Source organism: Nicotiana tabacum, chromosome 7, assembly GCF_000715075.1.
Source record: "Nicotiana tabacum cultivar K326 chromosome 7, ASM71507v2, whole genome shotgun sequence".
Lineage (NCBI taxonomy): Eukaryota > Viridiplantae > Streptophyta > Magnoliopsida > Solanales > Solanaceae > Nicotiana > Nicotiana tabacum.
The window spans coordinates 138356113-138428201 of record NC_134086.1 but is presented as its reverse complement, the minus strand read 5'-3'; the positions used below and the strand labels follow the sequence as shown (position 1 = coordinate 138428201).

At 35.5% G+C, this 72089-nt stretch overlaps 3 protein-coding genes across 10 annotated transcripts; 2 read left to right on the top strand and 1 right to left on the bottom strand.

The window, feature by feature from the left end:
- The first annotated feature begins 13269 nt into the window (after positions 1–13269).
- On the top strand, positions 13270–18228 carry LOC107775170 (uncharacterized). Of its 2 annotated transcripts, XM_075217715.1 has the most exons (3): positions 13270–13391; positions 16813–16911; positions 17002–18228. In XM_075217715.1, exon 3 carries the CDS (start codon positions 17084–17086, stop codon positions 17975–17977), a length of 894 nt encoding a protein of 297 aa, XP_075073816.1. In that variant the 5' UTR covers positions 13270–13391; positions 16813–16911; positions 17002–17083; the 3' UTR covers positions 17978–18228. The 2 variants fall into 2 exon arrangements, with proteins under 2 accessions (XP_075073816.1, XP_016450356.1); XM_016594870.2 differs by lacking the exon at positions 13270–13391 and having other exon boundaries at positions 16550–16911.
- Positions 18229–22490: 4262 nt separating this feature from the next.
- Positions 22491–23317, bottom strand: LOC107775171 (bifunctional phosphatase IMPL2, chloroplastic-like). The gene is made up of 2 exons (XM_075218661.1): positions 23251–23317; positions 22491–23095 (listed from the first exon to the last, which is right to left on the bottom strand). Exons 1-2 carry the CDS (start codon positions 23315–23317, stop codon positions 22491–22493), a joined length of 672 nt encoding a protein of 223 aa, XP_075074762.1.
- Positions 23318–32453: 9136 nt separating this feature from the next.
- LOC107793292 (phototropin-2) lies at positions 32454–47538 on the top strand. Of its 7 annotated transcripts, none has more exons than XM_075217709.1 (24): positions 32454–32747; positions 33283–33910; positions 34544–34726; positions 34814–34905; positions 34996–35266; positions 36250–36466; positions 37094–37164; positions 37419–37525; positions 37646–37695; positions 37785–37889; positions 39415–39474; positions 39721–39810; positions 40219–40295; positions 40551–40635; positions 40840–40920; positions 41412–41515; positions 42257–42306; positions 42879–42985; positions 43321–43437; positions 43986–44037; positions 44933–45045; positions 46468–46608; positions 46753–46865; positions 47171–47538. In XM_075217709.1, exons 2-23 carry the CDS (start codon positions 33306–33308, stop codon positions 46861–46863), a joined length of 2889 nt encoding a protein of 962 aa, XP_075073810.1. In that variant the 5' UTR covers positions 32454–32747; positions 33283–33305; the 3' UTR covers positions 46864–46865; positions 47171–47538. The 7 variants fall into 7 exon arrangements, with proteins under 7 accessions (XP_075073810.1, XP_075073812.1, XP_075073813.1 ...); XM_075217711.1 differs by having other exon boundaries at positions 32500–32747; positions 33280–33910; XM_075217712.1 differs by having other exon boundaries at positions 32504–32712.
- Positions 47539–72089: the final 24551 nt, after the last annotated feature.

Here is a 72089-nt window from a genome sequence, read left to right as displayed (position 1 = left end):
CCAGAAGAAGCCGGCTACATTTTTAATGCAATATTTGTGATGAGTTGAGATTAGTAGATTGAGATGAAGCAGGGTGAAGAGAAATAGGAAAAAAAGGAATAGAGGATACATTAATTTTTTTTCTTTATTCAAGTTCATATGTATTGATTTAAATAGTTGTTTCATTTAATTTGAGATGTCTCATATACTTCTTTTCAAAAAATATTATGTTGGATATTATGACATTAATATTTTTTTCATATTAAATTTTTTAATCACCGCGCGAAGCGCAAGCAAGTAAACTAGTTCGCAGTAAAATAGAGCTCTATCTAATGATAAAAGACGTCTAATATCAATGAAATTGATAGTTTTGTTAGCTATCATATCCTTGTTTGAATTAATAATTGATAAGCTAATTACCTTTTTTTTTGTCTTAATTTAATAACAAAACTTGATCATCAAAATACGAACTTGAAAGTGTATCACTTGAATGTTCATACTTAATTTTGAATCATAAAAATTGGATGTGAAATATATACTATGAAATATCTTGATTTTGAAGTTTTAAAAAATTTAGGACTTCTAGTTCAAATAAGAAAAAAATTATTAACCAAAATTCTAGTTGAAATTAAAGTCCTGAATATTAAGAAAATATTAAATAACTATTTCTAAATATTAGAGAATCAGGTCTATATGTAAGTTGCGTATGTACCCTATATTAATGAGGATAATTTTTTTTAGAAATATAGGTAATATTCAAAAGATTTATTTGCGTTAAAAAATATAAATTAGTAAAAATTGCCAATTCCAAATATATGTATTCTATTTTTTTTTAAAAGAATAAAAAATAGATCTTTCACTTATGAATTTTGTGTTTATCAAAATACGAATTTGAAAGTGCATCACTTGAATGTTCATACTTAATTTTGAACCATAAAAATTGGATGTGAAATATATAATATGAAATATCTTGATTTTGAATTTTTTTAAAAATTTAGGACTTCTAGTTCAAATAAGAAAAATATTATTAACCAAAATTCTAATTGAAATTAAAGTCCTAATTATTAAGAAAATATTAAATAACTATAATATTAGAGAATTAGGATTTACATGTAAGAGCGTTGCATGTGTACCCTATATTAGTGAGGATAAATTTTTTTTATAGAAATATAGGTAATATGCAAAAGATTTGTTTGCGTTAAAAAATATAAATTAGTGAAAATTGCCAGTTCCAAATATAAGCATTTTATTTTATTTTTGTAAAGAAAAAAAGATCGATATTTCACTTATGATTTTTGTGTTTGCTGAATGTTAGTGTAATTGACTTTTACCAATCGCTTCTTTTTCCATAACTAATGTTGCTCAATTTCTTTCACGGTCAATGCTCTTCTTATCAAAGCAAATTTTGCGTACCTTAAGAGTTGTATCAATTTGAAAAGTAATTGATGCACTATATATGTTATTCATGTATTATTATTATGAAATTGTGGTGAGATGGTAAGTGTCCCTTCATCTTAACAAGAGGTCTTGAGTTTGAGCCCTACGAATAAAATCATGTTTGGCATGTGTTACTTCCAAAAAGGGATTTTCTGATGCAAATTCAGATTAACCGGACCCAAAATTACAATGGACATTGAATAGGAAAATATTATCCATGTATTTATGTTTCTTTTTTGTATCAAAGGTTTGCTCAAATAATAAACATCATCTCAAAAGTTGGAAATGGCACATTATTCCAAAGTATCATATGATTGATGTGACGAATCACAAGACATTACATATATTATTAGTAAAACAATCTTAACAATTATTTATTGCCGTCATCAAATTAAATGAAGGCATATAATTTAATTTGTTTATTATTTTAATCTTTGTGAAACCTCAGAGCTCAATTGTTGATGATATTTGATGATAGGCTATAATTACGTATTTTAGTCGCTTATTACACTCAAATTTCCTCCACTTTAATTGAGTTTGAGCTTTAATCGCTAGTGTCTTGCACTAATTGTGTGTTTTATGCCTTGTAAGAGTGATTCCAAGCTATGTAGAAGGTATGGAATGAATTCAAGTGATTTGGAGCTTTAAAATCTAAGTAAAAGCCTAAGTAATTAAGTCGGGATCGTATTCGGGGATCAACGGATGATAAAGCAACAAAACGAAGAATCGAGTAGGCATATTGCGCACTGTCTAGTAAAATATACATAACTTTTTTATCAGAACTCCATTTGGACTCCACAATATATAGTTGGAAAGATAACTCAAAGTGATACAACTTTCATGTTTTACGTTTTTTCAAATTCCAAATGGAACAGGGTGAAAAATATGGTCAAAACCGCGATCACGAACCTGACGCGGACTGAGGCAGTACACCAGGAACATACCGCGCCCGGACCGCGGCCGCGGAGGTCCAGGCCTTGAAACTTGTCCTTTTTCGCGTAGGAGAAGGTATAATTGTTTGGGGCCGACCCTACTTGATATATATATACATGAAAAAACGGTATTTTGAGGGGAGGCGACCAATTTTTGACACAGATTCGACCTAAGGAGGCAAAGACACAATAGGAGCAAGGCGGGGAATTCTTCTACAAGTTTTTCCTTCCTCTTCCTATTTTTCATTGTTGGTTATGACTTTTAGTATTGTAGTTTTACGTACTATTATGAATAGCTAATTTGTTATCTAGGATTTTGATGGAACCTTTTATAGGATAAATTCTTGTTATGTTTTTATATAATTGAGTCGTAGTATTTTCTCTATTTATTCAATTATATTATTCTTGTGGTTGATTGAAGGTCCCTCAATTAGCTGTGCCTATTTAGTATGTATTACTCGGGAGAGAGTGCATATTTAGGTAGTTGTTGAACAATATCACTCCCGACGTATGTGAGGAATCAATAACAAAGGGTTTAAAGGTGGGATTAGGGATAACGCAACCTTGGGTGCGATCTAAGTGAGCTGTAATTAAATTCAGATAGCGTAACTCGGGAGAGTATGTCTAGTAAATTGTCATAATTACTCGGGAGAGAATTATAACATGCAGAGCGCTCATGGTCGGTAGAGAATACCTAGGCGAATTTATAGAAGACATAGCGGGAAGGATTCCGATAATTGGAAAATCATAACTCTAGACCTCCTTAATCTTTTCTCCAACCTGTAGTATCTTTAGTGTTAATTTATTATTTTAATTTGTTAGTTAGTTAGTTAGTCAAACACAAGAGTCTTAATATCTATAAGTTAGGAATTGTTCAAGCTTGTATTCTTAGTAATAGTAAACAACTACAGCTAAGCCTTAGTTCTATGTGGGATTCGACTCCGGACTTGTAAACCAGATTATATTTGCAACGACCGCTTAGTCCTTTTTATAAGGTGTAGTTGGGCGTGATCAATATTTTGTGTCATCTCACTTAAATATTTTGTTTTAGATTAACTTAATCTAACAAGGTCATTAAATAAGCATACTGCAAGATTGCTTAAAATGTTATATGGTTTATGTTTAAGTTTTAATTGACAGACTTAGAGGTGGAGCCAAGATTTGAATCTTATGGGTTCGGGGTTCTAGTCCTTTTAAGTTACTAGGTTCTAAATTAATAATTTGTATATATTCAATGAATTTTTAAAGACAAATACATAGATTGAACCAAAGTGTCTGGGTTTGGCCGAACCCGTACTCGATGGGCTAGCTTCGCCCCGAACAGAGTGAGGCAGTATTTGTACTAGTAAAAGTAGCAAATATCCCATTAAATTACTCAAGATACACGCAAGCTGGTACGGATATATAATTATTTTTTTTTAAAAAAAAAAAAGTATAGCACAACTTCATACGGATAAGAATCATTCTGGTATTGTTGCATCAACCACGTCGAAAGGTAAATTGCTAAGTATGATGTTAACAAGATATTTGCTAAAAAAAAAAAAAAAAGAATGATTGGTAGAGCCCACGAAAGATACAAATCAATTTAATACGCATTGAATATTAGTTTTCTTGCCAACTCATAAGAGAAAAAAGGAAAACAAAAATCAAAGATAAATTGTTTTCTTGAGCTTTCATATGTCAAAATAAATCTGTGAAGTCCTTTTCCATTCAACTCTATGAAAATGATTTACCATTAATTTAGAGGATTATTTTCTCATTTTCATTTACATATTTATAGTAGTAGTTATTTTAGCGATTTATTATGTTTAATGATTAGAACAGATAAAAATAATGGGTTGTTTGGTGTGCAGAAAAAAGAATACTGGGACGAGGCAAGGAGACATAAATTTGTCCTAATTATTATAATCCGATGGCGTTTATGTGAAGGCACAATGGATTATTATAGGATGAGGCAAGCAATCAAGACAATTTCTCAATTAAAAAAGAAGAAGACGATATTAGAATTTATCTTAATTGTCTAAATTAAGTGAAGACATGTTTGTATCCATGAACTTACTGATTCAAGGTTTTGAGATGGAATGTACATAAACATATCAATGGTCGAGTAATTACTTTAGGATTCCATAGGTTTCGTTAAATAAATTTCACTAACGAAAACTACTACTATTTGATTATTCTGTAGGAAATTTATTTTCTTAACCAATATACATATATTTTTCCAAAAGGATTAATATGGAAACAATCAGAATTAATTTCATATCCCCAACAAAAATAGGCCTTACACCACCACAATTCATTAAGAACAAATATACTAGTGCACAATTGTAAACTTGTAGAAATATGATTTTTTTTTTGTGATCTTTAATTTTTGACACTCGCTTGTTTTTTGGGTAGAACTTTAAGGTTAAAAGATAAAAATATCGTTTATAGGGCAAGCGAGCGGCAACACTTCTTAAACTTAAAGTTATGCCGATAAAAAATCAAAATCATTCACTTTAAAGGCTATTTGTGTACTTTATCGAGTTATGTCTCTTTCCATTGTAGGAAATCAGCAAACATGTTAAAAAAGAGGATAAGTTTACAACAATGGAAATAATGAAGTATAAAGGGCATTCAGAAAAGGGGGAGGGGGCAAGTTACACATTTAGTGTGCCGGTCAAAAGTAATTACTCAATATAAAAAAATATATACCGATATGTATAAAATATGTATATATTATTTGTATAATTTATATTAATATAGAAAAATATTTATTTTACCTATTATTATTTTTAAAAGCAATTATACTATGTAGTTTTTCTGAAAAGAAAAGGAAGAAGGCAAGCGGGGCCCATATTCCAAATAGTAATAAACCTAGTATTCTTGGGCTTTCCAAGAAGGCCCAAAAAAGAGTACAAAACAAAAATTTGCGGGTGTGGTGTACATATAAAATTGCTGAACCTGCCAACCAAACACCAACAAATACACGTGAAGACCACTTTCTAAGCTTACGCCAAACTTTTGCAATTTATAACCAACTCCCTAACAAATTTTTTTTTTTTTTCCTGCTTTCTTTCATTTATACAATATTTTTTTCTCATTAGCCAAATATGATCTCACGCGCCCTTTTCAACTTAAGACACACCGCGCAGTCTTTTTCTAGTCAAGAGTCAAGACTTATGCGAGAAATTTACACTTTTTAGAATGCTAAAAGGGTAACTAGTTTACAAAATATTTTGCATTCACGTAAGATTTGTGAAAGAGCCAAATTTAAGAAACATGATATAGATAGCCTAATTTATGCAAATATTGATGATTATTTTCACGGCTCGAATCTGTAATTTATAGGTCACAAAAAAATAACTTCATCATCGCTCGAATGCTCCTCTTCACTTTTATAATGCTAGTATGGAGAAAAAAAGAATGATGCTAGTGTAAGTACTTTATCGACAGGTTGCCAACACAATTACTTCTGATTAAAATTTTGTTCTTTTCTACACTTTGTTTAAATAAAAAATTGAATAAATGATTAATATTAAATTTCTAAAACCAACAATTGTTAGAATACAAATAGTTTATCATCTATATTCACTTCGTTAGACCTTTTAAAAATCAACTCGAAAACTCTATGACATCGTTCTACTCGGGACCAAATTCTGTCGACTAATAACTTTTTGCTTCTCGTTGAGTTCCAGTATTAAAGTGACTGCATTTTATTTCTCGTAATTTAAAAATAAATAAAAACTTTAACCTCGATATGCTAACGCACCGCCTTTTAAATTTCTTGATAGCTTAAGGAAATTGCAATGAGACAATAACCAATTTTTGGTTACCCTGATGAAATTTAAGGAGGTTGAGTAGCAATGAAGCATAATATAAAATTTCTCGTTGTTGCGCAAAAATTGGGACCATTAAACTTAAGTACTAATTATAATTTTCTTTTTGTCTTTCAACTCTTATCTTTTTCCAAGACAAAAGCGTGATGTTCACGAAAGAACACGTGTGATCATAATATAGCAACAGATAAAAGCATACCATTCCACCTGCTAAAGAGAAAATGTAAATTAATGTGATCAAAGTATTGGGTTAACAACTCTTTAGAATCAAATCTAACTATATTATTTATTGGGTCACCCGTATCCTATTACTACCTACTTAACCAACCTATCTTACTATAACATACTTACAATTATTCGGAGAAGGGGGAGGGGGGTGAGAATGATATATATATATTTCTCTCCGGTTCAAAATAAGTGATTTTTTGGTTGTTTTCACACATATTAAGAAATTCACATTTTAATATTAATTAGCAATGAAATTGGCTATATTAATCTTTATTATCTCTTCACCTAAACACTCCTAACACATATTGCAACATTATTTACTTCAAGGGCAATGTAGGAAAAAAATAATTAATTCATTCTTGAAATCTGAAAAAATCACTTATTTTGGACCACAAAAAAAAAGCCAAAAAATCACTTATTTTGGGGAGGGAGTATATATCATTCTCACTACATTGTGATAATTTTTGTCAACTTTCGCAAGGTTAAACTACATTGGCTTTAAACTTAAGATTAGAGCAGTACTATTCATTCTTTTTCTGTAGAGGAAAACAATGAACCTTAACCTTAAGCCATTTCATATAATAATTTATAAAATTGTTCAATTTTGTCATCTGTACACTTTTGTTCAATTTATACATTTATCGTTAGCAAGTCGTCTTAAGTTTGATCTTGCGCGCTGTTGACAAAACTCTTTAGTAAACCAAAAAAATTATTACTTTCGCCGTTCACTTTTACTTGGCATGTTTTGACTTTTCACGCCCTTAAGAAATAATAAATAAAGGGCATAATTTACCTTGATACCCATATTAATTGATGTATATTTTATTGGATTTGAGAAAATGATAAATACTGTGACCTGTGGGTATAACATGAAAAAAAAATTGTTATACTTAAACCAGATGACGAAGTAAAAGTGAACGGAGGGAGCAGTACGTAGTATCTTTTTCTCTCTTTCAGGTGGCGAAGTAGTATTATTAATGCTTTAGCAAAGCATGCATTAGGTTTATTATACTTTCGAAATCATAAAAGCTACAATCATTATATTCTTATGTTTTCATGAGAGACAAGTGGATTCACTTTTGGCGAATAACAAGCGGCCACTTGCACTAATGAAGAGGATTTTTTTAGTTTAATAAACGGAACAGGTTGAACTAAATTAAATTCTGAAGTCTAAATTTAATCTTGAGGCACTTACAAATTACAATTACAGTTTTTTTTTTTTTCCTTTTTCATTTTTAGAAGGGGACCATATGGTATAAGGAATGGGAAGCGAGAGGCTGAGAATTGAACTTTTTTTTTTATTTAAAAGATAAGTTATATTATATTAAACATTGTGTACATAGGCGGGATGCATACCTTACATCCTATTATAAGCATATGCACCTTCATTGGGTGCTACAATATTTTGTCCAACTATTTTACCATTACGCATATGTCTACTACTATTAACATTCATATTTACAATATTGTAACACTAGAGTTCGGCCAATCATTATCCAAAACAGGTTCCTGCACTACACTCTTTTCCCTCTCAAAAAGTGACCTTGCTAAAACTGGGCTGTCATCAAAAATATGCACCATTGATTGTAATTCAAAATTGCAGCCCTCCTTTGCTAGTTTGTCCGCAACTCCATTCTGCTCTCTGTACGCATGCATGACTATAGGTTTACCCAACCTGTCCAAGAGGTACCTGCAATCTGAAATTAAATTATTAGGTATGTCTTTAGTGGAAGTGAGTAATCTTAGTGAATCCCTTGAGTCCACTTCTACTTCCAATGGTAGTAGATTATGATCAAGAGCTAATTGGAGTCCTTGCATTAAAGCATATGTTTCTGCTGTAGTTGGTGACTCCGCTGTAATTGATGCTGCAAATCCTATTACCCATTCCGCATTTGCATTTCGTATTAAATCACCAATACCAGACTTACTATTATTATGGGCACTGTCAGTGTTTAGTTTATAGAAAGGAAATTTAGGAGGTTTCCGTTTAAGATTTTGTTTTCTCTTTCCCTAATAGTATGCTTGTTAGCAATAAGATATGTAAATTCAGCAGCTTGTTGAGTAGTTAACTTCGTAGAAGCTATTGATGTACTATGTTTATAACAATTATTATTTCGGGCTAACCAAATATTCCATAAACTCAAAGACACGTATGTGGTTGGATTTATCTTGTACGGAACATAAAAGTTTTTGAAAGTTGTAAGCTTATGAATCCAATTAGAATCATTCGAATCTTGTGACGAGTAAATGATATAATCAAGTATACCCAAAGTCTGCCAATATGTTTTAGCTCTAATGCATTCTAGAAACAGATGCTTAGTGTTTTCATCTTTCTCATGGCAATATTGACATGTAGCATCTTGAATTATGTTGCAATGTTTGAGATATTCCATAGTGGATAGTCTTTCTTTAAAAAACAACCATATGAACCCTTTGATTTTGGGTAGAACAGGTAGCATCCAAATCCAGTCGTAATTTATATAATTTGTCATAGTAATATTATGTTGTGCATCTAATATATTATACATGGACTTAGTACTGAAAATATCTGTAGGAGTTAAACCCCAGAAAATTCTGTCAACTTTGTTACCATATTTTGAAATATAAACCAATTGAATTTGATGTCTAATGGTATTGGGTAGGTCAAAAAGAATTTTATTCCAATCTCATCTCTCATTATCAGTAAAGGATGAGATAGTCATGTTTTGATACTCCAAAGGTAAAGGTCCATAGATAGTTGATCTAATAGTTATACCGAGTGCAATCCATGGATCCTCCCATAATCTAATGTGTGTGCCTTTTCCTATATTCCATTTTATGCCTAACTGGCATAGGTTCCAACCAGTGATGATGTTAGACCAAATATTGGAATTTCTTTTAGCATGAGAAGTATGTAGATATTTGGACAGTAACACCTTAGCCCACATAGTGTTTGGTGAATTAAATAATCTCCATGCTAAACTTGCTAATAAAGCATTGTTCTTATATCTTAACTTTTGTATTCCTAATCCACCAGTATATTTTGGTTTTGTAATATCATCTCATTTAACAAGATGCAATTTGTTTTTCTCCAAAGTAGAACCTCATAGGAAATTTCATTGATACTGATCTAGCTTATGGAGAATATTAGAAGGAATATGTATAAATTGCATTATATGATTAGGAAGTTGATTTAATGTAGATTTTATTAAAGTGGCTCTTCCTGTCAGTGTTAAGAATTTAGACTTCCAGCCTGCTAATTTATTCTTGAAATTATCAAGCAAGAATTGGAAATCAGCATTTCTAGGCTTTGCTTGGAACATGGGGAATCCTAAATATTTTCCGAAAGAGGTTCCTTCTTTCATACTAAATGAGTTTATTGCAAAAACCTTATCATTAGAACTACAATTCTTAGAGAAAAATAACTTAGATTTATCAAAGTTAATCTTTTGCCCTGAGCATTCTGAAAAGTTATTGAACACATCAATAATTGCATGGAAACTTTTAGTAGTTATTTTAGAAAATAATATTATATCATCTGCGAAGAAAAGATGCGATAGTAATGGACCCTTATTAGAAATCCGGATATGTTGCCAATTTAAGTAGTCCACTGATTGTGATATATTTCTAGATAATAATTCCATACACATAATGAATAAATAGGGTGACAAGGGATCTCCTTGACGAATTCCTCTTGAAGGTGTAAAATATTGGGTACTCGAACCGTTGATTAAAATAGAGACTGATGTAGTTGTCACACAGGACATAATTAAAGAGATCATTGATTGAGGAATATTAAAGTAAACTAAAGCATGTTTTATAAAGGCCCATTCTAATCTATCAAATGCTTTTTCTAAATCAAGCTTTAATAACATGGCAGGAGATTTCCCTTTCATTATAGCAAGATAATTTAAGGCTTCTTGTACTATTATGGCATTATCACAAACTCTTTTACCTTGTTGGAAGCTTGTTTGTGTTGGTCCTATAATATTTTCTATAATTGGTTTAAGCCTATTAACTATTATTTTAGTAATTACTTTATAGACTGTATTACAAAGGCTGATAGGCCTAAATTGTTGGATTCGTGTAGGATGTTTTACCTTAGGTATAAGGCAAAGAAGAGTCTTATTAAGATCTACTGGGATAGTTTTGGAACTAAACACATTTTGACAGAAAAAGGTGACTTTAGCACCTACCTCCCTCCAGTATTTTTGGTAAAAGATTGGATGTAATCCATCTGGTCCTGGAGATTTGTATGGTTTAAAAGTATTCAAAGTTGTTAAAATTTCTTCTTGCTGAAGTGGTAATTCCATCGTAAGTAAATCATTTGAAGAAATATGACAATTATAAGAAGTCCTTGTTATATCTTTTGAGATTAGATGATCAGTATGAAATAAATTAGTGTAGTAATTTAGTATTAGATTACTAATTTCAGTACTAGAGTCTACCCAATTCCCAACATTATCTTGTAAAGCAGTTATTTTATTTCTGTGATGTCTATGAAGGGTAGATAGGTGATAAAATCTAGTATTAGCATCCCCTTCCTTCAACCAATTTATTCTAGATTTTAACTGCCAGAATTCGTCTTCTGAACGAAGAATGTGACTGTATTCCAAAGTTAATTGTGTTTCTAGATTATGCAAGAAACACTAGTAGGATAATGTACTGAAGACGGTAAGCCTGCTAATCTAGCTAGTAATTTTCTTTTTTCGTTCAAAAATGTTACCAAAGATATTGAAATTCCAACGTGTAGCTATTCTCTTAAAATTTTCAGTAGTAGCTAATAAAGGTGCATCATTCATCCATGTTGCATGAACCAGTTTTTGAAATTGAGGATGAGATGTCCACATAGTCTCAAATCTAAAAATTCTATTATAAAGAGGTTGAGGAGGTTCCAAATTAATAAGCAAAGAGCAATGATCAGAGTGAGTACAAGGTAAATGTATAACTGTGGAGTTTGGAAATAAATCTAGCCAATCATAATTAGCCAAAAAACGATCAAGCCTTTCTAATATGGTACGTCCATTTCTTTGTTTATTAGTCCAGGTTAACCTACTGCCCTGAAAACCTAAATCAATAAGGCTACATCTATTCATAAATTTAGCAAATTTATCTGACCTATTGTTATTAATTGGTAGACCCCCAAACTTTTTCTTAGCTTCTAAAATTTCAGTAAAATCTCCCTCTATTAGCCAAGGCATACCATTATTAACATGCAGATTAATTAAACTATTCCAAAGCATATCACGTAATTGATAGAGTCTACTGGCGTAAATAGCAGATAAAATTCAAGTAGGTTTTGTAGGACTAACCTGGACAAGGCAATGTATTTCCTGTTCCCCGACTCTCATTTCAGTTACATTGATGAGAACAGCATTCCCAAGAACCACTACTCCTCCTATGAGCCCATTTGCAGGAGATTGAGCCATGTTACTAAAGTTAAATTCTTCACGTAGCCTTTCATTGTCATGCATGTGGGTTTCAAGTAAAATAGCGAGAGTAGGTCTATGGTTATCTAATAAAGACCTAAAATGTCTCCTAAACTCTGGATTGTGAGAACCCCTACAATTCCAAACTAGAAAATTCATGTAAGAATTAGGGTTCCTGGGTTGGGACAAAGGATTTTGAGTCACTAGAGGATCCAGACTCAGTGGAAAATTGAGGCTGCATGTAATCATTTCCTATGTTGAAGAAGTGTTGAATTAATCTGCATGGAAGTTGAAGAAGTGTTGGTATGATCAACATAGCATACTTTCCTACGTCGGGATTGGTGGTTGGTCGAAAATTGAGGTTGCATGTAATCATTTCCGGTGGACACTTTAGAATAAACTTCTTTTCGAACTGTTCTTTGAGGTTGTAAAATTGAATCCCTTTTAACCACCAAAATTCTGTTCTTGTCTCCCTCATCTCCGCAAGAATTGCTATCAATTCCTCTCTTGTCTCTCTGTCTAGTTCTTGTAGAGATGGAGGGGGAGAGTGGACTGGGTTGTTTGGTGGAGTAAGACTCTCTAAGGGGCTGAGTGGACTGTAATAAAGGGAGAGTGGATTGAATGTGTCTAGGGGCTGAAACCACGGGGCAAAAATCTGGCCCATGTAATGTGGTGGATAGAATGGTAAGAGGCTTACAGTTTGCTCCCACGCTGGAATCATTTGTGCCATTTGGTGTGACCATGGCTGTTGAGTTGAACTTGAAGCCTGTTGGTCCATTGGAAGAGGAGTCTAAGTTGTATACCATTGGTTCAGATTGAAAGCCTTCATTCCCAACCTCATTCCTTCTGTCATTATTTCCGCTAAGTGAGTCGGATTTTGTATCAACAACACCACCTCTTGGTTGTTGAGTTGTAGGGTGAATATCAGTGAATAACCCTGCAACCCCATTTCTAGCCAAGATTAGAGAGGGAGATCAGTTGTCATCAGCTGAGATGTGTAAATCAGAGGTGATGAGCTCTGAGGCAACTGAGGACCATCCATTGTGAGATGAGGTAGATGGAAGAATTGACTGCTTGGTTACATGGCATGTCTTGAGTATGTGGCATGCACTCTTGGGAAGACGTGTGAGAATTAACTAAAGATGATGATTGAGGAGCTATAGAATTAGTGTTAGGAATAAAGGGATTTGTTGATATGGCCGACCACTTTTCATGCTTATAGAAATGGGTTTTGTGTATTTGTTGTGTAGAAAGAGACCCGCTGTCCAAGTTATCAACTATTGGGCCTTTACTAGAAAGATTTTGGGGGGAGTCTGGTGGCCCAACATTATAGAGCATATGAAATTGATTGTATAATTTCATATTGGGCTGATTCAGATTCCCTTGCCCTTGTAAAGTGACCCGGCCCAAAACAGGTAATGTTGGGTTAGCAGACTTACCTGGTAATGGCAGCACCGCCTCTACCACCTCTATAGCCGCCCTTACCGCTGCCTATTCTCTTCTCAGTTGTGGTTTTTTGGGTTGCTGCAACTTCTTCTTGGCAAAACCCACCGTTTTCCATTCATTATCCTTCGAGAGAGTAGCAGTAGGTGTGTTAATCTTGTCCTGTTGTTTATTGAATTGGGTTTTCTCCAAAGGCAGACTAATTATCTTAGGACAATTAAGAACTGGATGACCAAATTTGCCACAGTGCATACAAAGTAAATTCAGTCCTTCATAGAGAAGAACCTGTTTGTGGTGTCCCAGGAATAGATGTGTTTTTAAAGGTTTCTCCAACGGTACTTCAATACATATACGGGAATACCTACCTCGTGTAGTAGTTGAGGTACAAGTATCAATCTTTAGTAGTCTTCCTAACTTTGATCCAATCCGACTAAGTATTTCTAAATCATAAAACTCGGTAGGTAACTCAGGCATGCGTACCCATATAGTCGAGTATGTAAGTTAGAGTGGACGATGCTTTAAACTTTGGCTCCCATCCTCGTACAGTTAGGAAATGACTGAGAATAAACCAAGGACCTCCATGCAAAGCTTTGATCATATTTTCCTCTTTTTGGAACTTAATGAGGAAAAAATCAGAATCCAAATCAATTAGAGGAAGTACCTCTATAGGTTTCCATAAATTCATCAGCTTATCATACATGATTTGGTGTGTGATCCTTTTACCAAAAAGCTTCACTATAACAGAGTATCTCCATGGTTCATATATACGAGACTTATCAGTTGAGGAAATTGGTATAAAAGAGTCATCGCCAGTGGTAGTACGAAGTAATTCATCTGTTAGATCTAGAGTGTTTAAGGAGTGTATTAGGTTGGTTGAGGAACAAGGAAAAAGATGTTTCTCGCTTAGTAGTGTTTGTAGAAAAGAAGATGTTTGTGTTTGCAGGGTTACGTCGTCAATTTGCATGGATCCTAAATCTGGTGGTTCTGAAACTTGATTACACTGGTTTGTTTGCTTGAGGGAATCAACCATGATATGTGGTGTTATGAGGAAGTTTTAAGGAAACAGTATATATGTTCTATAATGGTAGCGGTTGTAAGCAGTGTTTTTACATGGTAGAGAGCTTTTTTAACGTGAGTTGTTCTTATTTTTCCTGAGAATTGAACTTGATAATTCTTGAATGTAAACTAAAAATAATAGTGAATTCTGTGTTTGGCACTTGAAATTCCACGTTGAAGTAATAGCAACTCAAATATACTGACTAAGACTTGAAAATGTTTTGTTTTGTCATTGTAATAAATAGGAAATTATTCCATCTGTTTTGAAAACATCCATTTATCGTTTAATTTTCCTTGTTCTTCTTTTTCTTTTATAGGGTAGGAAAAATACCGAGCAAGATTCTGAAATATATATAAATACCTTTTGAATTTGGGAAAATGGTCATACTTGCCCTTGTATTACTCGAAATTGAGCAATTTTGACATCTCTTGATATTTTGGTTTAATCTTACCCCTCAGGAAAAAAAAAAACTTATTTTTTGCATTTGATTCACTAATGAAACTCTAATATGAGGGTAATTTTAAATCATAATCAAAAGTTTAGTGATAAATAGTGAAGTTCACTTATTTCATGTTGGAGCTTTAGAGAAAATACAAGACGATTTACTAACGTCATAAATGCGAAAGAACAAAAAGTATAACTGAGGACAAGATTAAACAATTTTAAATAGTATAAAACAAATTTAAACCATATTTGTTTGGTGTTTTGGTATAGCACCACTGCCTGGGCCACCACCCCACTAACTATATATGTATTTTGACTCATTAAATGCAACATCGTGGCAACAACTTACAACTTGAAAGTTGGACCCCTTATCACCCAAATCATCAGGCAAAAGTCTCCCTCTTTTTAGACTTCCTTTTAATTCTTCCAAAATCAAAGTAAAGGTAAATACCAAAATGGTCATACCTACATTGAATTCCCTTTAATTTCTTAGTCTCCACATTACATGCTTCAATTTAAAGTGGTAACAAGTACCCTTCTGTATTTAATTTCAACATTCTAACCATATCTTCCTTTTTAAATAAAGAATAAATGACATAAATGCACATTTTCATTTCATTTTCTTTTAATTTAGTTTGATAGATATGCAAAATTCTACACTGCCTATAGTACAAAATAAAAAAAATTACCATTAAAAAGTCCAACCTTAGAGACTGAGGAGTTACTAGAAAGTCTCAGTCTACTTAGAAAGTGGTTGGACAAAGATTTGGTTAAAAAGGTGAAAAAATGAATTTTGAAGATGAGATGAAAAATAGTTTTTGCTCTCGTTTGCCCCTAGATTTCGGCTATTTTATTCAAAAAAATTTGAAAACATTATTTGCTCATGGAATATGATCAGTTTTTGAAAAAAAAAATTGATTTTTTTTCAAGTTTCCAAAAACTGGTTTAGGGCAGGCTTTTTGGCGAAATTTTTTCTTCCACTCATAAATTTTTTTTTTCCAAATAAAATGCATGTTCAAATGCAACTTCAACTTCCCAATTTTTTTTTTCTAACACAACTTCAAAAACTCTTTTTTCACGTTTTAACTAAATATACGTCCAAACGCTAGCTTTGAAAGTTGAAATTGTGTTTGGATTTGAAGATTTTATTTTTCAAGTCTGTCAAAAAATGATTAAAATTTATAAAGAAACAGATATTTTAAAAAAAAATTGAAAAAGAGTTCCCAAATTCTATGGCCAAATGGGAGCTTAATTTCAAGATTCTTCCTTTCTACATATACAAAGAAAAAAAAGGTACCTTTTATTCTTTCCCTCTCATTTGTATTTTCTTACATTGTGATGGTTAAATAATAATGCACTTTATAGAGTACATTCAAAGATCAATTTTTACCAAGTATTTGGTTTTTAATGTTCAAAAATCCAATGTGGGAATAGAGGATCTGTGAAAAGGTTTTAGAAACACTGGAGGAGGGGGAACTCAGCTTTTTAGTGCTGATCATAAGAATTTGATTCTACATCTACATGTGAGAATGTCAGGTAAAAGCATAGTCAAACAAGAAAATACCAAATACAGCCTGGGAATTCTTTCTTCTTTTTCTTTCTATTGTCTAGTACAGTATATTTTTTCCCTCTTTCTCTGTTTTTTTCATTGAGTAGTTTTGTTCAAAAACCCAGCCTTTTCCAGCAACATTGAGTAGCTGTTAGCCTGTTACCTTACCTTCTTTACCTTTTGTTTCATCCTACTAAAGCCTGTCACAATCTTGCTAGTATAAATGTATATATAGTATCATTTTCCCTTCATTTTTATAGGGATCTTTAATACTAGTAAGTATTTTTTATATGTATAATGGTATATAGAGTTGGTCTTTACTTTAGTGACAGTGAAATGAGTCTGTGTAGTCTACTTTTTGTCTGTTTCTCTCTCCTTCACTCTCTATCAAATTCTTTAATTTTTATTTGTTCTTTTTTTACTGCTACATTCCCTATTTTTGTTTTTGTCTCTAATTTAAAGGGACCCTCATCCTTTTCTTCTCCTTTTATGAAGCTGAGTTCATACTTATGTGCAGCAAAATGCATCTAACTCTCAGATCACATCAATCCCTGAGAGGAACATTTTGAAGCAATTCTTGATATAGTTCTGAGTCTTTCTTTGCTGATTAGTTGAGGTATGTTGCTTTTTCTGCTCAATGATACATGCCTTTTGTTACCCCCTTTTTGTGCTCAATTCTGAAAGTCCCTAATTTTGTTGTTTGTAGAATTAAAAATCGAATCTTTGTGCATAAATCAGAGAGAGAAGAAAAGGGGTAGAAGAAATCAAGATTTTCTTTTGGTTACAGTATGAAGGATTTTCCTTCTTGTTTTGGGGAAACTGGGGTTCAAGTAGCTGATTTTTCATCTACTAATAAGGCTGCTCAGAATTTGGTAACCTGTGTGTACCAGTGTAAATTGCGTGGGAAATCTTGTTTGCTAAATGTTACATGGAGTAAGAATTTGATGGGTCAAGGTCTTACTGTTGGGATTGATGATAATACAAATCAGTGCCTATGTAAAGTTGATATTAAGCCCTGGTTGTTCTCCAAGAAGAAAGGGTCAAAGACTTTAGAAGCATATTCTAGGAAAATTGATGTATATTGGGACCTAACCTCAGCAAAATTTGGATCTGGTCCGGAACCATTAGAAGGATTCTATGTTTGTGTTGTTTCCGAAAGGCAAATGATTTTGCTCCTTGGTGATATGAGAAAAGAAGCTACCAAGAAAACAAGTGCCACCCCTTCGGCTTCTGGTGCTGTTTTTATTGCTAAGAAGGAGCATATATTTGGCAAGAAGGTTTTTGGCACTAAGGCTCAGTTTTGTGATAATGGCAGAGTACACGATCTCGTGATTGAATGTGATACCAGTGGAACCAGCGACCCATGCCTTGTCATCCGTGTTGACAGTAAGCCGATGTTGCAGGTAAAGAGGCTCAGATGGAAGTTCCGCGGTAACCATACCCTTTTGGTTGATGGCCTTGGTGTAGAAGTATTTTGGGATGTTCATAACTGGCTTTTTGGCACATCTGCTGGAGATGGTGTATTTATGTTCAAGACCAGCATTTCAGCTGAGAAATTATGGGCAACCCAGCCCATCTGCGATCCCCAGACACTACATTGGTCTTGGTCACAGAGGTTCCGAGAGGCCCAGTCGCATAGTCTTGGTTTCTCACTCTTTTTATATGCTTGGAAAAACGAATAGGCAATTTGATTGGATTCAACTTAGAGTTCTAACTTATACTTTACGGAGCTGTGATTTATTGACAATGAAATTCAGTTATACTTTCATTTTAAAATGGTTAATTTGTTCTTTTCGTATGTTCAGTTTCTCAAGCTGAGAGCCGAAGAAGACAATTTTGTCCGTTTGATTGTAAATTATTCAACTACAGTTCTTATCATTTTCTTTTCCAATTTCCATGGAGAAGCATATGAAATCCATTTATGCTTGGTCAATGCTTCCTTTTGTTGACTTCTTTTGTATGGCTAAAAAAAATTAACTAGCCATTGGTATCTGTCTTGTTTCAATAAGCTTTTCAGTTGTCCATTTTTGTGTTTGATGCAGGCAGAGTATACCCAAATACAGTCCTATATTGATGGTTATAGCTAGAATGCTAACAAGATATACAGTTTTTGTTTTACTAAGTTAACCTTGACATGACCACTTACATGCAGGTGGTTCTATGGCTAATGAAAGTTGATGAACTGAGATGCTGTAGTGGTCTCAGCATATGCTGTTTGCTGCAGGCTATGTTATGTAAATACATCATAAGAGCATATAGCTGATATGACCCTAGATGCAATATAAGGATAGTGGTATGTGCTGTATCTTGTTAGCCTTTTATGTATTTGAAGCTTAGAGGGATTATGGCATTTGATTTACTGCATTGAGATTTAAGAGAGTTCAGTAAGCCTGAATACTGCTGTCTACCTACCAAAATGCTAAGTCCATATCTCCGCAATCCGAAGTGAGAATAGCTGATGTTTGCTAACTGGTTCTTTGCCTGCTGTGTTAACTGATCTGTAAACGAGACAGCTTTCCGGGTGTTTTTAAGCATGATTAAAAATGTACAGAAGTTTAACATGCCACTTATCTTGGACACTGTATATGTCCACTTATCCCTGGGAAGCACAAAATAATCTTAGCAGATGCAATCTGATACAGTATTCCAGTTAGATTTCTCCGTCTTTTGTTTTTCTTTTATGCAAACTTTCACTTGCCTGACCCAATAATGGACAGACAACTCAACTAAAAAGGTCAGCTTTCTCTTTCCATTTATTTGTTGCCCCTCTTTCCTTATTATTGATGTCTTTCACTTATGTGTAGCTGAAGCAATAGGTTGGGTTTTTCCCATAAATCCCATTTTCTTCTTCAATATCATGGTTCTTCCTTCCCATCCTTTCAACTTTTCCATAACACTTTCTAGGCATGGCAGCGTGGGATCATTGCAACTGTTCTTTTTCGAAAAGTTAATATTTTGTTTTCTAATTCTCATGTTGGCAGTTAATTGTTTCTTTGAAACAGAAGACTTAGATATTCTTGATGCTTACATGATAGGAGTTGCTAAGAACATTTTGTGCGAATGATAAAAAGACACAAATAGCTATATTTTGTAATACATTTCGTATATTAGTTGTTATCTTGTCAAATATTCCATTTAACTTCTAAAACTGTTTTGCTTTCTTCCTTAATGTGTCTTTTTGCATCAGTATGCTAGTTTTGTTCTTTCAGTTAAAAAAAAAAAATCCAAAACTATCTTGCTTCCACATTTCATTTTTAAGACAGTGATGTCCTAGCCAACTATTGTGCACCTCGAATAATCAGCCCGGAGTCTGTTATAACAAGTATAGGTGCTAGGTAAAAATACCCACCAAGGTTGGAGCTGATAGCTCATACTAAGTGTTGTAGCTACTACTAGCTATGATATAAATTTGGGATCTCGAGATTGGTATTACTATGTGTCAACCACTCAGTCATCCCTTGGATACTACACAATGTCCTTTTATGTTTCTGCGGTTTTACTTATTAGAACCGATGCTACCTGAGTTCACACTGAGGTAGAGAGGTGAAGAACAAGCATGAACATGGTTTCTTGCATTGAACTTTTTGATTTTCAGATCTCCAATATGTTTATGCTGGAAATATTGTAATTATGGTATTTTCTTTAGTGTCTTTTTTGATGGAGACAATTGCGAGAGGGAATTCAAATATTTAAGATTTCAAGTGATGTGTTTTCGCGTGTCACTTGAAATGAATTCAAAGTAAGAGCTGAAATGAGCTGTGTTTTGAGTTAGTTTTCAATTGATATTGTCTTAGGTATGTCCAAATAGGTGAACATGATTATGAATTCAAAAGACATAGGGCCAAATCCTTCCATCCAAACAGGCCCTAGTGTTTTTTACAAGTTTTAGTATTTGCGCTAATCCACTATGTTGATGCCAATATAAGATCTCTCCAGAGGAATTTCCAGGATATGTCCATAACGTCTTTTTGTGATGAAGAGAGAAGCTGAAGGATTGAGGGAGTTGTTGGCAGTTCGTTACATGGATCCATTTAGCTCATAATGAGCTTGTTTAACGGCTTCATAGTTTAGTTTGCTGTTGCTTTCTTGGCCTGACAAGGAGGGCAGTGTGCAATCTTATGTATCAATAGAATCTTCCATGTTTTATTTTGTTTATAGTAGGCAAGCCAATATCAAACATGCTTTGTTTGTTTTATGAGTCAGTAAACGTCCACTACTGGTCAGAGTGTTGGGAGTAAGGAAAACTCACTGTAGGGGCACTGATTTATCATTGTAGCCCATTTATATGCCTCTGTAGATGAGCCAACAGATTAATGCACGAGTCAGTTTCATCTTAGCTCATGCTTTTAAATTTCTGAATTTGTTGAAGGCCTGAGTCTCATACCTGGAGCCTTGAAATGTTATAACTGAATTCCTTCTACTTTCTTGCATAAGCTAACATAAACTAAAGTCATCTGAGATACTGTTCCATTGCATCGTTTACAGTATCCAATATTATTTGGAAATTTATTACATTATCAAGTAGTTAACTTGTGATATTAGAATCAAAGGAATAAATGCGTTACTTTGCATATTAGGAAAAAACTATGCAATTCAAGAAAGACTCATTGTTAAGTTCCATATCTAGCAATTTTTTAGGTTTGGCTGGAAAACCAGTATGGCCTTGCATTCAATCTAACTAGGTTAAGTTCATCTGCTCGAAGTACACATGATTTCTTCCTTGTTATGAATTGCAGTAAGCTGTGACTTGATTCAAATTGTAGTCTAAGCTGATATAAATGTATCTTTGGCTAATATAAAGGTCTTTGTTGTATGATGGATAACTTTCTAAATGATTGCAGACATTTCTATGAAAATTTGGCTAAATGGAATTCAGATAATCCCTCTATGTGCCCGTGTTACATGCCTTATTTGTGTGAAAGGTGGGCTGCTGGGCTTTTCTTATGTTTTGGCTTCTTTTTGGGAGAACTTGGCTCTCAGTATTTGACTATATCGTTGACTTATGATGTAATTTAACGGATTCTGTTATTTATAACAACTGTACAAGTTGTTCTTTATGAAGTTTAAGTGTGGATGAATTTTAGTCAGCTTTCTTGATGTAGAAAAGGAAATAAGGTATTTTTGTTTCTGCGTCAAACAATCTGCTCTTGTTTTGTGAGCGGGTTATAGCACCCTATTCTGCAGAGCACTTCTGAATATCAATGCCTCTGTATTCTTCTGAGTTCAAGATTTGAATCATCAATCTCATTGCTTAACATGAGAAGTTTGTAATTGCTGCAACTAAGTGATGCTTTGTCGCAATTGATTTTCTTATTTGCTTAAAAAAGTGCAGGTAGTGATGCATACTTTTGTGCAAATATCTACTTTTAGATCATCTAATGTCATCTTTTAACAAAAAAATTCTGGTTTCTGGAGTTCTTTTATTTTTCAGTGTCCTGTCATAATTTCGAAGGAAGTTCTCAGAAGTTTAGCCATGATATTGTCAAATCTACTTAGTTCTATTATCCTTTTTTGAGTTTTTGGAACAAAACAATTCTTCAAAATGAGCAGAATGGTAGTAATCATCTGTGAAGGTAATGAAGCACACTTTTGAGCAAAACTTATGAGTTACACTGAGATATAAATAGCCCTGCAGATTCCTACTAACTCATGTTAATATTCATACTTTCTTTTGCTGCAACATATTATTTTCTGCAGTAAGTATGATCTTTTCATGTTCAAATTTTGTGGAACAGTAGCCGCCATTTGGTTTGTATTCCTAACATAATTTGTACAGTGAGTTTAGCTTCAATCTGGAATTGTTATGCTAACCTCTATCTCCTTTTTTTTTTTTTATAATTTTATTTATTACGTACTAACACTTATAAAGGATACGATTTTCTCGAGTCGGGAGACTCTTTCCTCTTTTACTTCACATAGCTTTTCACTCCTTTCTCTCGTAATGTACAAATCGTTATTTGGCGGAGCTTATTCAGTTCTATCCCAGGCCCCACTCGGGCGTTACACTAGTTTATTATTGTTCTTATTCAGTTCTACATTTGTCAATCCAAAGTCACATAAACATATGCGAAATAAAATTGCAAAAACTAATTCATTACAGGTTGAGGTTACCAGTTAGATCAAGGGAAATAATCCAAATATAGTAGCTAAAACTAATTCTCTACAAAATTGCATAAACTATATGAAATAAACCAATCACTGTGATAGTGCAGAAATAACACGTTGATGTATGTTTTTTCCAGCAGTAGCCACAATCTTAAACCCACCGTCCGGCACCGGAGTTGAAGCATCCCAGAGAAGCTCACGCCCTTCCCAATCAGTAACAACGCCGCCGGCGCCCTCGACCACCGGAACAAGTGCGAGAAAATCATAAGGATCAAGAGCACAATCCACTACGACATCAACAAAACCCGAAGCCAATTCACCAAAAACGATACAATTCCCATTGAATAACCTCTTACCCACCTTCTTCGAAAGACAATCATAGGCTCTTTTTGCATCGTCGTTGTAATTTGGAACCTTCAAATGAACCCTAGTTTTATCCAAATCACAACAATCGAGTGTAGAAACTTTTTGGCCATTGATCGTCGTTCCTTTCCCCTTGATCCCAATCCACCTGAGTTTCAAAATTGGCTGATCAATGCAACCAATAATTGGCTTTCTATTGTAAACCAAAGCGATGAGAATTCCGAAAGCAGAGTTGTCTTTACCCACGAAACTCGAAGTTCCATCAATTGGGTCCAAAACCCATATGAATTGATTAGGAAGAAGAGCATTATCGCGATTGTGCCAACCGGTTTCTTCACCATAAATCGAATGGGAAGGAAAAGCTTCTAGAATCACGGAGACTATGGCCTGTTCAGCTTCCACGTCAGCGCGAGTGACTGGTCCATCGCCGTCTTTTTCTCTGAACTGAATCTTGCGGCGTTGGAGTAATATTTGCGGACTACTTCACCTGCCGCATCAGCAGCTTTGTTGGCAATTTGGGAAAGTTGATTTAACTCCATGTGGCTCTTAGCCATTGTTGTCCGGTCAGTTCAGTGTTCTGGGCCTGGACAGAAGAAAAAGAAGGAGATGATTTCAGCCGCTGGTAATTGTGTGAAATGATGACACTGTAAAACATCTACAAGAAGGCAGAATTCTTCATCTTTTTGGTAAGCCAAGTCATAATCCTAAACAAACTCGGAAGAATAGCGTCCAAGTTGCCATAAATATAACTTTGAGAAATTGAACATATAATAGGAATGGGCAAATTTTTAGCCCAAAAAAATTGGCATTTGATAGCCAAATCTCAAAGAAAAATTTCGATCAGTCACGGTAAAATCTTAAACTAAATTGAAAAAATGTCATCAACTTTCAGCGGCGATGAAACTGCAACCTTCTTCGGTTTCCTCCCGTAAGATCCATGAAAAAAACGTTGCGTTCATTATTCAATTCAATAAATAAGAAACAATAGACAACTATAATTTCGTTGAAGGTGTGGGAGCTGCTTATGGAACAACGAAAAGTAGTGTTGTCACACGGCTAATTCGTGGTGTTGATGGGTGAATTCATCCTACATTTTTTTCTTCCCTCTTTTCTTCATGTTTTTAATTATATAAATAAGTTTAATTTCCATCTTTTATATATATATCCACAAGAAATTGTGTGTTATACTCCGATATATACAAAGATGAAAGATAAATTTTTAATATACATTTAGATATACAAAAAAGAAAAATAAACTTGTGATATACAGCTTGGTATACACATTACTTGATGTGTCACGCAATATAATATACAAACAATACAATTGTTTTTTGTGATATACATTGATAGAGAGACAACAATAAATTTTAAATAATTATATTTTTTAGATATACAAAGAAGGGGAATAAAATTTTAATTTTACATTCTGAATACACAAAAGAAGAAAAATAAAGTTATGATATACATGTTATTGTTGTGATATACTTTTATTGGTTTTTTGATGCCCATATTTATAACTAGGGCTTTTTTCTGCTAATTATGTAGTCAAAATAGCACGGTATAGCCAGTTTTCGGACTGACCATTCAAAAATAGCCACCGTTTACGAAGTCAATGAAAAATAGCCACTATTTTGCTGCAACAGAGACCGGTCCCGCATAATATACGGGAGTTCGGTGCATCTGTGTACGAACTCCAGCATATTATGCTGGACCAGTATACTTTGCTGACTCCTGTATAATATACGGGAGACTGGAGCACCGGTGCTCCAAACTCCAGTATATTATACTGGACATTTATACTTGCTGGAACTCCAGTATATTATGCTGGAGTTCTAGTGTACTTATGCTGGAACTCCAACATATTATACTGGAGTTCCAGCATAGTTATCTTGGAACTCCCGTATAATATGCTGGAGTTCAAACATACTTATGCTGGAACTCCAGTATAATATACGGGCGTATTTTTCGGGTTTTGAACAGTGTTTTCGCTCAGATTTATCTTTACATGAAAAGTGGCTAAATTTCGATTACTTTTGAAACTGTGCTATTTTTGAATGACCAGTTGTAAATCTGACTATTTTTAAATTTCCCCCTATTATGTGTGTGCCAAAATCTCAATAACTTTTCTAGTCCATGTCCAATTATATTTCTGAGCCCGCAAAACCTACCCTCATTGCTTAAGGCTTTTCCTGACCCAATATAGGCGCGGCGAGTTCTTTTAGCAGTAGTAGTAATTCAATGAATAGCTTCTTTTAATTTGGGACGAAAATATATATCTTTTTTCTTAATTAACATAAAACATTCACAATACAATAAAATTAAATGGCGTAAATACCCTTGTGTAAAAATTGATGTCAATCATGATAAAAGAAGTGGCTTTTCTTTTTCTTCTTATTAGAAGCAAGAGTAGATTTTATGAATGTTCACAAAAAAAATCCTTATATTTTACACTTGAATAATTCTTAGCTCATGCACGAAGTGTTCTTCGACTAGTTTTAAAATAAGGAAAAGATGCGTGTATACTGTAGCCTTTTTCTTTGCATTAACATAGAGATGTTATGAATTGTTTAAGAGAGTGGATGCCCATGTTATGGATACTCATTTCCTTTACTGCAATGTTGAGTACAAGTTATTACCTTCATTTTTTAGGTCTATAAATAGCCTTGTACTATAAAGGGTAAACACACGATTGAAGCGGGAAAGCTCCTCCTCCTTTTTATCTCTATCTCTATTTCTTATTTATGTTTTAGTAAATTTCTTTTATTTCAATAAAATAATGAATAGTAAAAGAAATATACGAGATGAATCAAGCAACCTAAAACGTTTGAGAGGGACATGTCGAGTGAATTATTATAACAGCAAATTAGGGGAATGGCCAAGTAAATTATCTGTAATTTTCCTGTCCTGTATTTCATGTAACAATTATTATTATTATTTTCTTGTTTTTTTGTGACAATTACATGACATTTGCCATTGCCAAAAGAAAAGGTAACATAATCAATAATACATGATTTTTACAAGACCTAACCACCATTTATTTCTTGTCATAATGTGTCCCCATATGTTGATTTTAGCTTGGACCCGTGTGCGGGGGGGGGGGGGGGGGGGTTGGGGGTGTTGGGCATGGGTGTAGGGTTGAAGTCACTTTCACAATAATGGTAAATGACACACATGAAATTAAATGGTGATGGGGAAATTTATCCTCAAGCTGTACCAGCTAGAGCCTCCGTAGCCTCATAAATTTTTGTAGTTTACCTTCTGTTACTACTCCTTCAATATCAAGGAAAGTCACGTTGATTCGACATATATAACTTGTACTACATTGTTCCTTTACCAAATTTAAGTTCTATATAATAATGATATAACAAAAAAATATTTATTTGCATCATCATATCACTTAAAAAATAATTAGAAATAACTCTATTTAATACGAGTTTAATATCTATAGATTAATAATTTAGAATAAATAGTACTAGTAGTAAGTAATTTGTTACTACTATAATATACTAATATCTTCTCCAAACCACAGAAATTGCATAAGGAGTATTACATTGAATTGACGCCGGGAATCAGTTGACAGGTAGACAATTCATAAGGACCACACTACACTTGAAATGTGACTCACAACAGGTGTCTCGCTGCTATTCTCTCAGCAAATCACTTCGCAGATTGGCACATCATTTACTACACTAGTATACGTATATGGCTTGGCACATTCATAAAAATAAAAAAAAGAATCCATCAGATGCACTAAGCTTTGGTTACGTGCGAGGGGAAGGTCGGACCACAAGGGTCTATCGTATACAGATGCGGACTTAGGTATAAACTTGAGGGGTCACAGGACCCCGTAAACTTCGGCAGAGATCTTATATATGTATATGTGTATACCTTGAAAATGGTTAATTCAAATCACTTGGCACCGTGAACACTAAAAGCCTTTAGGAGGCACTAATTGAGCAGAATACTGGTGCCCCATCGCGTTAAAATCCTGGGGTCCGCCTCTGATCGTATGCGGCCATACCCTGCGTTTCTGCCCACAGCTTGAACTCGTGACCTCCTGATCACATGATAGCAACTTTACCAATTACGCCAAAGCTCCCCTTAAAAAAAATAGAATCCATCCTTCATAAAAAAAAAAAAAATCCCTTTGATCCTTCAGTGGTTTGAGTTAACAGAAGGAGATACATTAATTTGAATTAGCATTAAAAAATGAGGAAGTTCTATATTTATGGACAATCAGTTAGATCACAAAGTTAGATCACAAAGAAGAAATAAGTCCATTTGAATTTGGGTTAAAGAGCAAAAGCATAGATTTTCTGTTTCTTTTTTTCTTCCTTCGATTGAAACAAGCCAAAATGACATTAATCTTATATTATATTTTTCTTTAGATTTCAAATGAATTTGACCTCGTTCGCATTATAAGAATTAGAAAGGTTAAGCTGTTGTGTTTTAGGTTCTTGGTTCAGATTGCCTAGTGTGAGTAATTGTAAAACTTAATTTTCGTCGACTAGTGTTTGAAACGCCTATTGATTATTCTACCCGATGTCCGAGTAGTGCTAGATTCTCTCCCATCTTTAACGAGAATGAATTTTATTTCTTTCATTCTAGAAATTCCACAAATTATTAAATGAAATACTTAGCATTATTACAACTGAGATTTCGTCCTACTTGGTGTTCATATATATTGCTAAGTTTGACCGATATCAACTATGACAGATGGAAAACAATTGCGCATGTTCTAATACTAGTTAGTGAAAAACTAAAAAAGTTCCTAGTTCATCACTCTTTGAGTATTCGATCCGGTCCAATTGCTTAAAGTAGATCAAGGAAATTAGGCATATGAATTAGATTGGCGTGAATTTGACCCTTTGCATGTATCCCTCATGAATTTATTATTAATGGATATTTTATGTCGATATTTCCTAATCAAAATTTTCAACTAAGCCTTTCAGGTATAGTATTCTGAACGAGCTAGCTATACTCCAACTAATACGATCAGACATTCAGTTAAACCAGAATTATATATGAGTTGCATTTGCCTTCAGAAAGAAAATAAAACACAGTGTCAAAACTAAATGGAATATTTTATCAATTAATTTTGCTTGGTCTAAAGTGTTAGAATACTTTATTCGAAATCAGAAAATCAGATAAGCAAAGAAGCGTTAGTTCAATCAACAAAACATAAAATAATTCCGAGCTCATAAGTTGTTTGTGTGTCATTAAGGAATTAATTTAATCCCCTCACTGTTGCCCAAGGTTTTGAATTAATTCCTCCCAGGATAGAACAGAATGACTGACACTACAAATCATAGAACTTCAGCGAACTTAACAAACGGAGCAAATCACACTCGACACTTATATTTATTTGAAAAATAATGCAACAATGTAGAAAAAAGGAGAGAACTGCAATTCAAAAGGTACTTCTTTCATTTCCTATTCACGCTCATTCACGAAACCTAACATAAATGACCTACAAACTATCAACCAGTCAAATTAATATCTTTCTCTTCTTCTAACATGGCGTAGAGATGTAGAATTGATTTTTCAACAACTCTTCAAATATGATAATACAGGAACTAACTATTTCGATTCTCAGTCCATGATATGTTTCTTGACTTTACTTGCATAATTATTCTTGTCTTGTAGGTATCCCTCGTAGAGGCGGATCCAAAATTTTAAGTTTATGAGTTTCTATAATAATCTCAAGTTAATCTACATGTTAACTGAACCAACGAACTGAGTTCCAAGCTAAATATTCTTATACTTTTAATGAATTTTTTAATACAAATACAGAGTCTATGCAAAAGTTACTGGGTTCACGGGTACCCGTAACCTTTGCTCTAGATCCGCCCCTGATCTCTCATCTCAGATTAAAATTTATCAGCAACGAGCTACCACCATAAACCATATAGAGACATAATATGTGTTATGCACATAGTTTTTTAGTTTTTTGTTGTTTGATAATGGTAGTGTTCGGACCAACTTACACGCACTACAACTAATTCCATCATGTATCTGCTATCTTTATCAGCATAGGTATCGAATAATTTATCCACCAAAGCCTAGAAAAATAAAAAAAAATAAAAACTTCATGTTTTTGTCTTCTTTTGGCAGAGTCAATTACTTAAATGGTCACTCAACTATCTCAAATTATCTCCTAAAGTCACTTTACTTTCGTTTGTAACAACAAAGTCACTAAACTATGCATATTGCACTCAGAAGGTCACTCAACTAGATTTTCCAAATTTTAGATTGTCAAATATCTATTTTACCCTCTAAATTATAAATATTTATCTTCTTTTTTTAAAAAAAAGTTTTTAATATTATGATTTTCTCTTTTAATTTATATTATGGACTTACCTATAGAATAAATAAATATTATTTATAAATTAAAAAAATAGAAAGTATTTAAGCATATATAGTGCTGGAATAACAAAATAATGAACATAGTAAAAAAATAATTAGAATAATATGTTAGTAATAATAATTTTAGTATTAAAAACAAAAATTCAAAAATTTATTTGCACAATTCAGAATGAAAGAAAATAAATATCGTAAAATATATATTCCATGCACGTAATATAAAAATAATTATTTAAATAAAAATATTTTTATAATATACATTATATATTCTTGAAAATTATGCTCAATTATATTATATATATTCCATGCACGACTTAACATAGCATATTTTACCATATACAGATAGTTCCTCTGCTTTCCAGTGATATAACTTTGTGTTGTCGGAAAGTTGGTAGAAATATAATAATATAATTGAGCATAATTTTTAAGAATATATAATGTATATTATAAAAATACCTTTATTTAAATAATTTTTTTTATATTACGTGCATGAAATATATATTTTACAACCTTTATTTTTATTCATTCTGAATTGTGTAAATAAATTTTGAATTTTTGTTGTTAATACTAAAATTATTTTTACTAACATATTATTCTAATTATTTTTTTACTATGCTCATTATTTTATTATTCCAACATTATATATGCTTAAATACTTTCTATTTTTTAATTTATAAATAATATTTATTTATTTTATAGGTAAGTCCATAATATAAATTAAAAGAGAAAATCATAATATTAAAAAGTTTTTTTTTTAAAAAAAGAAGATAAATGTTTATAATTTAGAGGGTAAAATAGGTATTTGGCAATCCAAAATTTGGAAAATCTAGTTGAGTGACCTTCTGAGTGCAATAGGCATAGTTCAGTGACTTTGTTGTTACAAACGAAAGTAAAGTGACTTTAGGAGATAATTTGGGATAATTGAGTGACCATTTGATTAATGGAGTCTCTTTTGGTATAAACTTCTCTTACTTAGCCATAATTAATTACTACGTACTAATATTTTTTCATCTCACTAAATTATACTTAATTATGGTAATTAATATGGTTTGTTAAGGATAAGTTTCCACCTCTCGTCTATGCTCTCTGTAAACATTGGGAGCAATTTTGTTCCTGTGATCGATACCTCAATTTCGTAAGTGCACTGAATTTTTACATGGTTTTTTCACGTAAAAACTTGAGGGAGGACCCAAAAAGAAAAAGGGTAAACGAACCGATTTACAATAGAAAATCTTTTCAGTATGTTAAATTTTCTTATAGCAATTGAATAGTTAACTAATATCGAAAAATACATAACCCACTATGGGTGTGCTAGCAACAAAATTAAGAAGAAAAAGAACTGTTTCTGAAAAACGTGAAATTGCTTCATCTGCGTCACACAAGATGCTCGCATAGTTGTTCACGTCCTACACATAAAGGGCTTTATTGGCAACAAAACTTTTAATTAAATAAAAAGTGACGCCCAAATTTATTCAGTGGCATCCGTGCCATTACTTAGGGTTAGGGTGTTCGGGGTTCGGTTTGGATTGATTTTTCCCTTAAAAGAAATTAAATGAAGTAAGTCAGTTTTTCAATATTAGAACCAAACCAAACCAATTAAGTCAGTTTTTTCTCGATTCGGTTTATGTCGGTTTTTCGGTTTTTTCAATTATTTATCGATTTTTTCTTAAATATAAGACATACACTACCAAACACATATTCCGGCGACCACATTTTCAACGTAGCACTATCAAATCAATTGCTCTTTAAGAAATTTATTATTTACCAAGATATATGGATGATAATTGAATCAAATAGTGATGAATAATTTAAGGACTCAATTAAAAATATATTATTTTTAACACGAAATAGATTCTTACACTTAACAAAAGAAAATTACCAATCAAACTAGAATGTAAAGGTAAAGAACTATGCTAAAAGTGCAAACTATTAATATTTACCATTAAATTTTTGAAACTTTGTACAAAAATATACATATATATAGGTGAAATAATAAATTTGAAATAGCTACTCCTACAGTCAGTTTGGTTCGATTTTTTCTGATTGAAATCAAAACCAAACCAAATTTGATCGGTTTTTTAAATTCAAAAGCAAAACCAAACCAAATAAAAAAATATCAATTTTTTTAGTCGGTTTGGTTTGGTTTTCGGTTTGGTTCGAATTTTCGGGTTTTTATGAATACCCCTAATACCTTGTCAATAAAAATTTATTCGCACTTGACAGTTAGACCAAATAATGAATAAAAGATATATGGATTTCATACATACATTTATGTATTGCACTTTAATTAAAATTTGTTTAGTTTAAACATTTAATTAGCGTTTGGACATAGATTTGATTGAAACTTGAAAAAAGAGTTTTTTTGAAGTTGTGTTGAAAAGTAATTTTTAAAAGTTAAAGTTGTATATTGGACATGCATTTTATTTGAAGAAAAGTTAAAGTTTTGTTAGTGAAAGAAAAATTTTCATCCAAAAAATGCCGTAAACTAGTTTTTGGGAACTTGAAAATTTTTGAATTTTTTCCCCCAAAATATGATCATATTTCATAAATAAACAATGTTTTCAAAAAAAAAAAAAAAGTTTGAAAAAATGAAACCAAAATCTATGGCCAAACGAGAGCTTATTGTGCGTAATTATTTACCTTATTCAATGGGTACAAACAAAACTAGTCTTACTGGTTTGGTACGAGGGATAATGAATAATTATCAGATATTAAATTTGAGATAAACTTATACCACATTTGGTTGAGATAAAATCGCAGTATAACTAATTCCGGAGTTAGGTATTCTATAATTGTAAGGTTATTTTTAACCCAATGAGAGAGTAGATAATAATTTTGAGATAATTAATTTCGAGATAATTAATCCAACCAAACGACCCCAAGACATAAACTTTAAGTGAATACTTATCACTTAATTAAGGGATACTGTTTTAGACGCTAAAACTCATGCTTCTGTACTTATTGGCTATTGCAGTGGTATTTTTTTTTTTCTAACAAAAACTCACTTCCGTATTCCCCTATCAATCTAGGAGGGTGTTTGGATTGACTTTTAAATTGGTTAAATCAATTTTTAAATATTTTTTATAGTTTGGCAAAGTTAAAAAGTATCTAAAATAATTTAAAGTCAAAAACAATAAGTTGTACAATCCCAAGTTACTATATTGAAAAACAACCTTTTTTTTTCCAGTCCAAACGGGGTCTAGAACTTGGGTACTTTTTACCCAAAAGGGAAAAGAGAAGAAAAGGAGGAGAAGGGAAATTCAAAGTTGGAAAGTGGAAAGGGCAACTCTGTCTTTAAATTTTAACTAACTATTGTTCTAGCAGAGAGCGCCAGAAGTGGTTATTTATAAAGGAGGAGTATCTCACAAAAGTCAAGAGTTGCTCATTTTCAGTAAATTGCTACTACTACAAATAGCGGCCACAATTTTGCAACATGGCCCTATTCGTTGTCCTTTTTAATTCTGTGAACGTTATCTTCCCAACATCTACTATTTCTGGTTCTTACTTGCTCCCCTGTCACAATACAAAAACTTGACAGACTAGCTCAGACTTGGAACCAACTATTACTCTGCAGAATTAGTAAAATGTACCCTCTCTTCATATAATCTTATCCCAATTCAGGTTCTTTTCTCTCTTAATTTAATACCCTTTTGATTGTATTGCCTTCTGTGACTTTGTATATTCAGGTTCTTTTCAATCTTTAATGAACACCCTTTCCACTGAATTTTCCTAAACTTGGGCCTAGTTTTTATTTATTTAAGCATTTATACTTAGTAGGTTCCTTGTACTAAGTTGAAGAATTATGTTGTTTCTTTTATGATATGTGTACTTGAATTACATAATAAACTGATAGGTTCATTTTTTTCTTTTTTCGGGGCAATGATCACTATTTTCGCTGTTGAAGGAAAAGAGGCATTTGCATGTTCAATGTGTTGCATGACTTTTAGTTTAGGAGTGCTTTTATATTTTGTCTTATTGTTTGGTGTTGATCCCACGGTGTAGGATAATACTGGTTATGTTGTTGTTTGGTGTTGATATTTCAGTTCTATTGTGTTTCTGTGTGTTAAATCTTTTTAGTTAGTCTGTGTTTGCTGATTTATACTAGCTAGAGGTTAATGATTTAGTTATAAACTTTTGTCTGTTTTGATGTTAGTAGGTTGTGTGCTTTGAGGAACAGAAATGGACTCACTAAGTTCTGGTTATAAAGACCAAAGGAGATCACTTGATGTCTTTGACCCGACATTGACTCGTGAAGGTGGAAAGTCGGCTAGTAGTAGAAATGAGGGTATTGATGTGCAAGAAATTTCAGTGAAAGGGGTGGAATCTGGGAATATGACGGGAACAAATAAGCCAATGAACAAGTGGATGGCCTTTGACCCGAATGGGAAAAAAGGAGAAGATAACGGCAATGCAAATAGTCAGATCCCTAGTGAAACCAGCATAGCAGCAAGGGCTGCAGAGTGGGGATTGACAGTGAGGACAGATGTTGGAGAAGGTAGCTTTCACGCAATTAGCAGAAGCGGAGAAAATTCATTTGCAGATGGGGAAAGAGGCAAGAATTCATTGGAGAAGTATTCAGTCGGATCAACAAGGACATCCGAGGAGTCTTATGAAGACACTAAATTTCCTAGAGTTTCTCAGGAGCTGAAGGATGCATTAGCAACACTTCAACAGACATTTGTCGTATCTGATGCCACAAAACCAGACTGCCCTATTGTTTATGCAAGCAGTGGCTTCTTTACGATGACTGGTTATTCTTCGAAGGAGATTATTGGAAGGAATTGGTAACAGTTTTTCCGCTTAACCTAATGCTTTCTCTATGTTTTCCAGTGAATTTTGCTGTTATGTAATATATCTAAGCACCGTGGGCAGACTAGTGATAAGACTCAAATATAGTCCTTAGAATTTGTTCAATCCTTATGTAGCTTTAGGGGGGAGGGTGAGAGTGAAATTGTGAGTAAAAGTTTGTGTCTGGACCTCTTTGATCAATAAGTAAGAAATTTTGAACTGGTGAAATTGCAGGACCGTAACTGGAAAAATCATACAATTCGTCCTTATTCTGATGAGTAATTCATCTATCCTGTCATTTAATATAGGAAGTACCTAGATATCTGGTTCAAACTTTGAATGGGAGCCTTTTGCTAAGAGAAGAATTAAGGGTTTCGACTAACACTGTGATTTACTGCCTGAAGCTAAACTAATTGTCTCAAATTTGTCCTTGTAGCTTGAACCAGCTTTTTCAAGTGATGAAACGGAACAATGTTGCCAAGCCATTAGTTTCTTGTTGATTCTTTGTTCTTTATTAAGATATTCTTCAGTTTAGGCTTTACTTTCAGCAGTATTCCCTGATTTGTACTTCTTTGATCATATGGATGATGGAAAAGGAGTTGAAGGTGACCTTGACTTGTTTGATGCAGTCGGTTCCTACAGGGGAAAGATACAGACCAGAAAGAAGTAGAAAAAATCCGAGAAGCTGTGAAAACCGGGAAAAGCTACTGTGGAAGGCTTTTGAACTACAAGAAGAATGGCACTCCTTTTTGGAACCTGCTAACCGTCACCCCCATAAAAGATGACACCGGAAAGACAATCAAGTTTATAGGGTAAAGATGCTTTTGTGGTCCCACATTTTGTTTCCCTATTGTAATATAAAGCATTTTCATCTGATGAAGATAATTCCCGTGTGACAGAATGCAGGTGGAAGTGAGCAAATACACGGAAGGGATTAATGAGAAAGCATTACGACCAAATGGATTGCCCAAGTCTTTAATCAGATATGATGGTATGCACAAGTGTTTGGCTTTATTTCTATCTGCAGAAGTGTTTGACTTTGCTTCTTAAAATTTTGAAATCCTTCTTGTTTGTTTCTCAGCTCGTCAGAAGGAAAAGGCTTTAGGTTCCATTACAGAAGTGGTGCAAACCGTGAAAAATCCACGCTCTCATATGAAGTCTGCAAGTCAGGATGCTACTTCCAGAACTGATAAAGAGAAGCTACAATTAGATTTTATGCTTCCTAAGTCTGCTGAAACTGAAAGCATGAAAACACCTGGCCGATATACACCTCAGTGGGAAACAGCGAGTGATATGTCTGTTCAGGACTCAGATAAAAAGTCTAGAAAATCTGCACGTGTTTCCTTAAAGGGGTGAGTCCTTTGACTTTCACTTTTTCACTCTACTATGTGTTACAATCAAATTTCATATTAACACTGCTGTACTAACTCTGGTTTACTAGAACTTGTGTTGGATGTTTTGTTCAATTGTCAGCATGTTCTAATGTTTATTAATGAAACTGGATGTTGAATGAATGGAAAGTACTTAACAACTTGCCTGATTATTTCTCAAACTATATCAGAGATAGTTAGCAGCTTCTCATTCTTTTGTTCCGATTGGCTGAAAGTTTGTCCCCTCTCAATAGTTGTAGGGACTACTCCGTGTAATATTAACTAAAACTCAATTCTGAAGTTGTCAGCTTAATTTTTTTGTTTTTGCTGTGTGAACTTATTTGATTCCATAGTGGTCCAAGACTTCAACAACAACATACCCAGTGTTATCCCACACAGTGGGGTCTGGGGAGGATAGTGTGTACGCAAACCTTACCCCTACCTTGTGAGGATAGAGAGGTTGTTTTCAGTAGACCCTTGGCTCAGAAAGTGGTCCAAGACTTGATATGTACAATATATCAAACAGCAGAAAATAATATCTTCTCGGTTTCTTAGTTCTTGAGAGAAGTAGACAGAACATGCACAATGTATTTGTGTTCATTTATTGTCCTTTCCCGTTAGTTGTAGAAGAGAATCCCAGTTAAGATATCTGAGAATACCAATTACAAAAACTGCAGAAGAATTTTCTTTCAGTTCTGTGGAAAAAGCAATTTCGAAGCATTTTCAGATGAACTGTGTGGTTAACTAGATAAAATACAACTCAGGATACTATAATTAGTTGATAGTCTATTAGATGCGTACCTTCAGTCTGCACCTCTTTTCCATGTCTAATTTTTCCTTTAAAAACGTGTATGTGTTTTGGAAATATAATCAGGGTTTTGTTAGGTAAAAACTTTTTAGCAGCATTAAGCTTTATACCTGCTTGTAGCATTCAGTCTTTTAGAACATGATATTACTTTGCGCAGGTTTAAGGGAAGGTCCTCTAGCATCTCTGCTCCACTAGAAAATGAACAGAATATTGGACCTGAAATACTAATGACGAAAGACGTAGAACGTACTGACAGTTGGGAGCGTGCTGAAAGAGAAAGAGACATACGTCAAGGAATCGACCTTGCGACAACTTTGGAGCGCATTGAAAAGAATTTCGTGATTTCAGATCCCAGACTTCCTGATTGCCCAATTGTAAGATCAAGAAAAAAGCTAGTGTGTGCTACGTGATTGTTACACATCAAATTTCACTTTTTTTTTTTTTTAGAATATCAATGAGGGTATGTAAAGAAAAACACATACTCACTAGCTGAGGAGTTATTAGGATAATGGTAGCTAAACTAACAACTTAAAAGCAAATGTAAATGTGACACATACTACTACAGTACATTTGACATACTCTCATCAGCTTTGGTGCTTGGTTACAAGGCCTCAAGTTTTGCCACTTGAGCCAGGCCTCCTCAGCTGCCACATCCGAATTGACTGGCAGTAACATTGCGATAGTGAAGAGAACAAATATAGATGATTATGTGGACAATCAAGAAAACCTAGTGTAATCATTTGAAAGTTTACATAGGCCATCATTTACTGCAAATGGACCTAGGTTGTTTTCATCCCCTATATATTATGATATCTATTTCATTAATTAGAAAAAAAATTCGTCGTAAAGAACCTTTAAATTGTCTTAAGGGACAAATTATTTTGTACTGAAACAGGGTGCATTAGTATATCTGTTTCATAATTAAGTCAAATTGGTAATTTATATCTTAGATTCCTGTTGTGCTGGAAACTGAAAGCAGGAATACTTTTTTTTTTTTGCAGATATTTGCTTCAGATAGCTTTCTTGAACTGACGGAATACACACGCGAAGAGATCTTAGGAAGAAACTGCCGGTATGAGTTGAATCTTGCTTTATATATCGCATTGACATATATTTGGAGTTCCTTTTAGTATGGTCTTGTCAAAGTTGGATGTCTGTAATTAAAAGTTCGAGAAATCTCTTCCCTTCTTTTATTTTATTACACTAGTTAGTAGTTCACTGCCTATCTATGCGAAGAAATCTGATAATACGTTGTTTTATGGGTTTTGCTTTCTGATTTGCTTCCCACCATGTAAATTTAATCTAATAAGATTTCCAATTCTTCAGATTTCTTCAAGGACCTGAAACAGATCAAGCAACAGTTCAAAAGATACGAGATGCCATAAGAGAACAAAGAGAAATTACTGTGCAATTAATTAATTATACAAAGAGCGGTAAACTATCTCACTTTGTGTTTTGAGAAGTGAAATGGAATGGAACATGCATTTTGTTCTGTTAACTAGACGTTACTACACTATAACTAGACGTTACTTCACGTAAATAAATATTTTCAGGGAAGAAGTTCTGGAATTTATTTCACTTGCAACCTATGCGTGATCAGAAGGTGATCTTTCTGTCTACTTTCCTGAAACATGTTGTAAAAATTTGACAATTTTCTGCTATTTGGCTGATGTCGGCACTTCACATTTGCAGGGAGAACTACAATATTTCATCGGTGTTCAGTTAGATGGAAGTGATCATCTGGAACCACTAAGAAACCGCCTCTCAGAACAAACTGAACAAAGCAGTGCTAAGTTGGTAAATTTCTGTCACTCGTCTTTGTGGAATCTATACCTGTGATATTATGGTCGACAGCTAGTTATTAGCATATGTTCTACCTGGGAAGGCTAGCTTTCTTTTCTTTATTTATTTACTCTATTGTGATTGCCATTCTATTTCTAGTCAATGTGGTAGTGAATAAGAAAAGTGACCCCAGTTAGTGAATATTTGTAAAGCAATTGTTGAAAGAAGAACACAAGCCTTTTGGCTGGTTCTTTTTTCTTTCCTTACAACAACAACAACAACAACATACCCAGTAAAAATCCCACTAGTGGGGTCTGGGGAGAGTAGAGTGTACGCAGACCTTACCCCCACCCTGAAAAGGGTAGAGAGGTTGTTTCCTGGAGACTCTCGGCTCAACAAGAGAGACAATAATATCAGAAAAGAAACAAAAAAAGGCATGTAACAATAAAATATGCCAGAAAGAAAATATCAACAACGAATAAGTGAAAGGACAATAACACAAAACTATGCAAAACAACAATGTGAACACAATATAGACCGCTAACAAGCCTATCAAAACTCTATCAGACTATCTGGTACAAAGAGGGAAGAACTCACGACTACCCCCTAGCCTACCACCCTAATGCTCGACCTCCACATGTTCCTATCAAGAGCCATGTCCTCGGAAATCTGAAGTTGCGCCATGTCCTACCTGATCACCTCGTCCCAATACTTCTTAGGCCGCCCTCTGCCTCTCCTCGTACCTGCCAAAGTCAACCGCTCACACCTCCTAACCGGTGCATCTAGGCTTCTCCTCCGCACATGTCCGAACCATCTAAGCCGCGCTTCCCGCATCTGAATTTTTAGAATTATGCAAATGTATCCTCCCAAAGCCAGTAAGATTACACTTTATTACAGAATTAAATTCTAGAATTTTTAGAAGCTTGCAAATTCAAACAAAGCATAAAAAATAAGACTTCTCTTTTGTTTTTGTCAAGATAAAATGAACTCAGACTTCTGCCTCCGTCACACAAAGTTGGGGTCGCCTATATAAATCCTTGAACAAGGATGTTCCATTTAGAATTTTAGTTTTGCCTCTTGATAAGGTTTTCTCAGGAATGCATCCACTGCAGTCTTGATATGCTTTCTTTAGTGTTTTGTAACAATACTCTATTCATCCTATTTTAGTGATCATCTTTCTCTAGTCTGCCTTAACTCACTCCCTTTTCCCCAATTGACCTAGTTTCTCTTCTCAAAAGAATCCAAATCTTTTAAATCAATAGAAACTTGTTTTATTGGAGCTTTAGCCTAAAAGTCCTGTCAACAAGATGCTTCATTTTCTGATGTTCTAGCTGTTACTCTCGATATATTTCTTCCTTCAAATAATGGAACATTCGGGAGTTGTTTCCTTAATCTCCTGCACTAGCCGAATGAGTTACCTGAATCGGAAGGATTGATTAATAATATCCAAATAGTTAACTAGAACTTGTCAAATTATTGTGTTTCTCTCCAATTTGCAAGTACAGATCTTTTAGTTAGTAACTACAAACTTCTCTTGCAGGTCAAAGCTACTGCAGAAAATGTAGATGAAGCTGTTCGAGAACTTCCTGATGCCAACTCGGTAAGGTATTCCTTTCACTCCGAATTGGATCCAGATAATCTTTGTCATGTGATTTTTTGTCTAATCATGATTATTATGCATAATTATCTTTTCATGGATAGTGCTATGTTAAAATATTCATGCCTTTAGAATGGTCAATAAAAGTTATCAAATCCAATTTTTAGCATTTAGATTTTTATTGAGACCATTGTCACAAAAAGTTAAGAAAATGTAATACAGCTGACATGAACCCTCTAATACTTTCAGAAACCTGAAGATTTGTGGGCTTTGCATTCTAAACCTGTCTATCCACGGCCTCATAAAAGGGATAGTGCTTTATGGACTGCTATACAGAAGGTACACAATTTTTTGTGTTCTCCCTATCAAATCTAATGTTTTTCTATGCCTTGGGAGAACAGCTGATATTTCTTTGTTTATGATTAAAGACTATGGCTCTCATATGATATGCGTGTTGAGTTCTAGATCAAGTAGGAGACATTTTCTTCCCAGTAATGTCTATATACACCTGTAAGTGCTTAGACACTTGAAACAAGGGTGTCTGCTGCTTTTATGCTATTTTATGAAGTATGTGGTGCGACCTACTAAAGCATGTAAGACAGAAGAGAGACTAGTATTTAACAGTAAAAACTATGCTTTTAGTATATAATTTGAATTTTTACATCTTCTTTTAGACATATTACTTTTTATTCTCATTGCATTTTGCATTAGTTTTCCCTGTCTCTTACTTAAGTTTTAACCTTGCAGATCACTGCAAATGGCGAAAGAATAGGGCTCAATAACTTTAAACCCGTCCGACCTTTGGGTTGTGGAGATACTGGAAGGTACTTCAATCTTTTGATGTTACTTGTTCACAAAATGCTCCATTCCTCATTGGCACTATGTTCAACCTACATTTACCAAATTCTAGTGACATCCTACTGCCTTTCCGAGGCTAAAGTGTAGAAATAATATGGTGAGGACTTATATCATTGAACTTAATGACGACTTTCTTGAAGTGCTCATCACAAGAAAGAGAAACAAAAGTGACCAGAAAGACTCTAAACACCATCTTAAAGTGCTTATTCTCTTCTTTGCAGTGTCCATTTGGTGGAACTGAAAGGTACAGGAGAACTTTTTGCTATGAAGGCAATGGATAAATCCATTATGCTCAACCGTAATAAGGTCCGGATGCCAGAGAAAATTTACTGCATCAGTATATTGAGCATTTAGTATACTGAACTTTTTGCTGTTGCATTTTAATCCTTGATGGCCTTTGGATTTACATTCCAAACACATGACCTCACATTTCCCTTCCTACATCAGGATATTTGGTATCTTCTCTCAGACCTTATATATGAAAACAAATTAATAGTGCATAATTTACAGGTACATCGAGCATGCGTTGAAAGAGAAATCATAGCTCTCCTTGATCATCCTTTCCTTCCAGCACTATATTCATCATTCCAGGTAACTATTTAACTCAGACTATTATCGTAAACCAGCTGTAACTTAAGATTATCTGTAAATATGCAAGTTAGTCTTGTAGCAAGGCCACACTGAGTACACTGAAAAGTACCTGCATGTTAAAAAATACAACCCCGCTAACTAAGTTCTTTTTCACAATATTTTCGGCACAGATAAGATTTAGTATGTTATTATGTTTCATGCTAGGTCAATCAATTGAATATCCTTTTTGTCTTTTTTCTTCTTTCTTTTTGGAATTTTTACAGTTCTAAATTACAGTTACCCAACCTTTTTATCTTAACGAGTTTCAGGTCATATTTTCTTTCAAATTTCATACTCAGTTATAGAGACTGCTGAAAATACTTTCTTGCATCACCTTTGAATTTCTGACGAATACATTATCTTGCATTGTTTAAACAACGTTATACTGATTTATGCTTTAAGAACTGAAATATCCTGATGAACTAAAACACACATCTTTGTTTTTTAATCAGACAGAAACACATGTTTGCCTAATAACAGACTTCTGTCCTGGAGGAGAGTTATTTGCTTTGCTTGACAGACAGCCTATGAAAATATTTAAAGAGGAATCAGCAAGGTACTTATCTTTTAATTGAACTTGCTCCACACTTGATTAGACTAAGCTCTATAACATCTTACATGGTGCAAGATGTGTTTAAGTTTGGTGTTCCAACCTGACAAAGCTTCTTCGTAATCATTTGTATTTTGTTAAGTTATGCTTCTAGCTTTTTTTTATTAAGAAAGAAAGTAATGTTTCCAGTTCTTTCCATGTTCTTTATTTCGTCATTCTCCTATAATAGACTCACACATGAGAGAAGGTCGTGACTTATGATATATCCTTTTTACTTGAGTTTTAATTTTTTGAAGGAACATCTAGGACATTGCTGTGATTGGAAAAGGAAAGATAATCTTAGATATGTTTAAGCAGATATTTAAGGACTATAAATTATACACATCGATATCTCATGAGTAGACTTTGTGCTATTATCTGCTCTATAGGCCAGTTCAGTTTACTTTTTATTCTGCTTATTCTCCACTGGTAAAGATAAGTATACGATATGGATTACCTCCCTCTTTGGAGACTGAGGTCAAATAGGTGAACTATTGATACTCAAAGAATGTGCCTTTCGTGGAATATTTGGTGAATAAATAATCATGCAAAATATGCTTTTCATTGGCATACAGCCGTTAAAAAAGAAATTGTTCTTCCATAAAACTTTTGAGTTAAGATGTAAAGAGCTGGAAAATTTTGAGAATTTCTCAAATTTGTACCAGCAAGCATGCAATCAACTCATGTATTTACCAACACTTTTTCCAGGTTTTATGCGGCAGAGGTCCTAATTGGCTTGGAGTATCTCCATTGTTTGGGTATTCCATCTACCTTTTGAGTCAAGCCTTCTCCAGTAGTTGCATTTTCCTATTTGTTGTTTAGTCTTTGAGGAATGTCGATACACTCTCTTCATCTGTAATGGATATGCAGCTTAACCTAAACGTAGCGTTGGACATTGGCTTTGATTGGACTTTTGGGGACCAGATAACTAAAGATAGTATGGCAAGCTTCAGTAGCCAATTTGCTATAATCTTGTGACATAATATATTAGTCCTTACTGAGGTGTTTCCTTATAAGCATGTAATGATATTAAGTTTCTAGGACACTTGTAAAATTTTACAAAGGAATGACTGGTAAAGAACTGCAGGTACAAGAAAGAAATTTTGTGAAAGTAAAACGGTAGCAGAAGCGAAGTCCTTATTACTAATTGAAAAAATAGTCATCCTGAGCAATTCTCTTTGTAAGACTGCAAAATCAAGATATATTAACATTTCTATCAGGCAAAAGATAGAGGGGTTCATCAAGGGAGACATAATACTAAGAGCTTCCATTTTTAAGGTATATGATTGATGGTTGTCGTTCATTCATTTCGTCTATTCTCATGTTACAGGAATAATATACCGGGACCTGAAACCAGAAAATATCCTACTTCAGGCAGATGGGCATCTCGTATTAACTGACTTTGATCTTTCTTTCAAGACATCCTGTAAACCTCAAGTACGCTTCAGTTTATTTAGTCTTCTTTACTATTCATCGTAATTTCCCACTAAGTGAACTCCTGCTGCTGAAAAATGAAGATATGTCTCGTAGAAATTTATATTTTTAGGTTAAACGTATCTTCAAAGTATTTGAATGATATCAAAAAGTAATAAATGGATGGTAAACAGGAGAATAAGAGAAAAAAGAAAATCTATGAACTGTCCTTCAATTTGATTTAAGCAAACTGTTGTTTTTGATATCTTATAATGTTTCTTTCCCGTGCTCTCTCTGTATTTTTCTATATCTGACTGTTATTATCTGTTCATAATATTAAAGTGACATATATCTTCCAGGTTATAAAGCATCCTCCCTCAAAGAGAAGGTCTAGGAGTACTCCACCACCAACATTTGTCGCAGAACCAATTTCGCAGTCAAATTCATTCGTTGGTACTGAAGAATACATAGCTCCGGTAAAGTAAACTATCAGAAAGGTTGACTTTTGTGCAATGTATACTCCATGAATTCATCCATGTTACAAGTTTCATGCACTTGTTCCATAACTGAAGTGAAATATGGATCTTCTCTGGAATTTTTGTCTTTTGGAGAACAGAACATCACCCAACGAAGAGTTATGTATAAGCAGCTATTTTGTTTCTGTTTCTAAATCACATAACGATTGCAAATCCTGCTTATGAACCTGCTCCGCAATTTATTATGTTATATAATTGCTTCTTGGTTCCTAATTCTCGAATATTTTTTCCTTCAGATATGTTTACACTTACAGTTTCTGTCTTTGCTTCTGTGAAACAAATTATCATCTGTAGAAATTAATCAGATCCGAGGAGTTCTGACTTGTGGCTTACTTTTGAAGCAGATAACTGGATTTATATTTGTAGAATAACATATATTTTAATTTTCCCATTTTCCTGTTTGTAGGTGAGAAGTGAAATTTACTCTAACTCACTCTACCAGCGAGAGATAATTATAATTGTCTGATGTCTAAATGACTTGATTTCAGGAAATCATCACAGGAGCTGGTCACAGTAGTGCAATCGACTGGTGGGCTTTAGGTGTGCAAGAAACAAATTCATGACTTTTAGTTCAGTCCATTAAATTATTTCTTGCAGTTTTGTTGTTAATGATGTTGTTGTTGTTGTTGATGCTTTAGATATTCTTAAAATAAAACATACAGGGCAATATTTGTGAAAATCACTCCAGAAACCTTGCATATTCTTGAGCTATTTTTCATCTCCTTTTCGCATAATTTCAGCACCATGCTTCAAATCTTTATTGTCTTATTATCTGAAAAATCTTTAGTGTTAGTTTGCATAGTCCTGACCTCCATGCTGCACCCATTGTTGTTTGGCCTAAATTGACTTCCTTTCAAGTTCCACTCAGAGGTAATAATCTTCGGCATGGGGTGTGATTTTTTCTCAGATGAATCTAGTGAAACTCATAGTTCTTTTGGCTGAAGAAAAAACCTATAGTACAAGAGTAGACACGGTTTTCTAAGAGAAATTAAATCAAACTTATTTTTGGTTTCCCAATCAGGTAACTTTTTCCCAGTTGGCCCATCCCTACATGTACTTTAAGGAGGGCACAAACATAGTTTGCCACCTGTCCCATTAAAGATGTCATTGTTTCAGCTGCATGGAGTTTAAGAGCAAGATCTTTGAATAGAAAATAGTAGTGTATTTCAGTTTGAATTGTGGAGGGAGGAAAATGTAGCTATTTTAGGGAATGGGTCTAGTTTTCTGCAATGAACCCAAAGGATACTCACCTCAGTTTCTTGTGACGGAGGGAGTAGAGTAGTACTTTGGGATGATATTCAATGGATACACCTGACAATAATCAACATTGGCAGGGAAAGTTTTTCCTGGTTGATTTTCTCTTTACTGATATTAGAGGTGATTTACTTTGCTTCATACACTTCTTCTTACGTAAACTCTTCTGTTTGGTTTTCAGGAATCTTGCTTTATGAGATGCTCTATGGGCGCACACCATTTAGAGGAAAGAATAGGCAGAAGACATTTGCCAACATCCTAAACAAGGACCTCACCTTCCCTAGCAGCATTCCGGTAAATTTACATTGTTATGACCATGTATAATATTTAAGACACTCTTATGTCTTTTACTTGTTTTTTTATACTATATTTTTCCTGCTTTCCTTTTATTCTTCTGTGGGAAATGTTCGATGAGCTAACCATTAGTGTACAAGAGAGGTTCTTGGTGCAGGTTGTTCGCGAATGATTTTGTGTTAGTTGACGATACTTGCGAGGAGTCAGCCAATAGATTGAACTATAGAGAGGCATTGAATATTAGGATAAGTAGAAGATAATATACACGTCCAGTTTAGTCACCATAAGAAAAATGAAGCTGAAGTAAGATTAGACGGGACTATGGTGCCTAAATGAAGCAATTCAGATATTTTGGTTTAGTGTTCCAGGAGAATGGTATGAAGATGTAACACATATAAGTAAAACTATGTCATTGCTATGTGATTGGAAGATATCAATCAAAGTGAACAGTTGAGGGACTTACAAAGTAACTATACTATATGGGAGTGAATGTTAGGCCTTAGCGGCCCACAAATATATACAAGATGAGTGTCGCAGAAATGTTGATATAAAGATGGATGCAATCATACAATATTAAACATGATCACATTTTGACAGAAAGTAAAAGTAGCACATATAGAGAATACAACAAGAAGATTATTGGAGATTACTTTACCACGTCTTGTGTAGACGATATATACAAGATGAGTGTCGCAGAAATGTTGATATAAAGATGGATGCAATCATACAATATTAAACATGATCACATTTTGACAGAAAGTAAAAGTAGCACATATAGAGAATACAACAAGAAGATTATTGGAGATTACTTTACCACGTCTTGTGTAGACCTCCAACTACACCATACTGTAGGTGTGACCATATGAAGATCGAAGACGCTAAAAAACAGAGAAGGCAGGCATATAATTACATGGATAGTAGTTGTCTAAAGACTTATGATCTCTCCAAATCTATGCTGACTTAGCGAACTCTAGAAACAAAATTGAAGCAATATATCCATGGAGGCAATACCAACTAGTCGAAAGGCTTAGTCATGTTGGCGGCATTAGTGCACTTACAGTTTGCTAAGAGTCTTTTGGTTTGTACTAAGATTTGTATTTCAGTGTAGGGATATAGTGTAATATGTAGAGAACATTTACTGTTAAAGACAAATTGATAGGTATTTAAATGAAACAGGTCAAAAAACCAGAACGGAATGGATATAATATAATTTATGTAACCAATCCCAACTAGTTTTCAATAGAGGCATAGTTGTGTTGTTATTACTGTAGTCAATGGGATTTCACTCAAAATTTACATTTGCAAATTAAGTGAGATTATTTCATAAAAAATGAGATTACTTTTAAGTTTGTTTCTGGGAAAGAATTGAAGGAAACTCTGATTAGAAACAAATGAAAGCATCTTTGTATCTATGAGTTGCAGGTAAGCCTTGCAGCTAGACAGTTGATCCATGCTTTGCTAAATAGAGATCCAGCCAGCCGTTTAGGATCAAATGGCGGTGCAAGTGAGATCAAAGATCATCCTTTCTTCCGTGGAATAAATTGGCCGCTAATTCGCTGCATGGTAGTAAAATCTTCTTACCTTCAAACAAATGGCTGTAAATTTCAATTGAATTCAAGCTTTTCTCCAAGTCTTCACAACATTATCAGAAACTTTCTGTTTCCTAACAATGTGGTTGCATGTGTTATATCTGTTCTTTGGCTACAGACTCCACCACCACTAGACGCACCCTTTCAGTTAATTGGAAAAGAATCAGGCACCAAGGATATTGACTGGAATGATGACGGAGTACTTGATCAACCGATGGACTTATTCTAGAGGTATTTGCATCCAGCATTGACTAGAAAATCCTGAAACAACCCCCCCCCCCCCCGGAACTTTTTCTTCTTCACACCCTCACGCCTCTGCTCCTTCTTCAGATGACAAAACTTTCAACAGCCTAATTCATATAACAAGTTATATGAACTTTAAGGCTTGGCAATACCATATTGCACACTATAAGCAGAATTCAGATCATTTCACCTCATTTCAAAGGACAATGACCTTCTTTCTTGAGCATTAAGCGAGTACAATCGTTTTGCCTTAGCGTGATTTTAACCTTTTCTTTTACGCATATAAATTGCAGGATTGTTTTCTATCAACCGTAAAAGACATGTATCTGGAACTAGTTATGAGCCATTTACAAAGGAGGGACATTCTTGATTGATGAAGGAATTTCATGTTGTATAGAAGCAAGTTTTAGCCCTTTAAGGACCTTGTTCTTATTTAAGTTTCGACGTACTCAAGGAAGGCTATTTACATAGAATTTGTAGAATGGTGTGAGTAATAGGGAAACCTTGTAGGTTTTGTTGGAAAACTTGTCTAATCTTGTATCATAGGATAAAGATGTAATTGAGTCAAAATCAATAAGCTGCTATCTTGTAAACTAAATCATATATATTGTACTGTAAGCAGCTTCAACCAATTATTATTATGCAAAATAAATTGATAAAATCGTGCTACGGTCATTGTTTTCTCGAATTTAGACTATAGTCCACAAATTTTTACATGTTATCATTTGATCTTCTTTCTTTAAAGTTAGATGTTCATTGTTTTCACGCATTTTTTTCTCCTTATTAAGTTTGAAAAAAATTCATTGTAACTTCTTTCAGCTTATGCTGTTGTTTTAAAAGTAATATAATAATAGTCGCATTTGCTATTTCAATACGTTTTTTGCCAACTTATTATCAAACTAATGTACATGTTTTAGGAATATTAGTATCTATGAACGTGCGATGCACGTTAATAATGGCACTTGTTGATTTAAATATTTATTTATATAAAGGAACAATAAAATTTAACTAACGATAGAAATTTTATGTATAATAATACAAAAATTATCTAAATGCCGAAAAATATTATTACATTAGCATAATATCATGAATTTAAAATAAAAGGACATCAAAACTTACACAAATGATCAATTTTGCCATGTTAGATAAATAATTATGTACTATAGTTTACAAGTATTTAATGTGATGGTATCTTAACGAACATTTCTTTGTGGACAATACTTTTTTGTGTATGTTTCCTCTAGGGGTGTTCATGGTTCGGTTTGGATCGGTTTATCCCTAAAAAGAAACCAAACCAAGTAAGTCAGTTTTCCAAATACTAGAACCAAACCAAACCAATTAAGTCGGTTTTTCCTCGATTCGGTTTATGTCGAGTTTTGTCGGTTTTTTTTCGTTTTTTCGGTTATTTGTCGGTTTTTTCTTAAATATAAGACATACACTACCAAACACATATTCTGGCGACCATATTTTCAACGTAACACTATTGTATTGGAAAAAACTGAATTTATATTAAAAATGATGTGGCATGACACGTGGATTAGTTGAATGGTCAAAGAACAACAATTGACTAAGAGGCACGGTGAAGACAGCCACGAGAAGAAGAATTTAAATAGGCACGAGACGACGTATAGATACGAGTCTCGTACCAATTTAAATTATTTACAGCCAACGGATTAGAAGGCATTGAAAGCAAGGATCAGATGACAGAAAGGAGTCCAAATTCATTATTAAACGTTTGATACGTTATAAAGTTGGTATTTAATAGGAATGATTGTATAACGGCTTATTTAATGTCATTTATTGCTCATGATTATATCATTAAAGCTGAAGCTTTATTCATTTACCTAGAATGATCTATAAAAGGAAGAAGTATCATCATTTGTAAGGACACGGAATACTATTGAGAATTCATTGAAATACTTATCTATTTAACTTCTACCATTGTTCTCAAAAGTATTTTATTTTTTGTCTCCTGATTATCAGTAACCCGAATTTCTTTTTTAGCTTTGACCAAGGACTCAGATTTTTGGTTAAACAAATTGGTTCCGTTACCGGGAATCTGATAATCTTTCCTTTTAAGCTATATCTTATCTATTATCGTCACCATGTCAAACAATAACGCCGACAACAACAGTAACAACACATTGGGAAACCATGAGAATCAAATACATCAAAATCAAGATATCGTGGTTCCCTCTCCTTTAAATTCACCACGTCAATCTCGTGAAGGCACTCCTGTTACTGAATCCCGTGCTGATCAACAAGAGCAATCTGAACATTTTGAAGGAGTTACAACTGAAGCTTTGCAAAAGCTAATCGATGCACAAGTCGGCAAAGCTCTTCAGGCACTTGTTAGTCGATTGCCTGCTGCGCCACCTACACCGACTCCTAATAATAATACATTGGAGAACCCCCGTTCTGGTCTTGATAATTCTGGAAACGGAGCAACCCCCAGTGAACCACAAGAAGGGGGACCAGGTAATTTAAATAATTCATATTTGTAAAATTTAGTACTAACCTTGCAGAAACAGCTGAAGGAACAAAATGAGCGAATAGAACAAATCCCTGGAGTTCCACCTGTAATAAAAGGAGTAGACATGGACAAATACTTGTCGCACCTCCTTTTTACCGCGCCCGCGGGGCGCGTGGGGAGTTTTCTCCAATTGAAGGACAGTCGAAACGGGATTTATTTAATTATTTCAGAGTCGCCACCTGGGAATTTTAAGGCGTCCCAAGTCATCAATTTTAATCCCTAAATCGAGGAGAATATGACTCTGTTTATTATTCTGCGAACCAGAAATCCTGAGTAAGGAATTCTGTTAATCCGGAAGAAGGTGTTAGGCATTTCCGAATTCCGTAGTTCTAGCACGGTCGCTCAACTGTTTTTATTATTGGCTTAATTATCTTGATTTTATTAAATACATTTTGTTACGTCATTTTTCTACCGCTTTTACTTATTGTGATTAAGGACCCTTCTTTGAATCGAATTACGCGTACGTATATTCGTGTTATAAAAAATGCGGAATTGTGTCACGCGTACGTGTACACAATAACTTTTGATAATATATTTATTAAGCAATCATTTTTTCGAAATTGTGTCGAATCAAGAATATTTGTTTTTCTTAAATAGTGAACCGCACATCTCGGGTTTTTATGAAATTAATTTAACGTCCTCAAAAAAAAATCCCTTATATTAAATATTCATTCGAAATTGCGCGTACGCATAATTCGAATTGCTTTTATTGGTGTAATCAGATTACGCGAACATATCCCTAATCACACCAAATATTATGAATTTTTCCACAAATTGTTTGTTGTATCTACACATTTTTATATAAAAATACTGAGAAATTCATATTCAAGGGATGTCTTTAAATTCTTTTAAAAAAAAAATTTCACAATTTATTAAACATTGCCCGTTGACTATAATTTTCGAGTATTAATTATGTTCATCCCAAGACTATTCAAATTCAAAGTAAAGAATATGATATGATTAATACTATTTTTAATAAGTACAACATATATATATATATGCCAAAGAATGAATTGTATATGACACTAAAAATAATTTATAAAGGGAAGAATATTTTTTCAAGAACTTTTATTATTTCTATTTTGTGCAAGTCCTATTTCTAATTGTCGTTGATGTAAAGTGTTGCAATTTGTATATCTCATTTTATTCTCATATACTTGCTTTTAATCCAATAGGCCTAATTATTTATTTAGGATGGTAAATAAACATCAAATTGATAAGGAAGGGAATTATTATACAAATTGATTAACAACATTGCCTTACATGCCACATATTTGTATGTCTTGAAACATTCGTAGCACTTTAACATCATAATGAGCCATAACAACTCAACTTACCATCCACTAATGGTTCTATAGATACCTGTTATAATGCCACATAAGAACGTACAACTTATATCATTTCTTCCACAACTAAATCAGATTATCAGAATAAACTAACAATATGGTTTTGACATTTTTACGCTATTCTTTATTCAACTAACAACGTCACAAGGCCTAGTTAATGGCCAATCTTTATGTCATGTTTCCTACCTTGACAGTTCAAACATGACAAAACTAATGAGATGAAGGGCTAACATTATTACAAAGCCTTATATGAATTTCAAGGTAAGACAATTAACTCATAGCTATCAAATTGAATTCACTACTAATTAACTAACATGAAACAAAAAATGAAATTTAAACTGATGAACTTGGACAAATGAAAAAAAACAGAATTGCAAAGCAAGCTTCGTTGATTAATCATGTTGAATCTCTTTCCAACATGAAATTTAAAAGACATGTACCTGAAAATGAAGGTAGAAGGAGTAAATTTCAGCAGTAGCAGCAGTAACAAATTCAGCAGAATATACCAGTGTTCAACAGATTTGGTCAACAAAACAAGGCCCGAGGAACTCAGAAACACAGTACAAGACTTCTTAAAAGTTTCAGATTTTAAAACTGAACAATCTGTCTGATTCTAAAACTTTAGAAAAGAAAAACTGAAAAACTCTTAATTTCAAAAATCAGCCTTAATACTAGTGTCTGATGTAGAATTCTTTTTACTATTTCTGATTTTTCTTTCTTTCCTTCTATCCTCTGTCTGATTCTGTTCTTCTCAATTTTCAGATTTCTATTTCTGATTTTTCTCAATGTATCTCTCTTAATCTTTCCCTGAAAAGCTCTTAAATCAGATTTTTCTCTTTCAAAATCTGAGTCTCTCTAAACTCTTTTTTCTCTGAAAAACTGATCCCCATTAAGTTGTCCAGCTCCTGTATTTATACAGGGCTGGTCCTATACTTTTTAAGTGCTTCTTGGACCCCTTTCTTCTTTTAAAAATCAGAAAGTTCCATTACAAACTACTTTTTAATACTTTAAATGATCTTATCCTGATTTTAAGCAGCCCCATTATCCCTTGTTCCCCATTAGTATCTTAAATTATAGCTATTAACATTCCACTTTCAGTCCATTATTCCATCACATTACTCTCACTATTCTGTCCTAAAAAATGTCCCAGATTTCCTACTGTAATTACTGTTATTACTGCCTTAAATTCAGAATCTAACAATACAGATTTTAAAATCTGTTTAAGCAGTTATAACCAATCCTATGATTTGAGACAGTACATCACATTTATGCACAAGAGTTGAATTAAAATAGATGATTCTCAATTGAATACTGAACCTGAATAATACCCACTAACATTACACAGAATATGCAGGATCATTTCGACTGAGATTCAAAACTGAACCAAAAAGCAAACAAATACAGGAGCACTATCAATATACTGACAATGCCCTGAAACTCAATGCTCAGAAATCAACACATATACAACATTCATTTGAATTTACTGGTTTATTAAACAAGAACTAACTGATTAACAATAACTAATTAACTGGTTATAGCAAAATAATCTATTCAAAACAGGCTATCTCAGTCAACATTTCCAAAAGCAAGATTCACAATACAACTAATCGACGAACTTAATCGAGTCGATTACACACATTGTACATAATCACAATCAACAGAAACAATTCACATTTAGAATCAAGTAGACGGGTAGGGGACAGTATAACAAAATTTGACTAGAAAATTATGAAAAATTAAACAAACTAATGAAACGAACATAGAATGCACATAAGAAACAGAAATTACCTCTGAACCTTTAAATTCAACTGAACTCAACTCGACTTGGATTTGGACTTTGTTTGAAATCAAACAAACCTTAGTCGAAGTATTTTCCACTGAAAATACTTTGACTAAGGTCGATTAAACCTCAATCTTTATAAAATCTGGACAGAATCCAAAAGTCTGGTATTTTTAGGGTTCTTGAAAGTTTGATTTGGGACTTAACCATTTCTGGTCAGATTCGAGGAGAACCAAATATGACACAAGGGTGAGGGTGGCCTAGGGGTCATTTGGTGTTAGTTTGAGATAGGTTGGGATAGGTTCAGGTTTTACTCGAATCTTCAAATGAAGATTCGAGCAGTTCCGGTAGGATTCGAGCCATGCAACTAACCGATCCGTGATGAGGGTATCTAGGGGAAGTTGTGGTGTTATTTTGGAGGCCATCGGAGAAGATAAGGTTTTCAGGCCAACCTTCGATTTAAGATTCGAAGAGTTGGGGCCTGATTCGAAGGAAACCAATGTTAGATCTGTGTAGAGGATGTTCAGGGGATTCTAGGGTGTTATTTTGGTGACCGGCGGCGTTGATGCCGCCGGGTTTCAGGCGGTGGGATCCTAGGGCGGCTAGGGTTAGGGGTGAGTTTTGGAAGGGACGATGAACAGGGAAGGAGGGGGGGTGTTTGGCTAGGGGGCCGGGGTAAGGGTTTGGGCCTTATATAGGGGAAGGGTGGATTGATGCTGACCGTTAGATCAATCAGAATGAGTGGCCAGGATCCGTTCATTAAACCAAACGATGTCGTTTGGTTTAATGCCAGGGTCGGGCTGAGTCGGGGCAATGGGTCGGGTAGAGGGTTCCGGGTAAGGGTAATGTATCTCAGCCGTTAAATTGATCTAATCTAACGGCCCTTGATGAATGATCACCAAACGACGTCGTTTGGCGTAGCTGAATTGGACCGGACAGGGGGATGCTGGATTGGGCTGTGGGGGTTAAAAATGGTTTGGGCCTGATTCTTTGTTTAGGATTTTAGCCCAGATCCATTTTACCCACTTAATTTCTACTTCTCTTAATTTCCTAATTAAATTCCTAATTATTAAATTCCTAATTAAAATAATAAAAACAAAATTACCCTTACAAAGATAAATTTCCTATTAATATATAGACAAAACATTAATCACACAGTGAAATATTAAACTAGAACAGACACATATTTTTGTGATTTATTATTTATTTTTAAATGTATAATTAAATCCTATATGCATGCAACCTGTATTTTATTTTATTTCTATTTTATTATGACAAAGTAAACATTTACGGACATAAAACAAATATTTAACACCATGCAAATTCAAAAATTATACAGTAAAAGAAATTTATTTTATTTTTTGATTTATTTTGGAGTAGTTTTCGTAAGGCAAAAATCACGTGCTCACAATACTCACAACAACCATGGAAGCCTAGTGCTGCTCCCCTTCCAATTCCGAAAGCGGATACGAGCGATTTTTGCCCGTTCAAATACTCCGTGGGAAGCATTTTTTGAAAGATTTGACCGAACCTCTGCTTCAAAGGTTTCCTACATATCCTTGGCTATAAAGGAATCAGGTCAATGTAGTTCGGGAAGTTTTTGGTAGCTGGGACTACCGTGGGATTGTGATGTTACTGCTGCTTCATGCTGTTTTTACTGCTTGCTGATCTCCTTATTACACCTTACTTCAAAGGTAATACAAAAATTAAACTAGATTATGGTACAGGAATTATAAAAAATCTTATCTAGATCATGCCCTTGCGTTTCTTGTTGTCTTGATATCTTGGTGACTCTTGGGCATTTGGCTTATTCTGTATTCCTTTTCATTGTGTCCCGTATTTTCTTTTGGGACTCTTGTTGTTTCTTGCTGGGGATTTTGTTGGACTCCTCCGCTTTATGTATTCTAAGTGTGCTCCTTTATCATATGATCGGGCTTTTGATTTCAACACTTTAATTGCATTCCCTCGTTCTCCAGGTGGGTGCCTGACTGCTTCTTTTCTTTCTTCATCCTCATTCTCCAGGTGGACGCCTGACTTCTTTTTAACTTCTTCATCCTCGTTCTCCAGGTGGACGCCTGACTTCTTTTTAACTTCTTCATCCTCATTCTCCAGGTGGATGCCTGACTTCTTCAATACTCATCCTCATTCTCCAGGTGGACGCCTGATTTCTTTAATTCTTATCCTCATTCTCCAGGTGGACGCCTGACTTCTTCAATACTCATCCTCATTCTCCAGGTGGATGCCTGACTTCTTTAATTCTCATCCTCATTCTCCAGGTGGACGCCTGACTTCTTCAATACTCATCCTCATTCTCCAGGTGGACGCCTGACTTCTTCAATACTCATCCTCATTCTCCAGGTGGACGCCTGACTTCTTCAATACTCATCCTCATTCTCCAGGTGGACGCCTGACTTCTTTAATTCTCATCCTCATTCTCCAGGTGGACGCCTGACTTCTTTAATTCTCATCCCCATTCTCCAGGTGGACGCCTGACTTCTTTAATTCTCATCCTCATTCTCCAGGTGGACGCCTGACTTCTTTAATTCTCATCCTCATTCTCCAGGTGGACGCCTGACTTCTTTAATTCTCATCCTCATTCTCCAGGTGGACGCCTGACTTCTTTAATTCTCATCCCCATTCTCCAGGTGGACGCCTGACTTCTTTAATTCTCATCCTCATTCTCCAGGTGGACGCCTGACTTCTTTAATTCTCATCCTCATTCTCCAGTGGACGCCTGACTTCTTTAATTCTCATCCTCATTCTCCAGGTGGACGCCTGACTTCTTTAATTCTCATCCTCATTCTCCAGGTGGACGCCTGACTTCTTTAATTCTCATCCTCATTCTCCAGGTGGACGCCTGATTTCTTTAATTTTCATCCTCATTCTCCAGGTGGACACCTGACTTCTTTAATTCTCATCCTTATTCTCCAGGTGGACGCCTGACTTCTTTAATTCTCATCCTCATTCTCCAGGTGGACGCCTGATTTCTTTAATTCTCATCCTCATTCTCCAGGTGGACGCCTGACTTCTTTAATTCTCATCCTCATTCTCCAGGTGGACGCCTGACTTCTTTAATTCTCATCCTCATTCTCCAGGTGGACGCCTGACTTCTTTAATTCTCATCCTCATTCTCCAGGTGGACGCCTGACTTCTTTAATTCTCATCCTCATTCTCCAGGTGGATGCCTGACTTCTTTAATTCTCATCCTCATTCTCCAGGTGGACGCCTGACTTCTTTAATTCTCATCCTCATTCTCCAGGTGGACGCCTGACTTCTTTAATTCTCATCCTCATTCTCCAGGTGGACGCCTGACTTCTTTAATTCTCATCCAGGTATTTCCTGACACAAATATTGTATTTGCCCCTGTTTTAAATCAAAGAAAACTTCGTTAGTTTAAAGCAGGGTGGTTGACTGGGGTATTCTTGCCGATGGTGATGTTTCTCTTCGTTTTTTCTTTGTTGCCTTGGAATGGTTGAAAAGACTGTTTTGTCCTTGTAATTGATTCTTGACTATAGGATTCTCCTCTGTATGTTTTCCTTCAAACCCTTTTAACTGTAATCATATGTCCCTTCTGACTTTCCTGATCCACTTTTGATTTCACCTTTCTTACACCCATATCTTTTATCTCCCACCTTTCGTGGTTGTATTTTGTAACCTTGAATCTTGGTAGTATACCTTGACATTACTTCTTATTTGTTTGGAATAAAACTTATCTCAAAGCTTTTAGAAAGTAAGATTATTAGTAACGAAATACGCTGATTTCGACAATCATAGAATGAAAAGAAAAATCCAAATTTGGATGACTGTTGGAAAAGGAATAAAGGACTTATCTGATTGGAATTACTGGCACCAATGATCAGGGTATGCATTTCGGATTAATCAACCCAGTCTTTTAATCAATCTCCTTTCAATTGTCTCAAAGAGTTTTCATCGATAAACTTTCCTCATTTTTTCACTTCCTTTTCGCCTTAGGGTGCCTATGAAGGTTTTCACCAATAAGACTCTCTCATTTTACTTTTCTCTCAACTTCCGTCGCCTTATGGTGCCCGTGTGGGTTTTCACCTATAAGACTCTCTCATTTTTACTTTCTTTTCTTGTTTGTACTAGAGTGTTATGAACCATCTTCATTTGCTTGACTCAGCATTTTTCTAAGATTGGTCGAAAGGTCTTTCTGGTATGGGGTTAGAAATGGAAAAGGCATTAACAGCTAAACAGTTCTGGTATGGGTTTAAAATTACAACTCTTGGAATCTTTTTCTTATTTCTAATACAATTTCTGCCCCAGTTTTTTGATTGGGGTCGCTTGACATAACTTTTTGTGCACATCATGTATATTGTGCACCCTATGACCGAGCCGTGAAGCGCCTACGTATCCTTCTTTGAGGAATCAGGTCAAACGTAGTTCACCACATGATAGTGATTTTTTATATATAAATTTATATATATATATATATATATATATATATATATATATATATATATAAATGATAGTGATTTTTTTTTATATTTTTTTTTATTGCTTCCAAGAGGGGGTAGGAAAGAAACAAGTATGGCTCAAAGGGGGGAAACAAAGGGTATAGTGTTTGGATAGCAGAATAAATGGCCTTTGTCATTCCAATCTTCGAAATAATGCTAAATACAAACATTCAAAAAATTTATGCATAATATCTCTTTACCGCGTCAGAATTGATCGCCATATCTATGCATTTGCCTTCAATATCTTTTAAACATAGTGCACCATTCGATAATACTCTGGTCACAATGAATGGTCCTTGCCAATTCGGGGCAAATTTGCCTTTTGCCTCGACCTGATGTGGAAGAATACGTTTCAGCACATGCTGACCTACTTCAAACTTCCGGGGACGCACCTTTTTGTTGTATGCTCTTTCTATTCTTCTTTGATATAATTGACCATGACATACTGCGGCCAATCGTTTTTCATCAATCAAGTTTAACTGTTCCAGACGGGTTTTGACCCATTCATCATTATCAATCTTTGCTTCGGCGATGATCCGAAGGGAAGGAATCTCAACTTCTGCAGGAATTACTGCTTCAGTGCCATATACCAACAAATAAGGAGTTGCTCCTACTGAAGTGCGAACAGTAGTGCGGTATCCCAATAATGCAAATGGTAATTTTTCATGCCATTGTTTTGAACCTTCTACCATTTTCCGAAGTATCTTCTTTATGTTTTTGTTGGCTGCTTCTACTGCTCCATTCGCCTTGGGCCGATATGGGGTAGAGTTACGATGTGTAATCTTAAACTGTTGACATACTTCCTTCATTAAATTGCTGTTAAGATTAGCACCGTTATCTGTGATGATCACCTTCTGGATTCCGAATCGACATATGATATTTGAGTGTACAAAATCGACCACAGCTTTCTTGGTCACTGATTAGAATGTCTTGGCCTCAACCCATTTGGTAAAATAATCAATAGCTACCAGAATGAACCTATGCCCATTGGATGCTGCCGGCTCAATTGGTCCAATCACATCCATGCCCCAGGCAACGAAGGACCATGGTACCGACATTGTGTGCAACTCGGATGGTGGAGAATGAATCAAATCTCCGTGTATTTGGCATTGATGACACTTGCGCACAAAACTGATACAATCTCGCTCCATGGTAAGCCAATAGTAACCGGCTCGGAGGATTTTCTTTGCCAACACATATCCACTCATGTGGGGTCCGCAAACTCCTGAATGTACTTCAGACATGACAGCTGCAACTTGTCTGGCATCTATGCATCTTAATAATCCAAGATCTGGGGTTCTTTTATACAAAACTCCTCCGCTTAAGAAGAATCCATTTACCAATCGCCTAATGGTCCTCTTTTGATCTCCTGTAGCTTGTGCGGGATATATCCCCATCCTGATATACTCCTTGATGTCGTGGAACCATGGTTCACCATCAAATTCTTCTTCAACCATATTGCAATAAGCGTGCTGATCCTGGACTTGAATATGTATTGGATCTACATAAGCTTTGTCCGGATGGTGCAACATTGATGCCAGGGTAGCCAATGCATCGGCAACCTCATTATGGATTCTTGGAATATGTTGGAATTCCACTGATTGAAACTGCTGACAAAGATCATATAGACATTGTCGGTATGGTATGAGCTTCAAGTCTCGGGTTTCCCATTCTCCTTGAATTTGATGTACCAAAAGATCCGAATCTCCCATGACTAAGATTTCTTGGATACCCATGTCTGCGGCTAGCCTTAACCCCAAAATACAAGCTTCATATTCAGCCATATTATTGGTGCAATAAAATCGCAATTGAGCCGTAACAGGATAGTGATGCCCTGTTTCAGAAATGATTACAGCTCCTATTCCGACTCCTTTCATGTTAGCGGCTCCATCAAAGAAAAGTTTCCAGCCAGGCTTTTCAATTTGCTCCACCTCGTCAATATGCATTGTTTCTTCATCAGGAAAATAAGTTTTCAACGGCTCATATTCCTCATCAACCGGGTTTTCGACTAAATGATCGGCCAGTGCTTGAGCCTTCATTGCAGTTCGAGTCACATAGATGATGTCGAATTCTGTGAGCAATATCTGCCACTTTGCAAGTCTTCCCGTTGGCATAGGCTTTTGAAAAATATATTTCAATGGATCCAACCGAGAAATGAGGTAAGTAGTGTAGGATGACAAATAGTGTTTCAATTTTTGAGCTACCCATGTTAGGGCGCAACATGTCTTTTCCAAATGAGTATACTTAATCTCATAAGCTGTGAACTTCTTGCTAAGGTAGTAGATGGCCTGTTCTTTTCTGCCAGTGAGGTCATGTTGCCCCAATACACAACCAAATGAATTTTCCAAAACCGTCAAGTAAAGAATCAAAGGTCTTCCTGGCTCTGACGGGACCAACACGGGTGGGTTTGACAAGTACCCTTTTATTTTATCGAACGCTTCTTGACACTCATCGGTCCATTTGACCGCAGCATCCTTTTTTAACAATTTGAAAATTGGCTCACAGGTTGTTGTGAGCTGAGCAATAAACCTGCTGATGTAATTTAACCTTCCCAACAAACTCATTACTTCGGTTTTGTTCCTGGGAGGTGGTAATTCTTGGATGGCTTTAATTTTTGATGGGTCTAGCTCGATGCCTCGTCGACTGACTATGAATCCCAGCAACTTTTCGGATGGAACTCCAAATGCGCGATTGGCAGGGTTAAGCTTGAGGTTGTACCTGCGAAGTCTTAAGAAGAACTTCCTCAAATCCCCAACGTGGTTGGCCTGATGCTTTGATTTTATGATCACATCGTCCACGTATACTTCAATCTCCTTGTGTATCATATCATGAAACACTGTGGTCATTGCTCTCATATAGGTTGCTCCGGCATTCTTTAAACCGAATGGCATTACTCGGTAGCAATAAGTTCCCCATGGTGTGATGAATGTCGTCTTTTCTACATCTTCTTCATCCATTAGAATTTGATGATACCCGGCATAACAATCCACGAAAGACCCTATATCATGCTTGGCACAATTGTCGATCAAAATATGGATATTGGGTAATGGGAAATTATCCTTTGGACTTGCTTTGTTGAGATTGCGGTAGTCGACGCATACTCTAATTTTGCCGTCTTTCTTTGGCACAGGAACGACATTAGCCAACCAAACAGGATATCGAGTGACTCGAATGACCTTTGATTCCAATTGTTTGGTGATTTCTTCCTTAATTATCACACTCATATCAGGCTTGAATTTTCTCAGCCTCTGCTTGACAGGAGGCACCGTTGGATCGGTGGGCAATTTGTGAACCACTAAATCAGTGCTCAGGCCCGGCATGTCGTCATACGACCATGCAAAAACAACTTTGAATTCTATGGGCGCTTTAATTAATTCCTCTCGGATCTTTGGCTCAAGATGGACACTTATTTTAGTTTCTCGGGTATTACTCGTGTCCCCTATATTGATGTCCTCGGTATCACTTAAGTTAGGTTTGACTTTTTCCTCAAAGTGAATTAACTCTTTACTAATCTCTTCAAAAACCTCATCTTCATCATATTCTGACTCATAATCACAATATATTTCTTGAATTAATATTTCGGAACCAGATTGATTTTTAAGACTGGGCTGAGGATTCCTCATGCATGCCATATCACTAGAGCCAGCGTAAAAGGAACTGTACAGGAAAGAAGAAAAAAAAAAGAAAACTATTAGGAATGATAATAACAAAAGTGAAACTGCTTTTTATTGGATGATGAAAGATAACAAGGTTTTGCACACTTCAAACAAACTGTAAGATAAGCTTTGGGATTACAACCCTGAAGTAACCCAAACAAACTGAAAGAAAATCAAAATAAACTACCAAGACTCCTTTCGAATTGGGAGAGGAGTGGCTTTCCAATTACTAAGCTTTGTTTCTGGCCCAACGAATTGAAATTTTGCGTTGCTACAGCCTTCTCCGCTTTCCAACATATTCACATCACTAAACAATTTCTCGAATCTTTCAATTAATTCCTCCTCAGGATTGACCTGGGATTTAGGAATTGTTGTTATCGAGCGATTTTTAGCACCGGTCTTGACAAAAGACTTTGACAGATGTGGTACTGGTTTTTGAAGAACCCATGCTTGGTGTTTCAACTTCCTGGCCCTTATCACGTCATTGGCGGTGGGTATGAACCCTAAACCGAATATTCCCCAGTTCTCGGGGAGAGATACTGGTTGTATAATTCCTTGCAAAGATAAACCCAGACCTTTGCCGGGTATAAAGCCATTCTTTAACATTTCATAAGCTACCATGACTGATGCAGAGGATATCTTTGGATTTGGAAGGTATTTCCCCTCTGGAATTTTCTCTATCGACACTGTGTCGGTCACTTGGTATACCCATGGTCCCTGGTCATTTTCTGTTCCCTCGACTGGTACAATGGTACTGCTGTGAGCATTTAAACTTTCCTCTCCATGCACGACTACTTCTTGATGATCTCATTCAAACTTGACAACCTGATGTAGTGTTGACGGGACTGCTTTAGCAGCATGGATCCATGGTCGACCCAACAACAAGTTGTAAGAAACGGTTATGTCCAACACTTGGAATTCCATTGTGAATTCAACTGGCCCTATTGTTAGTTCCAACACTATGTCGCCAAATGAATCTCTGCTTCCACTGTCAAATCCCCGTACGCAAATACTATTCTTCTGGATCCTCTCCTCTCTAATTTTTAATTTGCTTAAAGTGGAGAGAGGGCAGATATTTGCACTTGACCCATTGTCAACCAATACCCGGGTTACTACGGAGTTTTCACATTTCACGGTGAGGTAAAGAGCTCTGTTGTGCTCAGTACCTTCCACAGGTAATTCATCATCAGCAAATGTAATTCTGTTTGTCTCAAAGATTCTGTTGGCTATTTTTCCCAAATGATTTACAGAGATCTTTTCAGGAACATGAGCCTCATTCAGGATTTTCATCAAAGCCAGACGGTGTTCCTCTGAATGGATCAGTAATGACAACAATGAAATTTGAGCGGGGGTCTTCTTTAATTGATCCACAACAGAATAATCATGGAGTTTCATTTTTCTTAAAAACTCCTCCGCCTCTTCTTCTGTCACAGCTCTCTTTGTTGGCGTTGGATTATTTTTAGTTTTTCTTAACTCTTCGGGAGTAAAACATCTTCCCGAACGAGTCAAACCTTGAACCTCACACACTTCTTCCTTGATTTCTTTGCCCTTGTACATTACAGTCACCCGTTCATAGTTCCATGGGATGGCTTTGTTGTTGATGACCGGTAGCTGGATTACAGGTGCAATAATAACCCGATCTGTACGGGCTCCTTCCACGAATACAATGGGTTTGTTAGCAACCCCTGGTACTATCACTTTCGGCCTTTCTTGTTTTGCAGCAACTTTGCTCGATGATCCCTCATCGACTATCATAGATGGTTCATCACCATTTTTGTTCTGCTTAGACACCGGCTTCGCCTCTATTAACTGCTTATCTGGCTTGGTTTCATGAGACTTGATCATCATGACAGTTTGTGACGGCTTCTTTGTCTCCCCATCAGCTTGTATGATTTCTATCATATTAGCCTCTTGATGGGCTGACATTGGATTTCTATTGATATTTGGGGCTTCGGGGGTTTGAACCTCGATTTTATTAGTATCAATCAGCTCTTGTATTGCATTTTTCAAATGCCAGCATTTCTCCGTATCATGGCCTGGTGCACCGGAGCAATATTCACAGCTAATGGTGTAATCCAGATTCTTTGGAGGAGGATTGGGTAGCTTGGATTGTATTGGTCTCAGCATGTCTAGCTGTCTCAGCCTGTGGAACAGACTAGTGTAAGACTCTCCCAATGGAGTGTAAGTTTTCTTTTTCTGTTCCCTTTCTCCCCTGAATGCTGGCCTAGGCCTGAAACCTGGTCCGGGATAGGCTCGTGGGTAAGTATTTGGTGTGACAGGAGCACGCCAATTGGTGTGAACAGGTGGTTGATTGTATGCTTGAGCATGGTTAATGGAAAAATGAGGCTCTGAAGGGTGATAGTAGTGTTGGGATGAATCATGGTGGTAAGCTGATTGGCGAGGTCGTTGTTGATTATAGTAAAGCGGTGAACCTCTGGGTCCCGGCCAAATTCCTGAATCAACTACTGCTGCTTCCTCCCTCTTCTTTCTTCCGATTCCTCCTACCCCGCCTTGAATAGCTTGAGTAGTTGCCTTAATTGCTGAATAGCTCATGATTTTATTTGTCTTGAGGCCTTCTTCCACCATACCTCCCATCTTCACTACTTCGTTGAATGATTTCCCAACCGCTGAAACCAAACATAGTAAGTCGGTTCCAAGGCTTGGAGGAAGTAGTCTACCATTTCGCTCTCCTTCATAGGAGGATCCACTCTTGCTGCCTGTTCTCTCCACCGAAAACCATACTCTCTGAAACTTTCATTGTGTTTCTTCTCAAATTTTGTCAAAGATAATCGATCTGGGATGATTTCCAGATTGTATTGGAAATGGTATGCGAATGCCTGTGCCAGGTCATCCCAGGTGTACCATCTCCCATGGTCCTGGCGTGTATACCACTCCAAAGCTGATCCGCTTAAACTTTGACTGAAGTAAGCCATCAATAATTCATCCTTTCCCCCAGCTCCTCTCATCTTGCTACAGAAACCCCTTAAGTGGGCTACTGGGTCGCCGTGCCCGCTATATAGGTCAAATTTGGGCATCTTGAAGCCAACTGGCAATTGTACATTGGGGAATAAGCATAAATCTTTGTATGCTACACTGACTTGCCCGCCTAAACCTCGCATGTCTCTGAACGATTGTTCTAGACTCTTGACCTTCCTAAACATCTCTTCTTGTTCGACATTTTTAGTTGGCTTGTCAATTTCGGTTGGGAGATCAAAACAAGGAGTAGTTGAATGAATTTCGGAAGCTTTGAGGGTGGGCTCCGGGGGCAATATTGGTTGTCCTGGGCCTAGAATGTAGGCTCACTAGGAGATTTGTGGAATGTAGCAAGGGGAGGTGCTACGAAAACAGGAGTCATAAGTGGAGGAAAATATGGAACGGGTTTCGGAGGTGGAGACTGCGGTGTTTGAGAGGTGGTGCCTCGGTAGTGCTGGTAAATGGGGAAGTTTGGGGATAATTCAGTGGTAATATTATCCTGAGTTTGGGTCATTGATGGAGCGGGGTTATTTGGGTAAGATGGGGGTAACTGTCCTGTAGACCAGGCTTGGTACATCTCAGCCATTTGCTGCTTGAGCTTAAACATCTCTTCTTTCATTTTCCCGACATCCATCTCCTCTATCTCCATACCTGTGTCAACATCTGGGATAGACATACTTTCGGGTATTGGTCTTTTTGATCTTGTGTGATAGTGATAATATACCAGTATACTCTTTAGAGAAACTAACTGCTTGAATTCTGAAAATGAACAAACTTGTTAGTTTTGAGAGTTTAACACATATATAATCACACGTTGAGATGCAATGCTCCTAGACAAATAATCCCTTTCTATTATGCATTTGCTCGGCTGCTTGTGTCGTCCCAGCTTTCTTGAAACTTTTATTTATTATATATATCTTTTATCGTGGTGGTCGAATCTTAGAGATTGCCTATGTATCATGCCTTACATGAATCAGACCTTGCGTAGTTCGAATTGAAGGCAATCACTTTTATTCATTACACAAAGATGGAATTACATTTGAAAACTTTAAGAAAATGGCTTGAAACACACACACTTAAATCAAAATAAAAGATACAATTCTTAACATCTCACAACATGCCCCACTTTCCACTTTTGTTGTCAAATATTGGATTATCTGCTCAATGTGGGGCTTGACCTGGATGGCCTCCCAGCGTACGATACATCCTTTCCAACTCCATTGCTAGATGACGAGCAAAAGTGGGCGCATGCTCTGTAAACCTTTCATAATCCATTCCTTGGCAGTTTACATAACTTTGAGATGTGAAGACTACCAGGTTGTGGATTTGTGCCCTGAAACCTTGGAGACATTGGTCTTGGTCTTGCAATTGCTGCTGACGAGTGGTGGCTATATCTCTGACACAGTTTTCACGATCTAGAGCTGATTCTAACAGAGCTCGGAGTCTGGCTTGCTCTAATCTTGCTTGCGATCTTTCCCTATCGAGGTCTGCTTGTTGATATTCTCTGTTGCATCTTCTTGTCTCTTCTAGTTGTGCACGAAGCTGGTCTTCTGATCACATCCAATAGTCTTTTTCCTTCTTGAATTGTGCCTTGTCTTTTTCAGATTGCCTATCTTGGCGTTCCTTGTTAGATCTGGCTTCTTCATTTAATTGTTGGATCCTTTCTTTTGCCTTGCTCAGTGCCCTTTCGTTTTCCGCAAGAATGGAATCATAATCTTGCATTCTTTCAAAGAGATTGGCGATGGTTTTTTGATCCTTCCAGCTCCTCTTTGGCGTTTCAGAAACTCTTTTCATTTTTTGGAATCGAGCATGAAGATTTTCATTCTCACAAGCTAGACTCTTTTTCTCGCCTTCGGCTTCTTGTGCTTGCAAATCTTTCTCCAAACTGAGGCTTCTTAGATTTTCTTTTAGGGCATGGATAGTTGCTTTGTACCCTTTTTCCTTTTCTCCCCAGATCAACTGTTCTTGGATTTTATCATTGAAGTTTTGAACATGGGGTCTTTTTGTTGGCCTTCTTAGCTCAGGCTCTGGTACATCATCCACGCGAGACCGTTTTTCAAACCACCTTGCATATCCAGGATTTATTTCACCCTTTGTAGCGTCTGGGACTTGAGTATCACTTTTCAAGTATCGGCACCCATTCCACATCTGCTGAAGTAGAGCCTCGGGAATAGTGGCTTCTGGGTGTAATTCGATTACTTGCATACTCAAATCTTCATCATCAGGAATTATTTGATATCTCCCTAATTGCCTTAGGACTCTCATTGGTGCATACGGCTGAATGCTTCTCAATCCCAATAGTAGTAGATAACTATTTGAGGCTGACATGTGTATTACTTCCCTCATCGGGAGCCATCCCAGAGTCCATTCAATTTGGTTTGCCGTTAAAGCCTTTAGATGAGATACCCATGCTTCTATCCCTTCTGGAGTCTGATAATTTTTTGTTCTTTCCTCATAGCTCTCGATGCAATTGTCATTGTTTGACCCATACTGTATGATCTTGGGCTGTTGTTGGAGATGCTCCATCACCCACATTTGCAACAAAATTTTGCATCCTTCGAAGACCTTTGCTCCTGATTTACATAAAGTCAAAGCCCGATAAATGTCTGATAGAATGATGGGGACAAAGGTGTGATTTTATTTGGTGGTAAGGATTTGCACAATTTTCGCGGTGCGAATATCAATTGTTCGCTCTTTGTTTGGAAAGACCATGACTCCTAGAAAAGCCACCATGAAAGCAAAGCGACGGTGAATCTGCCAAGTGTCTTTGTTTTGCTTATTGGTAAGGCCTTTCTCATGAATTTCGAACCCATCTGACTTTCCGAACCTTGAATACAAAAAGTTGAAGGAACAACATCCATTGATGACATTGCTTTTCCTGATCTGACTGCTGATGTTCAGAAGACCGAAGAATCGATGTACCGAAGGAGCTTTTGTTAATATCAAGCTTTGATTTCTTAGACTTCTGTCAAAACCAGCATATCCAGCTATCTCCTCTAATGTAGGAGTAAGCTCGAAGTCAGAGAAACGAAAGACATTGTGAGCAGGGTCCCAAAAAGTTACTAACGCCGCAATCAGATCATCATGGGGTTTAACTTTCATAATGTCCGTGAGATTTCCCAAATGCTCGACGACCCATTTTTGACCATTTTCGCCTAAATCATACCACCACATTTGAAGCTGAAATAGAAATTCTTCTGTACTCGTGGATGAGGGGCTTTGTGTGGTGCTCATTTTGTATCTGAAATTTAATTTTAATAAAGTCAAAATTCATTTTGAAAATTTATACTAAAAAAAATCATTTTCGAATTTTTTTTTTTAATTTATTAAATACCTTTATTTCAAGATTTAAAACTATTTTTTTAAAAAAAAAAAAAAAAACGACCCATTTTATTCCTCTCTTCTCACCATGATTTCATTTAAGTTGGTCAACAAGCATGTTCGAGGCAAATGAATGCACAAGTAGCAAGTAGGATGCATCATGATGGTCTTTTTATTTCGGGTTCACCTGTCCTAGACAAACCCAACCCCTGTGTTGAGTCTCCAAGGCCAAATGTGTATGATGCAAATAGACGTTCCTACTAGGGATCCGGTACATGACTGAGTTATTCTAAGTGTAAAACCTTAGGTTGATTGTTCTAAACCTGGCTTACCCAAACGGACAGTTTGAGCCGAAGCGGGGGCAACGTACCGGGAGCACGAAAGTCTGCCCGGCCTAGTTACTTGTCCCAACTCCGTCTTATTTGGTATGACTTTAACAGAAAGGTGGGTCACGCGCACGTGTACACCATAAATTTAGAAGACTCAGAAAGAAGGGGGTTTCGTAGCAGTTGTATATATTCACAATTCAAATAATATTAAAGCGGTAAAAAAAAACATTTAGCATATTAGCATATAAACAGTTGAAAATCATATAGTAAATAAAGCCAATTAACACAGATATTTTAAGCTTGAATTCTTTAAACCTTGAACCAATGGTTCTGGGTTACAGTAGCCTTTGTTCCCCAGCAGAGTCGCCAGAGCTGTCGCACCTCCTTTTTACCGCGCCCGCGGGGCGCGTGGGGAGTTTTCTCCAATTGAAGGACAGTCGAAACGAGATTTATTTAATTATTTCAGAGTCGCCACCTGGGAATTTTAAGGCGTCCCAAGTCACCAATTTTAATCCCTGAATCGAGGAGAATATGACTCTGTTTATTATTCTGCGAACCAGAAATCCTGAGTAAGGAATTCTGTTAATCCGGAAGAAGGTGTTAGGCATTTCCGAATTCCGTGGTTCTAGCACGGTCGCTCAACTGTTTTTATTATCAGATTATCAGAATAAACTAACAATATGGTTTTGACATTTTTACGCTATTCTTTATTCAACTAACAACGTCACAAGGCCTAGTTAATGGCCAATCTTTATGTCATGTTTCCTACCTTGACAGTTCAAACATGACAAAACTAATGAGATGAAGGGCTAACATTATTACAAAGCCTTATATGAATTTCAAGGTAAGACAATTAACTCATAGCTATCAAATTGAATTCACTACTAATTAACTAACATGAAACAAGAAATGAAATTTAAACTGATGAACTTGGACAAATGGAAAAAAAACAGAATTGCAATTCAAGCTTCATTGATTAGTCATGTTGAATCTCTTTCCAACATGAAATTTAAAAGACATGTACCTGAAAATGAAGGTAGAAGGAGTAAATTTCAGCAGTAGCAGTAGTAACAAATTCAGCAGAATATACCAGTGTTCAACAGATTTGGTCAACAAAACAAGGCCCGAGGAACTCAGAAACACAGTACAAGACTTCTTAAAAGTTTCAGATTTTAAAACTGAACAATCTGTCTGATTCTAAAACTTTAGAAAAGAAAAACTGAAAAGCTCTTAATTTCAAAAATCAGCCTTAATACTAGTGTCTGATGTAGAATTCTTTTTACTATTTCTGATTTTTCTTTCTTTCCTTCTATCCTCTGTCTGATTCTGTTCTTCTCAATTTTCAGATTTCTATTTCTGATTTTTCTCAATGTATCTCTCTTAATCTTTCCCTGAAAAGCTCTTAAATCAGATTTTTCTCTTTCAAAATCTGAGTCTCTCTAAACTCTTTTTTCTCTGAAAAACTGATCCCCATTAAGCTGACCAGCTCCTGTATTTATACAGGGCTGGTCCTATACTTTTTAAGTGCTTCTTGGACCCCTTTCTTCTTTTAAAAATCAGAAAGTTCCATTACAAACTACTTTTTAATACTTTAAATGATCTTATCCTGATTTTAAGCAGCCCCATTATCCCTTGTTCCCCATTAGTATCTTAAATTATAGCCATTAACATTCCACTTTCAGTCCATTATTCCATCACATTACTCTCACTATTTTGTCCTAAAAAATGTCCCAGATTTCCTACTGTAATTACTGTTATTACTGCCTTAAATTCAGAATCTAACAATACAGATTTTAAAATCTGTTTAAGTAGTTATAACCAATCCTATGATTTGAGACAGTACATCACATTTATGCACAAGAGTTGAATTAAAATAGATGATTCTCAATTGAATACTGAACCTGAATAATACCCACTAACATTACACAGAATATGCAGGATCATTTCGACTGAGATTCAAAACTGAACCAAAAAGCAAACAAATACAGGAGCACTATCAATATACTGACAATGCCCTGAAACTCAATGCTCAGAAATCAACACATATACAACATTCATTTGAATTTACTGGTTTATTAAACAAGAACTAACTGATTAACAATAACTAATTAACTGGTTATAGCAAAATAATCTATTCAAAACAGGCTATCTCAGTCAACATTTCCAAAAGCAAGATTCACAATACAACTAATCGACGAACTTAATCGAGTCGATTACACACATTGTACATAATCACAATCAACAGAAACAATTCACATTTAGAATCAAGTAGACGGGTAGGGGACAGTATAACAAAATTTGACTAGAAAATTATGAAAAATTAAACAAACTAATGAAACGAACATAGAATGCACATAAGAAACAGAAATTACCTCTGAACCTTTAAATTCAACTGAACTCAACTCGACTTGGATTTGGACTTTGTTTGAAATCAAACAAACCTTAGTCGAAGTATTTTCCACTGAAAATACTTTGACTAAGGTCGATTAAACCTCAATCTTTATTCAATCTGGACAGAATCCAAAAGTCTGGTATTTTTAGGGTTCTTGAAAGTTTGATTTGGGACTTAACCATTTCTGGTCAGATTCGAGGAGAACCAAATATGACACAAGGGTGAGGGTGGCCTAGGGGTCATTTGGTGTTAGTTTGAGATAGGTTGGGATAGGTTCAGGTTTTACTCGAATCTTCAAATGAAGATTCGAGCAGTTCCGGTAGGATTCGAGCCATGCAACTAACCGATCCGTGATGAGGGTATCTAGGGGAAGTTGTGGTGTTATTTTGGAGGCCATCGGAGAAGATAAGGTTTTCAGGCCAACCTTCGATTTAAGATTCGAAGAGTTGGGGCCTGATTCGAAGGAAACCAATGTTAGATCTCTGTAGAGGATGTTCAGGGGATTCTAGGGTGTTATTTTGGTGACCGGCGGCGTTGATGCCGCAGGGTTTCAGGCGGTGGGATCCTAGGGCGGCTAGGGTTAGGGGTGAGTTTCGGAGACGATGATGAATAGTGAAGAGGGGGGGTGTCTAGTTAGGGGGCCGGGGTAGGGGTTTAGGCCTTATATAGGGGAAGGGTGGATTGATGCTGACCGTTAGATCAATCAGAATGAGTGTCCAGGATCCGTTCATTAAACCAAACGATATCGTTTGGTTTAATACCAGGGTCGGGCTGAGTCGGGGCAATGGGTCGGGTAGAGGGTTCCGGGTAAGGGTAATGTATCTCAGCCGTTAAATTGATCTAATCTAACGGCCCTTGATGAATGATCACCAAACGACGTCGTTTGGCGTAGCTGAATTGGACCGGACAGGGGGATGTTGGATTGGGCTGTGGGGGTTAAAAATGGTTTTGGCCTGATTCTTTGTTTAGGATTTTAGCCCATATCCGTATTACCCACTTAATTTCTACTTCTCTTAATTTCCTAATTAAATTCCTAATTATTAAATTCCTAATTAAAACAATAAAAACAAAATTACCCTTACAAAGATAAATTTCCTATTAATACATAGACAAAACATTAATCACACAGTGAAATATTAAACTAGAACAGACACATATTTTTGTGATTTATTATTTATTTTTAAATGCATAATTAAATCCTATATGCATGCAACCTGTATTTTATTTTATTTCTATTTTATTATGACAAAGTAAACATTTACGGACATAAAACAAATATTTAACACCATGCAAATTCAAAAATTATACAGTAAAAGAAATTTATTTTATTTTTTGATTTATTTTGGAGTAGTTTTCGTAAGGCAAAAATCACGTGCTCACAATACTCACAACAACCATGGAAGCCTAGTGCTGCTCCCCTTCCAATTCCGAAAAAATTCAAAATGCCTGACATCCCGAAATATGATGGTACTACAGACCCACGTGACTGCATTTACAACCGGCGTGAAAGGCAACGACTTGACCAAACAAGAAATTGAATCAGTATTGGTCAAGAAATTTGGAGAAACACTCACCAAGGGTGCATTAACCTGGTATTCTCTTTTATCTAAAAATTCTATTAATTCTTTTGCTGAGCTTGCAGATTCTTTTATTAAAGCACATTCGGGAGCACAAAAAGTTGAGAAAAGGATGGAAGATATTTTCAAAATCAAACAAGGGGATTCGGAGTTGCTTAGAAACTTCGTTGATAGATTCCAACGTGAAAGAATGACTCTACCTCGTGTGCCAGACAATTGGGCTGCTATAGCTTTTGCAAGTAATTTAAATGACAAAAGTTCTGAAGCCACGAGACGACTCAAAGAAAGTCTTAGAGAATTTCCTGCAACCACATGGAATGATGTTTACAACAGGTATAACACGAAGCTGCGAATCGAAGAAGATACCGTACCTAAGCTCCATCATGAAGAAAGGGGCGGTACCCGAAGGTCAGATTCTGAAAAAAGATCAGGTAAAAACAGGTACTATCCATATATGGGACCCGCAGGAAATGACCCACGATCAAAGCAAGATAACCAGCAATACGATCAAAAGTCAAGGAACCGGGATTCTGGCTCTTCTTCAAAGTTCAGGAATGATCGGAATAGACAAGAATCACGTGATGATGACAGGAGTTTAAAGGCACGATTCGGTGGATATAATTTTAACGTCTCTACCTCCGAGCTCGTAGCTGTTTTAAGAAGCATGGGAGATAAGGTACGGTGGCCGAAAGAAATGCGGTCAAATCCAAGTAGACGCAATCCGGATCATTGGTGCGAATTTCACAACGATCACGGGCACAAAACTTCAGAATGCAGATTCCTGCAGAGTGAAGTAGATCATTTATTGAAGCAAGGATACCTCACTGAGT

Bases quoted from the DNA above. Each gene is read 5' to 3' on its own strand.
- LOC107775171 (XM_075218661.1), bottom strand. From the start codon at position 23,317: ATGGCTAAGAGCCACATGGAGTTAAATCAACTTTCCCAAATTGCCAAC. The intron at 23,096-23,250 runs GTGAAGTAGTCC...TTTATGGTGAAG, and splicing joins CAAAGCTGCTGATGCGGCAG to AAACCGGTTGGCACAATCGC.
- LOC107775170 (XM_075217715.1), top strand. From the start codon at position 17,084: ATGAAGGATTTTCCTTCTTGTTTTGGGGAAACTGGGGTTCAAGTAGCT.
- LOC107793292 (XM_075217708.1), top strand. From the start codon at position 33,306: ATGGACTCACTAAGTTCTGGTTATAAAGACCAAAGGAGATCACTTGAT. The intron at 34,727-34,813 runs GTAAAGATGCTT...CCCGTGTGACAG, and splicing joins AAGACAATCAAGTTTATAGG to AATGCAGGTGGAAGTGAGCA. The intron at 34,906-34,995 runs GTATGCACAAGT...TTTGTTTCTCAG, and splicing joins GTCTTTAATCAGATATGATG to CTCGTCAGAAGGAAAAGGCT.